The 72,089-nt window shown below is 45.2% G+C and overlaps 1 protein-coding gene across 1 annotated transcript; it reads right to left on the reverse strand.

The window, feature by feature from the left end:
* Window positions 1–2,577: 2,577 nt before the first annotated feature.
* Window positions 2,578–31,758, reverse strand: LOC125448470 (myeloid cell surface antigen CD33-like). The gene is made up of 9 exons (XM_059641232.1): window positions 31,627–31,758; window positions 24,918–25,283; window positions 23,973–24,266; window positions 9,049–9,063; window positions 7,923–8,004; window positions 7,040–7,121; window positions 5,198–5,305; window positions 4,620–4,868; window positions 2,578–2,759 (listed from the first exon to the last, which is right to left on the reverse strand). The coding sequence occupies exons 1-8, from the start codon at window positions 31,685–31,687 to the stop codon at window positions 4,761–4,763; spliced, it is 1,116 nt and encodes a 371-aa protein (XP_059497215.1). The 5' UTR covers window positions 31,688–31,758; the 3' UTR covers window positions 2,578–2,759; window positions 4,620–4,760.
* Window positions 31,759–72,089: the final 40,331 nt, after the last annotated feature.

A 72,089-nucleotide genomic window follows, 5' to 3' on the forward strand; every position in this document is an offset into this window, starting at 1 on the left:
AATAGATTCAGTGTATGTTTGAATAGAGATAGTGAAAATAGCAGGTCTGAGCTGATAAATTATTCTGGATCCAATGCTGCATAGCCCAGGCAGCAGTGAGCAACTGATGAGGAAATTGTGGATGTGCTAATCATGATCTTCAAGATGTTCTTTGTTCAGGAATTGCCTTATTGGATGAGAAAAATGACCAACATCACTACAATGTTTAAAAGAACAATCTGATCATGTTTGAGTCACTCATAGCCATAGTTGGAGTTGCTAATCTTCTCCTCTGGCTTTAATCAAACCTTCCTCAGTCCATGCCTCATTTCATCCAACCTTCTGATTTTTCTTCTATCACTGTTTTTACAGTCTGTTTTGTTATTAACCCTTTTGTGTCATGAACATCCATTCTTAATTTAAGAGTACAGAGGGATCACTTTTAGATAGAGTCATAGGATCATACAGCACAGAAACAGGCCCTTCAGTCCAACTCATCCATGCTGACCAAGTTTTCTAAACTAAACTAGTCCCACTTGCTTGAATTTGGCTCATATCCCTCTAAACCTTTCCTATTCATGGGCTTGTCAAAATGTGTTTTAAATGTTGTAATTACACCCGCCTCTTTCACATCCTCTGGCAGTTCATTCCGCATATGAAACACCTTCTCGGTGAAAAAGCTGCCTCTCAGGTCCTTATAATTTTTTTTCCTCTCACTTTAAAACTATGCCCCCTAGTTTTGAACTCCCCCACGCTAAGGAAAAAAAATCTTGGACGTTGACCTTTTTGGTGCCCCTCATGATTTCGTAAACCCCTATAAGGTCACCCCTCAACCTCTTACGCACCACCTAGCCAGCCTGTCCTTGTAACTCAAACCCTCCAGTCCCAGCGATATTCTGATAATTCTTTTCTGAACCCACTCTAATTTAATAATACTCTTCCTACATCAGGCCAGTCAGAACTGTACACAGTACTTCAAACGTGGCTCACCAACATCATACAGAACCTTTGCATGATGTCCCAATTCCTATACTCAGTGGTCTGAGGCAAGCATGCTAAATGTCTTCTTAACCACCTTGTCTACCTCTGATGAAATTTTCAAAGAACTATGTACCTGCTCTTTCTGTTCAACAACACTACTGAAGGCCCTACCATTAACTGTATAGCCATGCCCTTGTTCATTTTGCTAAAGTGCATTACCATTATTCAGCTCAATGGCCCAATTTATCAAGATCCCTTTGTAATCTTAGATAACCTTCTTCATTGTTGATTATACCATCAATTTTGGTGTCATCCACTAAACTTACTAATCATATGTCCGAAATTCTCATCCAAGTCATTTATAGAAGGTACCTACAACAATAGACCCAGCACCAATTCCTGCGGAACACCCCGGGTCACAGGCCTCCAGTCTAAAAAACAACCCTCATGACCAGTGTCTGTCTCCTACCATGAAGACAATTTTGTATCAAATGGCAATGTCTTCCTGAATCCCATGTAATCTAACCTGACTAATCAGTCTACCATGCGGAACATTGTCAAAGGCTTTACTAAAGTCCATGGAGACAATGTCTACTGCTCTGCCGTCATCTATTCTTTTGGTTACATTCTTCATCCTACGCACAAAGCCATGCTGACTGTTCCCAAAATAATTAACTTTGTAACCAGTAAAGGTGTTTCTGGGGACATTACAAGAATTGGCTATTGGGGACTGAGTGACCGAGAACTTTGGAGAAATCTGAGGTGATATGAGAGAACCAGAATGAATTTGTAAAGGGTAAATCTTATCCAGTGAACTTTGTTGAATGGTTTGTGCAGTATTATTAATGAGATTACTAAGGAAGTTCTGAGATGCAGTGGGATTTAGGTGTTTTGATGTATAAGAAACATGAGACATAGCAAGTAATTCAGCAGTTCAGTGGGATACCTCATATATTACGAGAGGAATGGAAGATAAAATTAAAGATCTTATGTTTCATTTATACAGGACATTCGTGAGACCACGCATCCGATACTCAGTGCAGTTTTGATTTCTTTAGTTTGAAGATGGATGTCAATGTGTTGGAGGAAGTTCAGAGGAGGTTCACAAAATTGGAATGAGTGGGTTGACTTATAAGGAAAGGTTGGACAGTTTGGGCCTGTTTTAACTGGAGTTTAGCAGAGTGAGGGGTGACCTGATTAAAGTGTATATGATCCTGAAACCTTTGCCAAGGTGGGTGGGAAGGGATAATTTCTCTTGCCCAGAACTAGAGGATTTTGTGTTAAAATTAGTCGTTGCTCTTTTGGAACTGAAATGATGAGATTTGGTTTTCTCTCAGAAAGTTGTGTGACTTTGGGACTCTCTGCCTCAGGAGGCAGTGGAGGTGGGACCAGTGAATATTTTTAGTACAGTGGTTGAACGATTCTTATTGGACAGGTGAATCAAAGGTTATTGGGGATGGACGTATGCTCTTAAGCATTGTAATGGCAGTCAATGTGAAGAGATCATGCTGTAATGACACCCTCTCACTGGAGTGTGAATTTTTGATTCACATCTCCTGGCTCCTCAGTGTGTGCTGCAGGGAATCTCCAAATTCCACAAATAACACCATCTCCACGTTTCTAGATTATTGTTCCATTTACTATATTACCAAGGCTGACAATAAAAATGGGAACAGTTATAATCGTTCAACAAATATGGCAAGACTTCTGTACTGCGAAGCATTGGCGCTTGAGACTGACTTCATCTAAATCTGCTCTGATCCTGCTTTCTCTGAAGTATAGGTTTCATCAAGAGGGCTCTGTAAACGTTTATAATGAATGACAGTATGAAAATTGATTCAAATACAGCAGCAGCAGCAACTCGTACTGAGAAAGCATACAAATACAATTATACATCAACAGATGCATTACCTAACAAAATTACCCCAGTTGATACGTCAATGTGATACAGAGCGCATGCTACACCATCAGATGGTCAGTACTCAGGAATGTTGCACTGTCTTAGCATGAGTTTTGAGGGAATGTTGCACTGTTGGAAGGTGGATACTAAAGGTTTGTTGCACTGTCAGAGAATCAGCACTAAGGGAGTGCCACACAGTCGGAGGTTCAATACTGAGGGAGCCCTGCACTGTCCGAGGGTCAGTATTGAGGGAGGGCAGCACTGTTGGAGGGTCACTACTGAGGGAGTGCCACACAGTCAGAGGGCAAGTGCTGAGTGATTGAAGCACTGTCAGAGGGACAGTCCTGACAGAGTGCTGAATTGTTGGAGGTCAGTGCTCAGGGAATGCTGCACTGTCAGAGGATCAGTGGTGAGGGAATGCTGTTCAGGTGGATATAGAAGATCCCATTCTGGTATTTGGAAAAGGAACAGGGGCATACCTCCTTAATGTGTTGCAGCCAATATTTATTCCCAGTTAGCATTAATGACCTTTTGTGGGATCTTGCTGTGTCAATCCTACATTGTAGAGATGGCTGTACTTCAAAACAATTTCATTCACTGAAGCACTTTGGATGTCCTGCAGTGGTCCAAAGTGTTAAAGAAATGTAAGTCTGCCTTTATTGCTGTTGGGCAAAGGAATGTGCTCTTAGGACTGGTGGATAAGATGTTGATAAAAAAAGTTGGGTTTTCAGAGCAGTTTAAAAGAGTAGAGAGAAGTGGGAGGTTTAAGGAGGTGAATGGTTATTTTTGGAAGGGGAGTGTGTGGGTGGGATATATAAAAGAGAGAGGCCCAGTTCCTGAAGAGAGAGACCATCACTGTGGGCTGACATGAGAGCCAGGAGGGGTTGTTGGGTGATCTTCGGTTTAGTGGGAACTGGATCATAGGCAAAAGAGATGGCTGTCACATTCAGGGTGAGCTCACAGAGGGCATGAGATGCAATAGGAGAGAAAATAGGGAGAAATGAGAGTTCTGGAGAAGGCAGTATTCATAAAGCATTGACCCATTTGGATGAGTGGAGGGGAGTGAACCAGCATGGGATTGAATGAGAGATAGTACGAACTGCCGATGCTGGAGAATCTGAGATAACACGGTATGAAGCTGGATGAACACAGCGGGCCAAGCAGCATCAGAGGAGCAGGAAAGTTTTGACGTTTCAGGTTGAGAACCTTCTTCAGAGTTGGGGGAGGGGAAGAGGATTCTGAAATGAATAGGGAGACAGGGGGAGGTGGATAGAAGATAGATAAAGGAGAAGATAGGGTGAGAGGAGATAGACATGTCAAAGAGATGGGGTTACAGCCAGTGAAGATGAATGTACGTGGGGAGTTAGGGAGGGGATAGGTTGGTCCAGGGAGGATGGACAGGTCAAGGAGGAAGGATGAGGTTAGTGGGTAGGAAATGGGGGTGGGACTTGAGGTGGGAGGAATGGTTAGGGAGGCGGGGACTAGCTGGGCTGATTTTGGGATATAGTCGGGGGAGGGGGGATTTTGCAGCTTGTGAAGTCCATATTGATATTCTTGGGCTGCAGGGTTCCCAAGCAAAATATGGGATTGAATGTGTGTGTCCTGGTAGATGTTTGATAAGATTGAAAGATGTACATAATCAAAATGGAGAGAAGAATGTCCCTTACTGTTGGAGACACTGTTGAAGAAGGATGTTTAAAGTTAAATCCAGACAGAAACATCTTGGACACAGCATCACTTCACTCTGATATAACTTCACCTTCAAGAAACTCTCACACATGATATCAAGAAATTTCAAATTGGTTCTCGGGGATCATTCCTGTGGATTTTTGGTTCGAGTTTGAAAGATTCTGTCATTCGGTGTTGTCCTCACACTGAGTGTTTCTCAATCTTGCTTAGTTTAAACATTCCCATACATGGCCTCCTCATCAAAGTTACAGTTTGCATAGATATTGTCTTCTTGGTGTACATGAATATTATGATTCAGTGTTATTTCCTCAAATTTCTTCTGCAATAGAAACAAAAATAAGCACAGAGACATTCAGAGTAATCAGCATTTAGAATTATTAACCCCAATACAAATTATACCCAGAACAAATCCATTAATTATTTGAACAATGTGGGGTTTGATTATAGATGCTGAACAGTATGGGGTTTGATTATCGATACTGAACAGTGTAGTGTTTGATGATTGATCCTGTGTGGTGTGTGTTGTACAATTTCCTGGGTTCAAATTTGGTTGTGTAAATGATTTCAGAGACATGAAAGGACCAGAGACATCAGTATTAGAGCCAGTGGAGGGGGTGAGTGCCTGGATATCCTGTGCATGTAGCTCACCTTCTGGTTTCTCAAAGCCCAATCTATCTCACAGTTTTCATAAGTAGGATCTTCATGTTCATTGGCAGAATGCTTAGTTTTAGTTTCTTGTTTCATGCCCATTCTCTCCTGTATTGGAAGCAGATTGAACAGTGTGAGAATGAACAGGATTTGGATATGGTCTGATTATTGCTGGAGAAAGTTCCACATTATCCAACTGATCTTCTTTTGAAGAAATGTCACCTGACATTAATCCTGAGCAATCTGGCTGTGATTTCAAGGATCTGCTTTCCCTGCCCCTCTTGGCATGAAATGCCCCATGTCAATCCATCAGAAGTAATTGCCTCTCTCTATCTCTATCAAGCCCTTGAACCATCTCCAATCATCAGGATGAGGGCACAGGGAATAGCTGTGGACAAAGAGGTGCCCATATCTCCAACAGGAAATGACAGTGCCGATTCTTTGGACCCTCATTGGCTTGGAATTCTAGCAGAACAGTTAACTGTCAATCTTATTGACATGAAAATGCAATAGGGACAGTTAACTGTCAATCTTATTGACATGGAAATGCAACGGGAAGAGTTAACTGTCAATTTTATTGACAAGGAAATGCAGAAGGAACAGCTAACTATCAATCTTAGTGACATTTAGATGCAGCAGGAAAAATTATCTCTAAAACTTATTGACATGGAATTGCAACAGGAACAGTTAACTGTCAATCGTATTGACATGGAAATGCAGCAGGAACAGTTAACTGTCGATCTTAGTTATGAGAGCTGACAGGCAGATTGTGATTAATCAAGATGTTGCCAGGGAAATACAGCAAGGATTGGCAGTCTCCATGAACCTTTTTTTTCAAAGAAAAAGGTGAAATGTTTGTTGGAATCCATTTTGTCTACTCAAAATGGGGTTTGGATTATCTAATAAATGCCTTTGACATTTCATGAAAAACAATCATTTTTTGAAGCAGAACCACATTTAATGACGGATACACTTTTCTGACGCTTGCAGGTGTGTGTTGGTTATACACTATCAAACACACCAAGTGGGATGTGTTTGAACCAGACTGCCGTTTCTTCAGCTGTACAGCCTGCATAGTGCTGTCAAAACTAATATTTGACATTGCTGTAAAAAAGTAATGTCACACAGCGCCACTCTCTCACAGAGAGAGAGAGATGACTTGCAATGAGTTTAAGGCGAGGGTTGACCACAGCTTAGACCAGGGCAAAGTTGCAAAGGTAGGACAATCATGGTGCCCTCAGCCAGTGATGTTAGCATCACTCTGCATCACTAACCTGCTGGACAGTGTCGTAGGCAAAACTGACGGCTTCAGATCGTTTTAGTGGAGTAAACCACTCGTGGGTTTTCAGCAGAGTTGCAGCGTGAGAAAGCTAGCTTCTCCATACTTTTGTTTTCAGTCACCTTTCCCTTCCCCTTCCAGAGTATCCTGAATTAGACTGGGCACTGCTCAAGGTAGTGGGCGTAGGCCCTTTAATGTGTGTTCACAAGAAACAGAGGATCGGGAAGTCATTATCATGCTGGGTAGTTTTATTTTGTATCCTTTGAGCAACAATTAATTTCTGTACTAAAAAGTAATCCTTTCATTATCTTAATCATTTTGCAAAGTTCCCTTAATGTTTTAGTCTCTGGCGAGCTCAAGCTTAGCTCAGCTTGTGCACCCCATCCAAAGAATTTGATTAAAAGATGTTCTGTACAGCAGACTTGAGCCTTACAACCAGATCTTAATACTAAGTATTTATATTTTAGAGGCATCAATTATTGGAATCTGCCTTTATAAAGTCACAGCATTAACAAAGGAAGATGTTGGTTGAGGAATTAAATTCCAATAATTATGTTACTTACCCTGGACCTGTCCCACTGCTTCCCTGGAGTGTCTCTACTGACTTGCTGACATGCTGTTTGGTCTCTTCCTGTGCTTTTTGCTCTGTGCATTGCATTAGAAACAGTCACCATAGGTCAGACGATGAAGTGGACAACAGTATGAAACCAGAGATAGTAGGAACTGCAGATGCTGGAGAATCTGAGATAACAAGGTGTAGAGCTGGATGAACACAGCAGGTCAAGCAGCATCAGAGGAGCAGGAAGGCTGACGTTTCAGACCTACACCCTTCTTCAGAAATGGGGGAGGGGAAGGGCACTGTTGAATAAGTTAGTTGAATAATTTCTAAAGAAGGGCCCAGGCTTGAAACATCAGCCTTCTTGCTCCTCTGATGCTGCTTGGCCCGCTGTGTTCATCGAGCTCTACACCTTGTTACCAACAGTGTGAAAACACGTTCTTTCTGAAACACAGGACCTTTATCTTTCATTAATGGTAAACCATTAACTTTTTGTGATCAGAGATAATGGGGACTGCAGATGCTGGAGAATCCAAGATAACAAAGTGTGGAGCTGGATGAACACAGCAGGCCAAGCAGCATCTCAAAAGCACAAAAACTGACATTTCGGGCCTAGACCCTTTACTTTGTTATCATTAACTCTTCGTGTCCTGTTTCCTGACAATATTGAGTTTTAGATCACTGCTCCCTCAAGAGGGTGAAGAGGGAACTTCTGCAGGTCCAGATGTTACTCTTAGCTCTTTAAAACAGTGCGAAACTGGACAATGTGCAAGAGAATGAGGGGGGAATGAGATAGAGAACATCAGTTGATGTTGATGTGAAACCAGAGAGGAGAAATGAGTTGGTGAAAATGCAAGTTCAAAAGCAGCAAATGGACCTTTCACACTTACTTTTTCACACACTTGAAGATGAATAATCCACTCAGTCCAACGCTTAAAATGATTCCAGCTCCAAGCAATCCTGCTTTCCATCCTCTGAATTCTCGAACTGGAAAAACATCCAATGAATTTAGATTTAGTGCAGTTTTGGTATTCCAACCTGATGGGCTCTCATAGAATCATGAAATCATACAGTAGAGGTCCTTCAGTCCATCAGTGCTACACTACTACCGTCTCTTGTACCACTTTAGTACATGAGACCTATCCTTTGAATTATGGGATCATCCAAATATTTCCTAAAGGTTGTGAGGCTTTCAACATCAACTACTCTCCCAGGTAGTGCCTTCAGAGCCCTGCCAGACTCATGGTGAAAAAAAAGTTTTTCTCAAATCCCCTCTAAACTGCTTGCCTGTCATGTTAAAAATGTTGCCCCTCTGGGATTGACCCTTCAGCTAAGGGAACAGCTGCTTTCAATTCATCCTATCCATGCACCCCTTAAACATTACCTCGATCAGGTTTCCACTTCAACCTTCCCTGCTCCAAAGAAAACAACCTGAGCTTATTCAGCCTGTCTTCATTGCTGAAATGCTCCATCCCAGGCAACATCTTTGTGAATTGCCTTTGTGCCCCATTCAGAGCAACAGCACTGTATGATTGTATGAATAACTCCAGTACCATTTTAGAATGTTGTGCTCAGAAGTAGATGTCCTCATGCTAACCTGGTGAAGTGATATCTGTCCACATGTGTAAGAGCAATACAAGGAAAGTTTATAGATATAATATTTATGTACTACATACATATACAGAATTTATATCTGTAAGAATTGTTTTCATGGAGGTGGCAAACTGATGGGGTGACACAAAGGACTGCATAACAGCGGAAGCACTGGTCAGAGTCACGCAATCCCACAACCAACGGAAGAGAATAAAGCTCTGCAGTCCGGACACATCCACCATGAAAGTCAGAGGCAAATCAAGCAATAATTGGAGGAGGGGACTCCAGAAATACCCCATCCTCAGTGATGGGGGAGCCCGGTATATCTGTGTAAAAGGAAAGGCAAGAGACCCACCTTGTCCCTCTCCAGAGGTTCCCAGCATCACAGATGCCAGTCTTCAGCAAATTCAATTCACTCCGCACGATGTGAAGAAATGGCTGAAGACACCAGATACATGAAAAGGAATTGGCCCTGAGAACAGTCTGGTAATTGTTAATGGTGTGGTGACAAGAGCAGGTCAAAGGCTCGGAATGCTGCAATGAGGAACTCACCTGCCGACTCCTGAAAATGTGTCTGTCATTCACAGGGAATGTGATGGAACACTGTCCAGTTGGCTGGATGGGTGCAGCTCCAACAACAAGAAGCTCATCCAGGACAAAGCAGCCCATTTGATTAGCACCACATCCACGCCATAGACATTTGTTTTCTCCAACACATACACACAGCAAGGGCAGTGTACGCTATTTACAAAATTCAATATGCAACTCATCAATGTTTCTTCGCCAGCACTTGCCAGATCTATGGAAGGATGATACATAGAAACACAAGTTCTCCTCCAAGTCGCTCAGAAGTGTTTTTGAAGTACGGTTTGAAGGTTAGTATTAGTTAAAAAAAAAATCTCCGGAGTGGTTAATGGGTCTGAAAGCTTTCAATGCCTCAGGCCTGATAATGTATATCCAGGAAATGAAAGACATAGCCATGGAAACAGTGGAGTAGAAATAGGAAATTGGAAAATGTCAAATGTGACCCTGCATTTTAACAAAGCAGGGAGGGAGTAAACAGGAAATTACAGCCTAACATCAGTAACAGGGGAAATACTGGAGACTGATGTGAACATGCAGAACTGGCTCAAAGGTAGAAGTCGAAGGTGGTGTGGTGTGACATTGCTCGTCAGAGCTAGTATAGCAGCTACTTAAAGCCAGTTCGAAATATGTCTACAGAGTCAGTTTGGGCTGAGATTAGGAGCAAGAAAGGAGCAGTCACTTCGTTTGAGTTTTTTTTATTTTTACAGAGCTCCTAATAGTTGCAGAGAAGTGGAGGAGAGGATTTGGGGAAGATACTGGAAAGGTGCAGAAGTCACAGGGTTGGGGTTATGGGTGACTTCAGCTTTCCAAATATTGATTGGAAACTTTTTAGTTGTAGTAGTTTAGATGGAGCAGATTTTGTCCAGTGTGTTCAGGAAGGATTCCTGACACAGTATGTAGATAGACCAACACGAGGACAGTGCTTGGCAATGAACCAACCAAGTGTTAGACCTGTTGGTAAGAGAGCATTTTGGCAATAGCAATCATAACTCTGTAACTTTTACAATAGCCATGGAAAAGAACAGGGCAATTCAGCAGGGTAAGGTTTATAATTGGGGGAAGGGCAATTATAATTCTGTTAGGCAAGAACTGGGTAACATAAAATGGGAACAGATGCTGTTGGGGAAGACCGCTATAGAAGTGTGGGGATTGTTTAAGGAATGCATACTGCGTGTGCTTGATATGCAGGCAGGGAAGATGCGGTCAAATGAGGGAGCCTTGGTTCTCAACAGGGGTCAAATGACTAGTTAAGAGGAAGAAGGATGCTTATTTTAAGGTTTTGGAAACAAGGATCGGAAAAGGCTCTAAAGGGATATAAGTTAGCCAGGAAGGAGCTGAAGGAAGGGCTGAGGAGAGCTATAAGGGGGCATGAGAAAATCTTGGCAAATAGGATCAAGGACAACCCCAAGGCTTTTTACATGTATGTGAGGAATAAGAGAATGACCAGAGAAGGCGTAGGGCTGATCAAGGATTATGAAGAGAATTTGTGCACAGAGCGTAAAGAGATAGGAGAAGTCATTAAGGAATTTTTTCTTCAGTATTCACAACTGAGAGGGACTTAGTTGTAGAGGAGGACTGCATGAAACAGGCTGGTAGGCTAGAGGAGGTGGATGTTAGTAAGGAAGATGTACTAGGAATTTTGAGGAACTGGAAGATAGTTAAATCCAGTTAGGACTGATGGGATTTATCCAAGGATTCTATGGGAAGCGAGGGAAGAGATCGACGGGCCTTTGGCGATGAGCTTTTCGTCCTCACTGTCACTGGGTATAGTGCTGGAAGATCAGAGAGAGGTTCAACAAAGGGAATAGAGATAACACCGGAAATTTCAGGCCAGCTAGTCTTACTTCAGTGGTGGGCAAATTATTGGAAAGGGCTGTGAGAGATAGGATTTATGATCACTTGGATAGGCACAGTTTGATTCGTGATAGTCAGCATGGATTTCTGAGAGGTAGATCATGCCCCACAAACCTTGTTGAATTCTTTGAAGAAGTGATCAAACACATGGATGAAGGTAGAGCAGTGGATGTGGTTTACATGGATTTAAGTAAGGTGTTTGATAAGGTTCCCCATGGTAGGCTCATGCAGAAAGTAAGGAGGCACAGGATACAGGGAAATGTGGCAGATTGGATTCAGAATTGGCTGACCCTCAGAAGGGTAGTGGATGGAAAATATTCAACATGGTGCTCAGTTGCAAGTGGCATATCTCAAGGATCTGTTCTGGGTCTTCCGGTTGTGACTTTTGTAAATGATTTGGATGAAGGAGTGGAAGGGTGAATTAGCAAGTTCGCGGACAATACGAAAGTGGGTCGAGTTGTGGGTAGTGCAGAGGGCTGTTCTAGGTTGCAAAGGGACATTGATAGGATGCAGAGCTGGGCTGAGAATTGGCAGATGGAGTTTAATCCTAAAAAGTCTGAGATGATTCATTTTGGAAGGACAAATTTGAAGGCAGAATAATGGAAAGATTCTCGGTAGTGTGGAAGGGCAGAGAGATCTTGGGGTTCACATCCATAGTTTCCTGAAATCGGCCACCTAGGTGAATAGAGTTGATAAGAAGACAAATGGTGTGTTAGCTTTAATTAATAGTGGGATTGAGTTCAAGAGCCATGAATTTATGCTCCAGCTGTACAAAACCCTGGTTCGGCCACATCTGGAGTATTGTGTCCAGTTCTGGTCACCTCCTTACAGAAAAAATGTGGAAGCATTGGAAAAGGTGCAGAGGAGATTTACTACAATGTTGCCTGGAAAGGAGGGAAGGCCTTACAAGGAAAGGTTGAGAGACCTAGGGCATTTCTGTTTAGAATGACAAAGGATAAGAGATGTACAGAATGGCCAGAGGTATAGATAGAGTGGACAGCCAGATACTTTTTCCTAGGGTAGTGGTAGCTATTACGAGGGGACATAGTTTTAAAGTGAGTGGAGGTAGCTATAGGGAAGATGTCAGAGGTGTGTTCTTTCCTGAGAGAGTATCCGGGGCGTGGAATGCATTGCCAGAGAGGATGATGGAGTCGGCCTCGTTAGGGGCATTTAATTGGCTATTAGATAGGCATATGGATGACAGTATAAGGTAGGGGTGGAGGTTAGATAAACCTTAGGTTTAGGGTAAAAGTTCGGCACAACATCGTGGGCTGAAGGGCCTGTACAGTGCTGTACTGTTCTCTGTTCTATGTTAAGGCAGGACTTATAAACTTTATGGTAAGGTCCTGGGGAGTGCTGCTGAACAAATAGACCTTGAAGTGCAGGTTTATAGTTCCATGAAAGTGGAGTTGTAGGTAGACAGGATAGCGAAGAAGACATTTGGTATGCTTGCCTTTATTGGTCAATGCATTGAGTATAGGAGTTAGCAGGCCATGTTTCGACTGTGTAGGATATTGGTTAGGCCACTTTTAGAATGTTGCACACAATCCTCGTCTCCATGCTATGGGAAGGATGTTGTGACACATGAAAGGATTCAGAAAAGATTTACAAGGATGTCTCTAGGGTTGGAGCGTTTGACCTACAGAGAGAGGCTGAATAGATTGGGGCATTTTCCCTGAAGTTTCTGAGGCTGAGGGGTGACCTTGTAGCGGTTTATAAAATCAGGACATAGCTAGGATAAATAGATAAGGTATTTTCCCTGGGTGGTGATGTCCAAAACTAGAGGGCTTAGGTTTAAGGTGAGAGGGAAAGATTTAAAAGGAATCTAAGGAGCAACTTTTTCATGTCAAGGGTGGTGCATGCAGAGTCTGAGCTGCCAGAGGATATGTTGGAAGCTGGTACGATTACAACATTTAAAAAGCCTCTGGGTGGGTTTAGAGTGATATGGCCCAAATGCTGGCAAATGGGACCAGATTTATTTGGGACTTCTGGTCGGCATGGACAATTTGACTATGACAATGTGCCAACAGGAAATTGAGAAAACAGCTAAAGGATTACATAATGTCAATGTGGATTTTTGAATTGGAAACCTGCTGTAGTATTTTCAGGGAGCAAACTAGGGGAATAATGAGGGAGTGAATGTGAATTTGGAGTTTCAGAAAACGTTTGATCAAGTTCCAAATAAGAGGCTAATGCATAAAAATCAAAGTATGTTGGACTGTTGGTAATATACTTGAGAATGAGAATTGATTGGCAGACAGGGAACAGAAATTAGAAATAAATCAGTCTTTTCAGAAAAAGAGGCAGTGACAAATGGGATATCACAGGGAGCAGCGCTTAGGTCCTAGTTATTCACTTTATATCTGTCAGTGATTTGGATGAGGGAATTAAATGCAATATTTCCACAACATGATCCATGAATAAAAATGAGGTGGGATTGAGAGGTGGTGAGGAGGATGTGAAGAGCCTTCAAGATAATTTAACAAACTGAGAGCGAATAAATGCATGACAGATGCAGTATAATGTGTATGAGGGTGAAGTTGTCAACGCCAGTCAGAAAAATAAAATGGGAAAGGTTATTTGAACAGATCACTTGGGAAAAGTTGATGTAAAAAGAGACATGGGTGTCCTTGTGCACTGGTCACTGAAAGCAAGCATGCAGGTGCAGCATACAATGAGGAAGGTGAATGGTACGTTGGCATTCATTGAATGAGGGTTTGAAAACACAGCAAGTAAGTTGTACCGGGCTTTGGTGAGGCCACACCTGGAATATTGCGCATAGTTTTGGTCCCTGTACTTTAGAAAAGATAAACCTGCAAAGAAGGCTCTCAAGTCTTGATTCATAGGATGGCAGGTTTGTTGCTTGAGTCTGTATTCATTACAGTTTAGAAGAATGAGGGAATCTCATTGAAATGTATCAAATCTGGCAGATTTTTTATGGTTGGATGCAGGGATGGTATTTCCCTTTTCCAAGGGCCCAGAGCAAGTGGCCAGGGACTTAGGTAATAATCTAGGCTATTTTGGATTGAGATGTGAAGACACTTCTTGGATCAGAGGTGAATTGTCTGCCACAGAAGGCTACGAAACCAAGTCACAGAATATATTTTAAGAAAAAAATAGATCTCAAAAGGCGAAGGGTGTCATTGTCTATGACGAGAGATTGGGAGTATGATGCTGAGATAGAGGGTCAACTAAAATCATGTTGAATGGCAGAGCATTTTTGATGGGCTGAATGGCCTACTAGTAATCCTATTCTCTATGTTTCCAGACCATCCCCTCTTGGAACAATGTCACAATTTCTTCACTATCGCTGAGTCAAAATCTTGGATCTGGTTTCTGAAAGCACTGTAGATGGACCTATAACTCCACCAAACCTCAGTCATGTCAAGAAGGTAGCTCACCAGAGCTCTTAAGCACAATTAGGGATGGTCAAGAAATGCCAGTGCTGGTAGGAATACACACATTGCATACATCAATAAAAGCTAATAAAGTCTGAGTACACTTACATTCCACATTGATGGTTATGGAGCCATCCATTGCTCCATGTTCGTTCTCTGCCACACACTGATAATCCCCTGACTCCCTGTACGAAACATGAGGAATCTCCAACCACAGTTCATTGTTGGAACTTGTTCTGTTCATTGTGACATTAAGATGTCTCCATGTCAGGTTAGAAGCGGGGAAGCTCTCGACTGAGCAGATTATGATTGCAGAATTCCCCTCAGTTATATTGATCGATGAACCTTCAATCACATGAACAGAAGTGATCAAGAGATTCCGTGGTGAGTCTACAAGCAAATAAAGAATTCGTCGTGAGAAACCAGTGCACAGCAAGACTCCCTGTTCAGCTCTCTCCACTTATGACACTATGTATTTGCAGTCACATTTCTGCAATCTCAGTTGCTGAGTGATATTTCTGACGGGCACTGGCTGTGTAAATTGACAGGCAACATTTCACTTTCACACCAGTGGAGAAAGTAAAAAGAAAGAAAATATGTAACGTAGAGATAACAAAGTGTAGAGCTGGATGAACACAGCATGCCAAGAAGCATCTTAGGAGGAGAAAAGCTGATGTTTTGGGCCTAGACCTTCATCTTTCTGATGCTGCTTGGCCTGCTGTTTTCATCCAGTTCTACACTCTGTTATGTCAGATTCTCCATCATCTGCAGTTCCTATTATCTCTCCGAAATATGTAACATATCTCAGGATGTCCTCATGACAGCCATTGAATTGTATTTTGTTCATGGAATATTGAAGGAACCTGCTATTATTTGTTGACTTGCATGCACGTGTGTGTGTGTGTGTGTGTGTGTGTGTGTGTGTGTGTGTGTGTGTGTGTGTGTGTGTGTGAGAGAGACCCTGAGGGAACAGTGATATATTTCCAAGTCAGGACAATGACTGACTTGGAGTGGGGGTTCCCATGTATCTGCAGCCCCTGAACTGTGTGGGTTTGGAAGGCGCTGTCTGCAGTGCCTCTTGACGATGGTACTGCACCTACTGAGTGTTTGTCGTGGAGGAAATGAATGCATCATAGTCATATTTTATGGTAACAGAACTCATCTGTGCCAACTAGACATCCCAATCTAGAGATGATCCCATTCTAACCTAGTCCCATTTGGCAACATTTGGCCCATATTCCTGTGAACACTCCCAGTATATATACCCATCCAGATATCTTTTGAATGCTGTAATTGTACCCACGTCCATCATTGCACCACTCTTTGTGTGAAAATGTAATCCCTCGGGTACTTCTCAAATCTTTCCCCTCTCAGCTTAGATCTGTGCCCTGTATTTTTGGACCCCCGAATCCTAGGGAAAAGACTTTGGCCATTCAACTTATCCAAACATAAACTTCCGTAAGATCACCCCTCAGCCTCCAATGTTCCAGAGAAGAAAAGCCTCAGCCTATTCAGCCTCTCACTGTCTCTCAAATTCTTCAGTTCTGGCAACATCCTTATAAATCTTTTCTGCGCCTTCTCAAGTTTAAGAAGGCCTTTCCTGGAGAAAGGTGACCAAAATTATACACAGTACTCTAAAAGTGGGTATTGTAGATATGGTGCCAATCAACCAGCTGCTTTATCCTGGCTGGACAACATTTTGCCATCCAGGCAAGTGGGGAGTATTCCATCACACTCCTGACTTGTGCCTTATAGATGGTGCGTAGGTTTTGGGGAGAAAGGAAGTGAGTTACTCACAGCAGGATTCCTAACCTGTAACCTGCTCTTGGAGCAACTGTATTTATGTGGTTGGTTCAGTTCATTTTCTGTTCAATGGTAACCCCAAGGATGTTGATAATGGATGATTCATCAATGATAGCACCAATCAATGTCAAGGGATAATTGTAGATTCTCCCTTGTTGAAGCTGGTAATGCCTGACAGCTGTGTGGCACAAATGCCAGTTGACAGTTGTCAGACCAATTGACCAAATCTTGTTACATTTGGATAGAGGCTGCTTCGGTATCTGTGCAGATGATCTTATAATGGGCCTAGGACACTTCCCTGAGAAACTCCCACAGAAATACCCTGGAGTAGAGATGGGAGACCTCAAACAACCACAATCATCTTCCCATGCCCCAGGTATGAATCCAACTAATGTGAAGTTTTCTGCTGGTTCCCATTGACTCTGGTTTTGCTCAGGATCCTGCAGCCACATTTAGTCAATTGTTGGCCTGATGTCAAAGTCAATCAGTCTCACCTCACCTCTGAAATTCAGCTTATTTGATCATGTTTGAGCCAAGGCTACATGAGGGGAGGAACATAGTCACCCTGGTGCACAGCAAGACTCCAAGCTATTGTGTTTATTTAAGTTCACCATCAAGGAAGAATGAAAGAGCCATTCACTTTCTCAGGTTGTCCCCAAACAATTTGCCACCAATAAAATGTCTTTGATTGATGGAATATTGAGGGATATTGAGGTTCTACAGAGAGGAGGCTTCTCATTCAGTCCTTCGAGCCTAGCATTTGCGTACCTTCAACACAGATTAAGAGCTGACGCTGACTCTGCACTGTTCAAATGATGAAGCACAGATAATTCACAAGCGGTTCAGAGATAGTAGGAGCTGCCAATGCTGGAGAATCTGAGATAACAAGGTGTAGAGCTGGATGAATGCAGCAGGCCAAACAGCATCAGAGGAGCAGGAAAGCTGACGTTGACGTTTCAGGTCTGGACTCTTCTTTAGAGCTTAGGGTCCTGATGCAAAATGCCAGCCTTCCTGCTCCTCTGATGCTGCTTGGCCTGCTGTGTTCATCCAGCTGCACACCTTGTTATCTTGTGTTCACAAGCGGGTGGATGTTTCTTTGTCTGTGCTCATGTGTATTTCTAAGGGAAATATAGAAACTGTATACACTCACATTCCACAGTGAGGCTTATGGAGCCCTGCACTGCTCCATGTTTATTCTCTGCCACACACTGATAGTCTCCAGTCTCCCTGTACGTAACATGAGGAATGTCCAACCTCAGCTCATTGTTGGAACTTGTTCTGTTCAGTGTGACATTAAGATGTCGCCACATGAGGTTAGAAGATGGGAAACTGTCGACAGAGCAGATTATCACTGCAGAATTCCCCTCGATTATATTGATTGATGAATCATTAATTCCATCAAGGAAAGCAATTGAGAGAGTCTGTGGCGGATCTAAAACAAGTAAAACAAATTCACAGAAGATAATAAAATGTAAGGCTGGATGAACACAGCAGGCCCAGCAGCATCTCAGGAGCACAAAAGCTGACCCTTCATCAGAGAGGGGGATGAGGTGAGGGTTCTGGATTAAACCACGAAGAGGCATTCCACTCCCACACATCCCAGATGTCCAAGTTCTTCAAGGACTGCAACTTTCCCCCCACAGTGGTCGAAAATGTCCTTGACCACGTCTCCCTCATTTCCCACATTTCCCGCAACACATCCCTCACACCCCGCCCCCGCCACAACCGCCCAAAGAGGATCCCCCTCGTTCTCACACACCACACCACCAACCTCCGGATACAACGCATCATCCTCCGACACTTCCGCCATCTACCATCTGACACCACCACCCAAGACATTTTTCCATCCCCACCCCTGTCTGCTTTCCGGACAGACCACTCTCTCCATGAATCCCTTGTTCGCTCCACACTGCCCTCCAACCCCACCACACCCGGCACCTTCCCCTGCAACCGCAGGAAATGCTACACTTGCCCCCACACCTCCTCCCTCACCCCTATCCCAGGCCCCAAGATGACTTTCCACATTAAGCAGAGGTTCACCTGCACATCTGCCAATGTGGTATACTGCATCCACTGTACCTGGTGTGGCTTCCTCTACATTGGGGAAACCAAGCAGAGGCTTGGCGACAACTTTGCAGAACACCTCCGCTCAGTTCGCAATAAACAACTGCACCTCCCAGTCGCAAACCATTTGCACTTCCCCTCCCATTCTTTAGATGACATGTCCATCATGGGCCTCCTGCAGTGCCACAATGATGCCACCCAAAGGTTGCAGGAACAGCAACTCATATTCCGCTTGGGAACCCTGCAGCCCAATGGTATCAATGTGGACTTCACCAGCTTCAAAATCTTCCCTTCCTCCACCGCATCCCAAAACCAGCCCAGTTTGTCCCCTCCCCCCACTGCACCACACAACCAGCCCAGCTCTTCCCCTCCACCCACTGCATCCCAAAACCAGTCCAACCTGTCTCTGCCTCCCAGATAATAAAATGTGAGGCTGGATGAACACAGTAGGCCCAGCAGCATCTCAGGAGCACAAAAGCTGATGTTTCGGGTCTAGACCCTTCATCAGAGAGGGGGATGGGGTGAGCGTTCTGGAATAAATAGGGAGAGAGGGGGAGGCGGACCGAAGATGGAGAGAAAAGAAGATAGGTGGAGAGGAGAGTATAGGTGGGGAGGTAGGGCGGGGATAGGTCAGCCCAGGGAAGACGGACAGGTCAAGGAGGTGGGATGAGGTTAGTAGGTAGGAGATGGAGGTGTGGCTTGGGGTGGGAGGAAGGGATGGGTGAGAGGAAGAACAGGTTAGGGAGGCAGAGACTGGTTGGACTGGTTTTGGGATGCAGTGGGTGGAGGGGAAGAGCTGGGCTGGTTGTCTGGTGCAGTGGGGGGAGGGGACGAACTGGGCGGGTTTTGGGATGCGGTGAGGGAAGGGGAGATTTTGAAGCTGGTGGACTGGTTTTGGGTCTCTGCCTCCCTAACCTGTTCTTCCTCTCACCCATCCCTTCCTCCCACCCCAAGCCGCACCTCCATCTCCTACCTACTAACCTCATCCCACCTCCTTGACCTGTCCGTCTTCCCTGGACTGACCTATCCCTGCCCTACCTCCCCACCCTATACTCTCCTCTCCACCTATCTTCTTTTCTCTCCATCTTCGGTCCGCCTCCCCCTCTCTCCCTATTTATTCCAGAACTCTCACCCCATCCCCCTCTCTAATGAAGGGTCTAGGCCCGAAACGTCAGCTTTTGTGCTCCTGAGATGCTGCTTGGCCTGCTGTATTCATCCAGCCTCACATTTTATTATCTTGGATTCTCCAGCATCTGCAGTTCCCATTATCACTAAAACAAATTCACATACGTTGATTGTGAAGAATTGAAAGGCAGTGAGAATGTGAAATGAGTGATGTCAATTTGTTTCCTTCGTCATCAAGGCACAGACTTTCAGTCCTGAGGGGGTGCCATCCTATCAAAGGGTCAGTACTGACGGAGTGCCATGCTGTTAGAGGGTCAGTACTGAGGGAGTGCCAACCTGTTATAGTGTCAGCAGTGAGGGAGTTCCATCCTGTCGGAGGGTCATTACTGAGGGAGTGTCATCCTGTCGGAGGGTCAGTAAAGAGGGAGTGCCATCCTGTTGGAGGGTCAGTAGTGAGGGAGTGCCATCCTCTTAGAGGGTCAGTACTGAGGGGGTGCCATCCTGTCGGAGGGTCAGTACTGAGAGAGTGCCATCCTGTTAGAGGGTCAGTGCTGAGGGCGTGTCATCCTGTAGGAGGGTCAGTACTGAGGGAGTGCCATCCTGTTAGAGGTTCAGTACTGAGGGAGTGCCATCCTGTTAGAGGGTCAGTTGTGAGGGAGTGCCATCCTGTCGGAGGGTCAGTACTGAGGGAGTGCCATCCTGTTAGAGGGTCAGTAGTGAGGGAGTGCCATCCTGTCAGAGGGTCAGTACTGAGGGAGTGCCATCCTGTCGGAGGGTCAGTACCGAGGGAGTGTCATCCTGTCGGAGGGTCGGGACTGAGACATTGCCATCCTGTCGGAGGGTCAGTAGTGAGTGAGTGCCATCCTGTTAGAGAGTCAGTACTGAGGGAGTGCCATCCTGTCGGAGGGTCAGTACTGAGAGAGTGCCATCCTGTTAGAGGGTCAGTACTGAGGGAGTGTCATCCTGTTAGAGGGTCAGTGCTGAGGGAGTGCCATCCTGTCGGAGGGTCAGTGCTGAGGGAGTGCCACACTGTTGGAGGGTCAGTGCTGAGGGAGTGCCACACTGTTGGAGGGTCAGTGCTAGGGTTTACCACATGAAATACTCCAGCACTGTGAAGTGCCAGTGCTGACGGAGTGCTGCACTGTTGGACGTTCAGTGCTGAGGGGCTGTGATACTGTCAGAGGGCCAGTGCTGAGGGAGTGCCTCGACTGTTGGAGGGTCTACACTGAGGGAATGGCCCATTGTCAGAGGGTCAGTGCTGAGGAGTGCTACACTGTCAGAGGATCAGAACTGAGACATTGCCGAACTGTCAGAGATTCGGCGCTGAGGGAGTGCTTTACTGTCGAAGGGTCAGCACTGAAGTTGCTGGGTTGGAGGGTTAGTACTGAGGGTGTGCCACATTCCTGGAGGGTCAGTACTAAGGGAATGCTGCCACGGCTGGAGGGACTGTACTAGGGGACTACTGCACAGTTGGAGGGCCTATACTTAAGCAGTGCCGCACTGTTAAAGGTTAAGTACTGTGGGAGTGCTGCGCTGTCAGAAGGTCAGTGCTGAAGGAGTGCTGTGCTGTCAGAAGGTCAGTGCTGAAGGTGTGCTGCAATGTCAGAAGGTTAGTGCTGAAGGAGCACTGCAATTTCAGAAGGTCAGTGCTGAAGGAGTGTTGCACTGTCAGAAGGTCAGTGCTGAAGGAGTGCTGCACTGTTAGAAGGTCAGTGCTGAAGGAATGTTGCACTGTCAGAAGGTCAGTGCTGACGGAGTGCTGCGCTGTCAGAAAGTCAGTGCTGAAGAAATGTTGTGCTGTCAGATAGTCAGTGCTGAAGGAGCGCTGCACTGTCAGAAGGTCAGTGCTGAAGGAGCGCTGCAATGTCAGAAGGTCAGTGCTGAAGGAGTGCTGCACTGTCAGAAGGTCAGTGCTGAAGGAGTGCTGTGCTGTCAGATGGTCAGTGCTGAAGGAGTGTTGCACTGTCAGAAGGTCAGTGCTGAAGGAGCGCTGCAATGTCAGAAGGTCAGTGCTGAAGGAGTGCTGCACTGTCAGAAGGTCAGTGCTGAAGGAGTGCTGTGCTGTCAGATGGTCAGTGCTGAAGGAGTGCTGCACTGTCAGAAGGTCAGTGCTGAAGGAGTGTTGCAATGTCAGAAGGTCAGTGCTGAAGGAGTGCTGCAATGTCAGAAGGTCAGTGCTGAAGGAGTGTTGCACTGTCAGAAGGTCAGTGCTGAAGGAGTGTTGTGCTGTCAGATGGTCAGTGCTGAAGGAGCGCTGCAATGTCAGAAAGTCAGTGCTGAAGGAGTGCTGCACTGTCAGAAGGTCAGTGCTGAAGGAGTGCTGCACTGTCAGAAGGTCAGTGCTGAAGGAGTGCTGTAATGTCAGAAGGTCAGTGCTGAAGGAGTGCTGCAATGTCAGAAGGTCAGTGCTGAAGGAGTGCTGTACTGTCAGAAGGTCAGTGCTGAAGGAGTGTTGCAATGTCAGAAGGTCAGTGCTGAAGGAGTGCTGCACTGTCAGAAGGTCAGTGCTGAAGGAGTGCTGCACTGTCAGAAGGTCAGTGCTGAAGGAGTGTTGCAATGTCAGAAGGTCAGTGCTGAAGGAGTGCTGCAATGTCAGAAGGTCAGTGCTGAAGGAGTGTTGCACTGTCAGAAGGTCAGTGCTGAAGGAGTGTTGTGCTGTCAGATGGTCAGTGCTGAAGGAGCGCTGCAATGTCAGAAAGTCAGTGCTGAAGGAGTGCTGCACTGTCAGAAGGTCAGTGCTGAAGGAGTGCTGTAATGTCAGAAGGTCAGTGCTGAAGGAGTGCTGCAATGTCAGAAGGTCAGTGCTGAAGGAGTGTTGCACTGTCAGAAGGTCAGTGCTGAAGGAGCGCTGCGCTGTCAGATGGTCAGTGCTGAAGGAGTGTTGCAATGTCAGAAGGTCAGTGCTGAAGGAGTGCTGCACTGTCAGAAGGTCAGTGCTGAAGGAGTGCTGCACTGTCAGAAGGTCAGTGCTGAAGGAGTGCTGCAATGTCAGAAGGTCAGTGCTGAAGGAGTGCTGCACTGTCAGAAGGTCAGTGCTGAAGGAGTGCTGTGCTGTCAGATGGTCAGTGCTGAAGGAGTGTTGCAATGTCAGAAGGTCAGTGCTGAAGGAGTGTTGCACTGTCAGAAGGTCAGTGCTGAGGGAGTGCTGTAATGTCAGAAGGTCAGTGCTGAAGGAGTGCTGCACTGTCAGAAGGTCAGTGCTGAAGGAGTGCTGCACTGTCAGAAGGTCAGTGCTGAAGGAGTGCTGCACTGTCAGAAGGTCAGTGCTGAAGGAGTGCTGCAATGTCAGAAAGTCAGTGCTGAAGGAGTGCTGTAATGTCAGAAGGTCAGTGCTGAAGGAGTGCTGCACTGTCAGAAGATCAGTGCTGAAGGAGTGTTGCACTGTCAGAAGGTCAGTGCTGAAGGAGTGCTGCACTGTCAGAAGGTCAGTGCTGAAGGAGTGCTGCAATGTCAGAAGGTCAGTGCTGAGGGAGTGCTGCAATGTCAGAAGGTCAGTGCTGAAGGAGTGCTGCACTGTCAGAAGGTCAGTGCTGAAGGAGTGCTGCAATGTCAGAAGGTCAGTGCTGAAGGAGTGCTGCACTGTCAGAAGGTCAGTGCTGAAGGAGTGCTGCACTGTCAGAAGGTCAGTGCTGAAGGAGTGCTGTGCTGTCAGATGGTCAGTGCTGAAGGAGCGCTGCAATGTCAGAAAGTCAGTGCTGAAGGAGTGCTGTAATGTCAGAAGGTCAGTGCTGAAGGAGTGCTGCGCTGTCAGAAGGTCAGTGCTGAAGGAGTGCTGTAATGTCAGAAGGTCAGTGCTGAAGGAGTGCTGCACTGTCAGAAGGTCAGTGCTGAAGGAGTGTTGCGCTGTCAGAAGCTCAGTGCTGAAGGAGTGCTGCGCTGTCAGAAGGTCAGTGCTGAAGGAGTGCTGCACTGCCAGAAGGTCAGTGCTGAAGGAGTGCTGCACTGCCAGAAGGTCAGTGCTGAAGGAATGTTGCGCTGTCAGAAGGTCAGTGCTGAGGGAGTGCTGCGCTGTCAGAAGGTCAGTGCTGAAGGAGTGATGCGCTGTCAGAAGGTCAGTGCTGAAGGAGTGCTGCGCTGTCAGAAGGTCAGTGCTGAAGGAGTGCTGCACTGCCAGAAGGTCAGTGCTGAAGGAATGTTGCGCTGTCAGAAGGTCAGTGCTGAGGGAGTGCTGCGCTGTCAGAAGGTCAGTGCTGAAGGAGTGATGCGCTGTCAGAAGGTCAGTGCTGAAGGAGTGCTGCGCTGTCAGAAGGTCAGTGCTGAAGGAGTGATGCGCTGTCAGAAGGTCAGTGCTGAAGGAGTGCTGCACTGTCAGAGTGCCTGTACTGACTGTACTGCTGTGTGAACAATTCGTGCTGAGGATTGTGCTGCAATGTTAGAGTGTTGGTATAAAGGGAGTGCTGCATTGCTGGAGTATTATTAGTGTCTCCTACTGCAGTAAAGGAGGATTAGTTCTTAGGGACAGCTATATTGCCACAGGGTCAGTACTGTGCAATCATTGGTCTTTCAGAGAGTACTTACATTGCACTGTGAGTATGTGCATCTGCTCTGAAGAAACAGTTGGATAACTCAGTCTGCAAGTGAGAGTTTGCCCCTGGTCTCTGAGTGATGGTGTCAGGGCCAGAACAGAAGTATAGGTCAGAGTGGCACCATGCTGAGTTACAGTGTTTGAGACTGATCCATGTACGGCAGTGGGAGTGTCCCAGGTTAAGGCAGGAGCGGTTCCAGTGCATGTTGTGTTGAAGATGCAGTTTAGCCTCACACGCTTTCCTGCGATAATTTCCACAGGGGCTACCGTGGGTTTATCCGTGAAATCTAAAACAGAGATAATGGATCCTGTTAGACAAATAAAACGTGAATCATTGGTTCAAATAGAAATTACAGTCCTATGAAAGGAAATACTTTTACAAGCTCTCATGATATGAGATCAGGGGTTAAAATAATCAGGGAAAGTCTCTTTAAGCAGGATTAGCATGATTCATGGAAGTGAATAACGAAATAAAATTGATGGACGCAGTCAATATATTTAACCATTGATAATAAAGTCTGTATTTGAGGATGCTTCATTACTAAATTGAAAGCTACTGCTAGTTAATTGATAGTCACACACTGTGTTTTTATGGGTCCCATTGATCTGAAAGTGATGCCGTCAGGTTTCTGAACTCCTGGCAGTGCCACTCATGGTGGTATGGTCAGTGAGGAGTAACCAGACAAAGCACAATCCAAAAACCGTGCTCTCAGTGGCTATTCAGGTGGTATCTATATCAGCGGATGTAGGCAGCATCGGCTGCCACATTAACATGTGTTCTGTACGTGGATCGATCTGTAAGAATTCAACACATACCGACACAGAATTTCATAGGAGTTCATTCACTCTCATTAACCAGTGATTGTCACCGTACTAATCAACTGTATTTTGTTTCATTTCCCAGAGTGCTGAGTGCAAATTATTGAGTCAGCATTTACCAGAAATGTGAAGCTGGGTTCTTGGAAAGTAGCTGTAACTATTCACTTTGTCAAATTCTATTCTAAAGTGATAAGATCCTGCATCTTCCCTCTTGATGGTGTTTATAATCAGAGAACAGTCCCCATTTTTCAGGTCTCCAGACAGCCATGTCCTACTTTGGAACTGTTGGGACTCTTTCTCATGATGGTTGGAGTGAAAAGCTATCAATGATGTTCCAGATCCTCCCTCTTTGTTCCAGATTCCAATTCGTGGTTGGTTTGACACATGTGAAGGGTAACTGTAACGACATGGAATCTGAGCACAGGAACCTTCCTGCGCTGTCACCTCACGTGGACCGTGGAGTTTCCAGTCTTGTGCCAGTCCAGCTGAGGAGAGAAATATCAATATTTAGCACTGGATGACCTGGAGATTCACTCTATATCAACACCGCGCCACCCCCCCCCCCCCGCAACACTGATCCACAGTGGCTGCAGTGTGGATGATCTACAGCATCCTCAAGAAAGTCCCCAGGGATACACAGCACATGGAGGGGAATCCTGGGCACAGGAGTGGACATGTTTATTCTACATTGGCTCACTGTCCTCGGACTCTGTTTAGTGAAGTCAGTCTTCCATCCAAGGTATACCAATCGAGATGCATTCAGTTCTGATTTACAATGAAATTGTTTAATCAATTTTTCTAATCAGCCTGTTCAGATAAATTATTTCACACCCCTGGAGTAGGTGAGACTTCAATCCAGACCTCCCAGTCCAGAGATATGGAGACTGGTACTGCACCACAAGCAGGCACTTCAGAGCCAATTTATAAAATCGGATATTGGTTGAGGAGCCCTCAGAACGTACACCATTTTCACCATCATGTCTCATTCATTAGTTGATTCTCTCTATTCAAACTTGAACCCAGCTGATCAGCTGATTGACATCCTAATAGGTGCAGATTCTCCTTTCTTAATTTTTTTTAATGGGAAGTGTGGGTCACTGGCTGGTCCAACATTTAATGCTCATCCCTCAGTGCCCTTGAGAAAATGCTGGTGAGCTAGCCACCGCAGTGGTGAGCTGTAGAATGAAGCTCTGTCCTTCTGAACATGTAAGAGTAGAAGTAACAAGAAACTGAAGTGGAATGATACTTTTCACCCTTCGATCCTCCTGCAGCATTGTGTACACATGGGGTTAGGGCTAATTTATTGTCTTGGATAGATGATTGTCTAGTCATCATGAAGCAGAGAGTTTGGATAAATAGGCCTGTTTCTTGTTGGCAGGATGTAACAAATGGCAGACCAAATGGATCAGTCCTGAGGCCCCAACTATTTACAATCTACATTAATGATTTGGATGAGGGAATAGAAAGTACTCCTGCCAAATTTTCAAATCATTGTCAAATAGATGGGAAAGAAAGTTGTAATGAGAAATAAGAAATTTATGAACAGTTCTGAACGGGTTAGATGAATGAGACATGATTTGATATGAGGAGATTAACACTGATGAGTGAGGTTTTAGAGGTGTAAAAAGGCAAGTTATTATCTATGTGGAGAGAAACTTGATGCAGAAGAATTTGGGTGTCCTTGTGCACAAATTGCAGAAACTAATATGAAGGTGCAGCAAATGATAAGGAAGACAAATGAAATGTTGGCATTTGTTGTTAAAGGAATAAAGTTGCAAAATAGAGAAAGCTATGGGGTGCCCTTAAAAACTTAATAACATCATGAGAGGTATGAATAGGATGGATAGCCAAAGTCTTTTCCCCAGGGTAGGGGAGTCCGAAACTAAAAGACTTAGGTTTAAAGTGAGTGGGAAAAAGATTCAAAAGGGAGCTATGGAGAAACCTTTTCGTACAAAGTTTGGTGCGTTTATGGAATGAGCTACCAGAGGACGTGGTGGAGGCTGGTACAATTACAATATTTAAGAGGCACCTGGATGGCTATATGAATAGGAATGCTGCTGAGAGATATGGGCCAAATGCTGACAAATGAGACTAGATTAATCGAGAATATCTCATCAGCATAGATGAGTTTGGCAGAAGGGTCTGTTTCTGTGCTGTGCATTTCTATGAGTCTAAGTATGGCTGCAACTGCAAAAGGCATTAGTGAAACAAGTACATAGTAATCATAGGAGGGACAGATCAAAAATTCTGAAACAGAGGCATATTGGTTACATTGCACAGGACATGCACTAGGCAAGATCAACGTTAGCAAAATCAGTGTTACTTGAGGCCAGAGAGTCCATTCATCAGTTTGATAATGGCTGGGAAGAAGCTGGGTTCCTGAACTTGCTGGTGCATGTATTTTGGCTCCTCTATCTTCTGCCTGACAAAAGAGGTCATAGGAGAGCATTACTAGGGTGCAATGGGTCTTTGATGATGGCAGCTTTTCTGCTGCAGTGAGCCATGCAAATGGAGTTCACAGATGGTATGTTGGCTTCCACGATGGTTGAGGCTGTGCATACAGCCTTCTGTGGTTTCTCTGGTCCTGAGCACAGCAGTTGCCATATCAGGCCATCATGCACCCAGACAGTATACTTTCAATGGTGCATCTGTAGAAATTGGCGAGGGAACTAATGGGAATGCCAAATTTCCTGATCTTCCTGAGGAACAAGAGGCATTGTTGTGCCTTCTTGATTAACACATCTGCATGGGAAGTCAGTTATCATCAATCCAAGGAATTTGATGCTCTTCACCCTCTCAACATCAGTTTTGTTGATGTAGATGGGAGTGTGTTCTCCTCCTGTCTTTCTGAAATCAATGATCAGTTCTTTAGTTTTGCCACTGTTGAGAGATAGATTGTTTACATTGCACCGCATTACCAAGCCCTGTATTCCTATTCTGTAGTTTGACTTGTCATTGTTAGATATCTGTCCCACTATGGTGCTATTGCAATGAACTTGTAGATGGTGTTCATTCAGAATTTGGCAACACAGTCTAAGGCGTACATGGGGTGCAGAGGGGGCTGAGGACAGGTCCTTGGAGAGGGGGCTGCAGTGTTGAATGATATTGTGTAGGAGGTGCTGGTACCTATCTTCATTCATTGCAGTCAATGGGTTAGAAAGCTGAGGACCTAGTTGCAGAGGGCGAAACCAAGATAAAGGTCACATCATTTGGAGATCAGACTGGAAGGGATAATGGTGTTGCAGTCATAGTCAATGAGTAAGAGTCTGATGTAGGTTCTTTGATATCCAGATGATTGTAGGGCTAGGGATCTGGCATCCTATGATGATCTGTTACATCAGTAGGCAAATTATAGGGGATCAAGGCAGGTTGAGAGACTGGAGTTGATGTGGACCATGACTAGTCTCTCGAAGCACTTCACGATTATTGAAGTCAGATCTATTGCACAGTTGTCATTAAGACACTCTGCACGTGTTTTCTTGAGTAAGGGATTGATGGTGGATTTCTTGAAGTAGGTATGTCTTTGGCTTGTAGGAAGGAGATGTTGAAGATGTCGGTGACTACCTCCACCAGTTGGTCCACACAGAATCTGAGTGCTCAGCCAGGGACATCGTCCAGGCCTGTCACTTTCCTTGGGTTGACTCACAGGAAAATTGATCTGATGTCTAAAGTGGTGATGGAGGGAACAGGTGTGTCTGGGGCCGTCGGGGCAGGTGTTGCTACATTGACACTATTCGGTTCAAACCAGGCGTAGAAAGCATTGCGCGCTCCAGGGTGGGATGTATCATTGTCCGCTATCTCACACTGTTTCATTTTGTGTCCCGTAATGTTGTTTATGCCTTGCCACAAAGAGCAGGAGTCTGTTTAGTAGGTTTGGCCTCTAACTTGGTCTGGTATTTCCCCTTGCCATCCCTGATGGTGTTTTGGAGGTCATATATGGATTTCGTATATTGGTCCAGGCCACCCAACTTAAATGCTGCATTCCTGGTCTCAGTCGAGAATGGATTTCCTGGTTCATCTAAGGTTTACAGTTAGGGAACACTTGGATTGACTTCTTTGGCATGCAGTTCTCCACACATTTGCTAATTAGTCCATGACTATGATGGCATACTCATCGAAGTTTTCCGCTGAACACTTGAACATGGTCCAATCCACCGATGTACCCATGATAACCCCTACAAGACCCATGTGGAATCACTTATTAATCTCCCTGTGGAGCTCTTGTAACAGGTTGGAAATCATCACCTTAGACCTTTATAAAGCAGACCTCATTTTCAGTAACAGACTTTGCTTCCAAATATCCAATTGGCTATATGGGTGATTAACTGGTGGCGGTTGATACTTAAAACCAAAAAAAAATCACAGTGCTTTGGTGGTAGAAAAGTCATTTGGTTGTCTGTAAGAACACTTCCGGATTTTTTTTAAGATAAAGCAGATCCAGGGATGGATCTGTAGAACTGTCTGTTCCAGATTGGGACTACCCACTATATACTATAATTAGTGCTGCTAATGTTCAAGAATAAATGATGTTCCTTTCCAGTCAGGCTTCCTAACTTATACCAATACCAATCAGCTCAAAGCTCTGGTAATAATATAGAGATTATAATCTTTGAGGTTCTGCTTTATAAATCATATTCTCTATGCCATTCTCATTTCTGCTTCTCACTATGTCTTTGCAACAGATATGAGCCACATCCATTGGATTCTTCCCCTCCCACTGCGACGTCCTTTCCAGCCATGAGCTAATCACCGAAACCCTGTCACTGGGCAGGCAACATTGGCACGTCCACTTTCCGACAGATAACGGTGTCACACCCTCTCGATATAATGAACACTACTGCCACTACATTCCTTGTTGCTCTCTTTACTTGAATAGCATCCTGTACCATAGTGCTATGGTCAATTAGCATCTGTAGGCACGTTTGGATCACAATTATATCCATCGAGAGCTCAAATGCTGCAGTATTGACAAATCATAATTTAAATTCTTTATTAATTTAATTTAATTTAATTTCTTTAACGCCTTCCTGGGACATAGGAAGATTGTCATGGTTGTTGGACGTCAGTCATCTCAGTTTCAGAACATCTTTTCAGGAGTTCCTCAAGATCGTGTCCAAGATTCAACAATCTTCAGTGGCTTCATCAATTATTTTCACCCCCCATGAGGGCAAAGGTGGGGATGTTCACCAATGATTGCACCGTGTTCAGTACCATTTACAATTCCTCAGATACTGAAACAGCCCATGTCCAAATGCAACAAAATCATGACAATATCCAGGCTTGGGCTGACAACTGGCAAGTAACATTCATGCTACACAAATGACAGGCAATGACCATCACCAGTAAGAGACAATCTAACCACCACCCCTTGACATTCAATGGTGTTGCCATCACTTAATTCTCCATTCTCAACATCCTGTGAGGTTACCATTGACCAGAAACTCAACTGGACTCACCAATAAACAGTGGTTACAATAGCAGGTCAGAGGCAAGGAATACTGAGGTGAGTAACTCACCTCTTAACTATATTCACAAGGCACAAGTTAGCGGTGTGACAGGATACTCCCCAATTGCCTGGATGGATGCAGCTCTAACAACACGTAAGAAGCTTGACATTATCCATGGCAAAGCAGCCCACTTGATTGGCCGTACATCCACCAGCATCCACTCCCTCCACTGCCAACAGTAGCAGCAGTGTGTAAAATCTGCAAGATGCACTGCAGAAATTCAATAAACATCCTCAGACAGCACCATCTAAATTAACAGCCACTTCAGTCTAGAAGGACAAGGGGCAGTGATACTTGCGAACACGACCCCCTGCGAGTTCCCCTCCAAGCCACCCACCATCTTGACTTGGAAATAGCTCATCACCACCTTCTTGATGGCAGCTAAGGACATGAAATAAATACTGGCTAGACAGTGACACCCATGTCCCACAAATGAATAAAGAAAATCCTCATTGATTCTTCTGTCTGAGGGATCTCGTTCATTGTCTCAAGGATTATTTCTGACTCAAACACTGTATGATTCATTCTGATACAGCAATGGGTCCGATACTGATGGGTCCCCAATCTCAGCACTGACCCTACTCCTGCAGTCACTGTGATGAACTTGAGCAAAGTGCTTCTAGCCTGAGCTCTGCACATATTGAGATCAAAGACAAATATGGAATTGAATTTTCTACCTGTATCCACCAACTGCTTTGCCTTCCCTCCCCGTAATCAGTTACATTACTGAGGTTTCTCGTTCAGTGAGAATGGACAGGAAGTGTAATGCTCAACAGCCTGCCTATTCTAGTAATTGCTGTGTTGACTTCATAGGAAATTCTGATTAATGTTCGCGTAAGGATAATTTTAAACTATATTTACTGGACTTTAGAAAAATACGGGGGATCTCATAGAAACCTATAAAATTCTAATAGGACAAGGTAGGATGTTCCTGATGACAGGGTCACAATCTAAGGATACTGGGAAGGTCATATAGGACTGAGGAGAATATTTTTAGGAGATGAGGAGAATATTTTTCATCTAGAGAATGGTGAACCTGTTGAATTCTCTGCCACAGTCAGATATAGTTTTTCGGGCTAAAGGGATAAAGTGGTCTGGCGAGGGGCAAGTGGGTGTGGCGAAAGCCAGACAAGGAGACTGAATAACGGAGTTGACGTAAAGGGCCAAATGGCCTAATCCAGCTTCTATATTCTACGTATCTAAAAGATGCATTCTCTACAACTGGTGCACTGCTGAACAGGTTCCCAAGCAGAGCTCGGTAAAAATGATCTTTTACAAAAGTTATTGACCGTAAGTCTGTCCAAGCTGACAATGGCATTACCTTGGAGAAGTGACAGAAGGAAGTAAGATTTCCCGATCATTGTTGCTCCCAGATATTTCATCAACTTTTCCTTCACGAGCTCTGAAAGTAAATGTACCTCACTTCTTGTCCAACAGCTCTCAAGTGATCCGAACTCCTTTTAGACATTGTCCTTACAGAGCACGTTGATTCTCTGAGCGTTCAAGGCTTCAAAAAAAAAGCATGTTCCAAAAATTATGTTTCTGCATTTCTCTCATCCTTTGAACAAGAAAGAAGTCTTATTCTGAGATAGACTTTAGCACCCCTTCTCCATCAGATCTTAATTATAAATTGAAATCTTTGAAAGGCAACTGTCATTATAATCTGTCTTCACAAAGTCCCAATATCAGCAAAGGATGATGTTGGCCATGGGAGTGAATTCAAATCATTGTGTTGCTGACCCAGGACCTGCCCAACTGCTTGCCAGGGCGGTGACTACTGACACAATCTGCATATCATGATTGGCCTCTTCGTGGGCTACGTCCGTTAGTTTCAATAGAAGGAGTTGATGTTTCACTGTGAGTCAATTCAGGAAGTTGGTTTGATGTGAGAAAGCAGCACTATAAGCTGGCTCCATAAGAAAAATATTAATCTTTGGACTGCAGCTCATTTTCTTGTGTAGCAAACCCAAGGGACAGATTGGGCATCATCTCACTCTTGTGTAATATACTGGAAGGGACTGAATGGCCTCCTTTTTTATGTGTAACAGACTTGAGGTGGGGGCTGAAAGGACCTCCTCATGTTCCTGTGTAACAGGCTTGGGGACTGAATAATCTCCTCTGTCTCTGTCTAACAGGATCCAGAGGATCAAAGATACAAAGAGAGAGAGGTTTCTATATATGTATATTTCACTCTGCAGCCTCAGATCCATCTCTTACATCTGCTGAAAAGAAACTGGTAGAAATAGCAGGTTGTTTGTCTGGTATTTGTCTGCTGAATTATGTTTTTGCATGTTTTGTGATTGTAAGTGATGATTCATCTCCAACATGTAAAGACTGTCCTCATGGTGTAAGTGAAATAGACTGCGAGGAACTTCGCATTCCTCTGAGGGATGTTCTGTCTGACCACTTAAGTTGCCCTGGGAAAAATGTTGCTTTCACCTCAGACTGTCTCTTGTTTCATCTACATTGGCTTCATGAAACTTGTCAAAACTGAATGGATCAGGTGATTGCTGTAGCCATTTTATGTCAGTGCTTTAGTCATGTTTTCAAATAATTTGAGGGCAGGGACTCCCAAGGTGCTCATAAGGTGATGAAATTTAATGATAATAGTCTGTATCTGATAACACTGTGGCAAGTGTAAACATTAGCATGGAGCAGATGGACTGAATGGCCTGTTTATGCCCGCAGACAGCACATTAATGTATAGATCCATTTAAGAGTAAGCATTTACTGATTTTATACTTGCTGATGGGCCTGTCTCTGAACTTATTTCACTTTTTGTTGGAGAGCCTTGCATTGACCAGCACTGGTCAGGGGAAAACAGTAGCTCACAGCTTGGGGACAAACTGGCACATTAGATTCTCAAAATCAATTCCCAAATAACTGCTGTCCACAACAGGACAGGAATTTTTTGAAATCATCCCTGAACTAGCACCCAAAACATATGAACACCTGTTGCTGTTTGTGGGAATTTACCGTGCAGCACTTAGCTGCTACAACTCTCACCTTACAACATTTGAAAAATCACTTTATTGTCTGCAAAGTTTACAGGGATATTCTGAGGAGCACATATTGCTCACAAATATTTCAAATGTTCCTGACTAGAACCTTATACAGCCTTAGCAGTACATCTCTGCTTTTGTATTCTAACTGTCTTGAAAAGAATACTAACAATTCATTTGCCTTCCTAACTGCCAACAAACCTACATATTAACCTTTAAAGAATCCTGAACTCGAACTCCTAAGTCCCTTTGTGCTCCAGATTTCTGAAGAATTTTCCTGTTTTGAAAATAATCTATTCTTCCTACCAAAGTGTCTAACCTTGTATACCATCTGTCACTTCTTTGTCTACTCTCCTAGCCTGTCCAAGTCCTTTGGCAGCCTTCTGGTTCCACAGCAGCACCTATCCCTTCGCCTATCTTTGTGTCATCTGCAAATTGAGCAACAATGCCCTCAGTTCCTTAATCCAGATTACTAATGTACAACAGGAATAGCTTTGGTTCCAACTATGACACCTGCAAAACTCCACTTGTCACAGGCTACTATGCTGGAAAAAATGCCTTTATCCCAACTCGTCTTCTTCTGTCAGTCAATCAATCCTCTATCTATGCTATTATCTTGCCTCTAAAGCCAAGGGCTCTTATCTTATTTTGCAGCCTCCTGTCAAAGGTCTATTGGAAATCCAAATAGATCATATTCACTGGCTGTCCTTTGTCCAACTTGTTCATTGCCTCCTCAAAAAAATTCTGATGGATTTGTCAAGCATGACCTCCCCTTGATGAAGCCATGCTAACTTAACCCCATTTTATCATATGCATCCAAGAACTTCACAATTTCATGCTTAATAATGGATCTAAAATCTTACCAACAACCGGGATCAGGCTAACCAGCCTATAGTCTTCTGTCTCTGCCTACCTCCCTTCTTAAACAGGGGTATTACATCAGCTTTTCTTCTAAGTCTAAGTAAGACTTCAAACAGGATTAAATGGGGGTGGATAAGCTGATAACATTGATGGACACAGTCGATGCATTTAATGGTTCACATTAAGGGGGGTATTAGAAATTGCTTTAGGACCAAACTGAAACTTATCACCAGGTTATTATTAACCAGGCATTGCATTATATTGAGCTGTAATGGATTGAGGTGGATAATCTGATCGGAACTTAGGACGTAGGATAATGTTCCAGGGACATGCGTTTGAATCCCACCATGGCAGATGTTAAAATTTGAACTCACTGAAAGTTGGGAATAAAAAAGTTGGCCATATGTCCTCAAAGCTACCACTGTTGATTGGTGTAAAAATTCAGCTGATTGACTAATGTCCCTGAGGGAAGGAAATTTGTCATCCTTACCCAGTTTGGCCTATATGTGACTTCACAACCACAGCAATATGGTTGATAGCTAATTGCCCTCTGGGCCATTAGGGATGGACAATAAATGCCCAGCCAGTGACATTCCCATTCAATAAAAGAATAACAAAAGTTATGGATGCAATCAAAATGTTCAATCACTGATATTAAAGTATTAAATATTCTTCCAGGACAGAGCTGGAAGCCATCACGAGGTTATTGAGAATTACACACTACCTGATAAGAAGCTGTGTTGTGTGTTAATGTCACATTGTCATGGTTTGTGTTATTTCCTATTGAGTAGTAGATGTGAATTGTTAGTAATTACAGCACTGCAACTTGCCAGGAATGTGAAGCCAGGTTACAGGAAAGTAACGCTAACTATTCAGTAGCTATAGTTACTTCAGGTGTTAAATTCTACTCTGAAATAAAAAGATCTTGCATCTTCCCATCTGATATTGTTTATAATGAGTCTCCATCTTTCAGGTTTCCAGAAATCCGGGCCCAGTGGCAAACTCATACTGTGATTTTTGAAGTGAAAGACTATCGACAATGTTCCCCATTTACCACTGTTTATCAGATTCTGACTCGCAGTTAGAAGGATAACTATAAATATATGGAATCTGTGCACAGGACCTTTCCTGTACTGTGCAGTGCCAATTTTCCACTCTTGTGGCAGGTGGCGAGAGAACTGTCAGTATTTACCAGCCAATGCATTTAATTCCTCTTGGCCACCAAGGCCATGCAAATGCCACTAGTACTGTCAGGAGACAAAAGAGTGAATATAATGTGAACATGGGATAGAAGATCAAGTCTATTAAGAGTCCGTTCATAATGGCACTAATGAAAAATCAGGCTAGCAGTTGATAATGCTCCTTACTTGGCATCAAAAGATGAGTGATTATGGGCTTCATTGTAATCTCTTTGAAATCTCATTAATTCATAAAATCCCTTTGGATTGAGAACCACACCCTTGCTCCTCTGCAATTTTTCTAATTTTAGCAGAAGAGGTGAAGAAAGAAAAATAAGAACATCAAATTGTAGACCCTTGTAGTTCTCAAGGAGGCTGTTCAGTCTATTGTCTCTGTGCTGGCTCTTTGAGAGGCTTCGCCAGTTAGTCCTATCCCTACATCCCTTTCCTATAGCCCTAAGAATGCTTCCCATTCAAATACACCGCCAATTTGAAGTTGAGAAAGTAGTGAATATAGCCGACAGGATCCTGAACTTTATATACGCAGCATAGAGTACAAGAACAAGGAAGTCATTGTGAACTTTATACACACTGGTTCAGTCTCATCTGGAGTGTTGAGGCCAGTTCAGGGCACTGCATTTTAGCAAAGATATGAAGGCTTCGGAGAGGCTGTGGAAAAGATACAAGAGAATTCTTCAGGGACTTGACTGAATGTGGAGAGATTGGAGAAGCTGTAATTGTTCTCAATGGAGAAGGAAACATGAAGAGCAGGTTTAATTGAAGAGTTCAAAATCACTGGAGGTTTCCACTGATTCAAGAGGGAGACACAGATTCCAGGGGCAAGAGGGCCAGTCATCAGAGTGCCCAGATTGAAGAGATTTGGGAAAAGAACTTCAGGGGTGTGGGGCAAGAGAAGAATTTGGAATTTGAAATGATGAGTCATTATGATTTGGGACATGCTGCCTCAAAGACAATGGAAGCAGATTCTACTTGAACTTATAAAACAGGGAGTCAGAGAAATACAAACAGTGTAGAAATGTGAGACTAATTGGACAGTACAACTAAGGATGGTGGGCAGAATGGCCTCCACTACCTTTTCATTCAGTGCCTTTGAGTTTAAGCTTTACATCAAATGATCAGCAAACGGACAAACTCTGTAAATTTGACATCTTTATCTACTTTGTGGCAATGCTTTCTCTTCATCTTTCAGATATTTCACTTTATCAGTGTTGCTAAAATGGTGAGATTGGGCAGGAAGTGAAAAGGGTGACTCACTTTCTATTCTGAACACTGCTGAGTTGCTGTCACACTGAGGTTGCACTGAATCTAACTCAGCTTCTCCCATTTGAACCAAATGTTCATGCTCAAGTTTCAGGGAAAGGAATGACAGAGTTCCAGCGCTGACACTTGAAGGCACAGCCATCCATGGGGGAGCAGCAGGAATTGGGAGATCAGCAAGAGGCTGGAAATGGAGGAGCACAGAGATTGAAAAGGTTACAGAGATCAGGGTGGGTGGAGAGGAGTACTGAGCCTGAATAATATTGCAGAGATAGTGAGGTGTGTAGAGGCTGGAGGAGATTGCAGAGATTGGGGGAATTGTAGGGGCTAAAGGAGGTTACAGACATAGGGAGAGGTGTAGGGGCTGGAGAATGTGGTGCCGAGAGGGGGAGTGGTTTTAGGGGCTGGAGAAGGGTACACAGATAGGAAAGGGTGTAGGGCCTGGAGAATGTTTCAGAGTTTGGGAGGAGTGTAGGAACTAGAGGAGATAACAGAGATAGAGAGTCTGCAAGAGCTGGAGGAGGTTACAGAGATAGGAAGGGGTGTAGGGGCTGGAGGAGGTTACAGAGATAGGGAGGGGTTGTAGGGGCAGGAGCGGGTGTTGGGGCTGGAGGAGGTTACAGAGATAGGAAGGGGTGTAGGGGCTGGAGGAGGTTACAGAGATAGGGAGGGGGTGTAGGGGCTGGAGGGGGTTACAGAGATAGGGAGGGGTGTAGGGGCTGGAGGGGGTGTTGGGGCTGGAGGAGGTTACAGAGATAGGAAGGGGTGTAGGGGCTGGAGGAGGTTACAGAGATAGGGAGGGGGTGTAGGGGCTGGAGGGGGTTACAGAGATAGGGAGGGGTGTAGGGGCTGGAGGAGGTTACAGAGATAGGGAGGAGGTGTGTAGGGGCTGGAGAGGGGTACAGAGATAGGGAGGGGTGTAGGGGATGGAGGAGGTTACAGAGATAGGAAGAGGTGTTGGGGCTGGAGGAGGTTACAGAAATAGGGAGGGGGTGTAGGGGATGGAGCAGGTTACAGAGATAAGGAGGGGGTGTAGGGGCTGGAGGGGGTTACAGAGATAGGGAGGGGGTGTAGGGGCTGAAGGGGGTTACAGAGATAGGGAGGGGGTGTAGGGGCTGGAGGAGGTTACAGAGATAGGGAGGGGGTGTAGGGGCTGGAGGGGGTTACAGAGATAGGGAGGGGTGTAGGGGCTGGAGGAGGTTACAGAGATAGGGAGGGGGTGTAGGGGCTGGAGGGGGTTACAGAGATAGGGAGGGGTGTAGGGGCTGGAGGAGGTTACAGAGATAGGGAGGAGGTGTGTAGGGGCTGGAGGGGGTTACAGAGATAGGGAGGGGTGTAGGGGATGGAGGGGGTTACACAGATAGGGAGGGTGTGTAGGGACTGGAGGAGGTTACAGAGATAGGAAGGGGTGTGGGGATGGAGCAGGTTACAGAGATAAGGAGGGGGTGTAGGGGCTGGAGGGGGTTACAGAGATAGGGAGGGGTGTAGGGGATGGAGGGGGTTACAGAGATAAGAAGGGGTGTAGGGGATGGAGGAGATTACAGAGATAGGAAGAGGTGTTGGGGCTGGAGGAGGTTACAGAGATAGGGAGGGGGTGTAGGGGCTGGAGGGGGTTACAGAGATAGGGAGGGGTGTAGGGGCTGGAGGAGGTTACAGAGATAGGGAGGGGGTGTAGGGGCTGGAGGGGGTTACACGGATAGGGAGGGTGTGTGGGGACTGGAGGAGGTTACAGAGATAGGAAGGGGTGTGGGGATGGAGCAGGTTACAGAGATAAGGAGGGGGTGTAGGGGCTGGAGGGGGTTACAGAGATAGGGAGGGGAAGTACGGGCTGGAGGAGGTTACAGAGATAGGGAGGGGGTGTAGGGGCTGGAGAAAGTTATAGAGATAGGGAGGTGTGCCGGGGCTGGAGTGGGTGTCAGAATTGAGGAGTGGTATAGGTGTTTGTGGAGGTTAGAGAGAATGGGAATGGCACAGGAGCTGGAGGAGATTATAGTATTGGGGTTAGGGTTAGAAGATCAGAGAGATTATAATTCAGAGAGTTGAATTAACTCCCTTCGATTGAGTGAACAAAGGTAAGAGGGCTAATGGCTGTGTTGGACTTAGCGTGAATTGGTATACTGTCTCTCTGCTGAATTGGTTATGAGTTAGAGCTCAGTAAAAATGATCTTTCACAAAGAGTATTAACCATAAATGTATCCAAGCTGACGATGACATTACCTCGGAGAAGTGACAGGAGGATGTAAGATTTCCTAATCATTGGTTGCTCTCAGATTTTATCAGCTTCTCCCCTCCAGCTCTCAAAGAGAAAGAAATTTAATGACCTCTCATCTTGTCCAATGGCACTCGACCTATCAGAGCTACTTGTACACAATGCCCTCACAGAGTACTTTGATTCTCTCTGACATGAGAGGTGCTCTGGAGAGAGTTACAAGCATTAAAAGAACGAAATCTCTGAGGGATAATAAAATGTGAGGCTGGATGAACACAGCAGGCCAAGCAGCATCTCAGGAGCACAAAAGCTGACGTTTCGGGCCAAGACCCTTCATCAGAGAGGGGGATGGGGAGAGGGAACTGGAATAAATAGGGAGAGAGGGGGAGGCGGACCGAAGATGGAGAGTAAAGAAGATAGGTGGAGAGAGTGTAGGTGGGGAGGTAGGGAGGGGATAGGTCAGTCCAGGGAAGACGGACAGGTCAAGGAGGTGGGATGAAGTTAGTAGGTAGCTGGGGGTGCGGCTTGGGGTGGGAGGAAGGGATGGGTGAGAGGAAGAACCGGTTAGGGAGGCAGAGACAGGTTGGACTGGTTTTGGGATGCAGTGGGTGGGGGGGAAGAGCTGGGCTGGTTGTGTGGTGCAGTGGGGGGAGGGGACGAACTGGGCTGGTTTAGGGATGCAGTAGGGGAAGGGGAGATTTTGAAACTGGTGAAGTCCACATTGATACCATATGGCTGCAGGGTTCCCAGGCGGAATATGAGTTGCTGTTCCTGCAACCTTCGGGTGGCATCATTGTGGCAGTGCAGGAGGCCCATGATGGACATGTCATCTAGAGAATGGGAGGGGGAGTGGAAATGGTTTGCGACTGGGAGGTGCAGTTGTTTGTTGCGAACTGAGCGGAGGTGTTCTGCAAAGCGGTCCCCAAGCCTCCGCTTGGTTTCCCCAATGTAGAGGAAGCCGCACCGGGTACAGTGGATGCAGTATACCACATTGGCAGATGTGCAGGTGAACCTCTGCTTAATGTGGAATGTCATCTTGGGGCCTGGGATGGGGGTGAGGGAGGAGGTGTGGGGACAAGTGTAGCATTTCCTACGGTTGCAGGGGAAGGTGCCGGGTGTGGTGGGGTTGGAGGGCAGTGTGGAGCGAACAAGGGAGTCATGGAGAGAGTGGTCTCTCCGGAAAGCAGACAGGGGAGGGGATGGAAAAATGTCTTGGGTGGTGGTGTCGGATTGTAAATGGCGGAAGTGTCGGAGGACAATCCGACACCACCACCCAAGACATTTTTCCATCCCCTCCCCTGCCTGCTTTCCGGAGAGACCACTCTCTCCGTGACTCCCTTGTTCGCTCCACACTGCACTCCAACCCCACCACACCCGGCACCTTCCCCTGCAACCGTAGGAAATGCTACACTTGTCCCCACACCTCCTCCCTCACCCCTATCGCAGGCCCCAAGATGACATTCCACATTAAGCAGAGGTTCACCTGCACATCTGCCAATGTGGTATACTGCATCCACTGTACCCGGTGCGGCTTCCTCTACATTGGGGAAACCAAGCGGAGGCTTGGAGACCGCTTTGCAGAACACCTCCGCTCAGTTCGCAACAAACAACTGCACCTCCCAGTCGCAAACCATTTCCACTCCCCCTCCCATTCTTTAGATGACATGTCCATCATGGGCCTCCTGCACTGCCACAATGATGCCACCCGAAGGTTGCAGGAACAGCAACTCATATTCCGCCTGGGAACCCTGCAGCCATATGGTATCAATGTGGACTTCACCAGTTTCAAAATCTCCCCTTCCCCCACTGCATCCCTAAACCAGCCCAGTTCGTCCCCTCCCCCCACTGCACCACACAACCAGCCCAGCTCTTCCCCCCCACCCACTGCATCCCAAAACCAGTCCAACCTGTCTCTGCCTCCCTAACCGGTTCTTCCTCTCACCCATCCCTTCCTCCCACCCCAAGCCGCACCCCCAGCCACCTACTAACCTCATCCCACCTCCTTGACCTGTCCGTCTTCCCTGGACTGACCTATCCCCTCCCTACCTCCCCACCTACACTCTCTCCACCTATCTTCTTTACTCTCCATCTTCGGTCCGCCTCCCCCTCTCTCCCTATTTATTTCAGTTCCCTCTCCCCATCCCCCTCTCTGATGAAGGGTCTAGGCCCGAAACATCAGCTTTTGTGCTCCTGAGATGCTGCTTGGCCTGCTGTGTTCATCCAGCCTCACATTTTATTATCTTGGAATTCTCCAGCATCTGCAGTTCCCATTACCCCAAATCTCTGAGGGAATTGTATTTTTACAGCACATTTCACCACCTCAGGGCAACCAGAAGCTCAGATGAAAAACAAATTTCTGTGAATGCAGGAAATTATAAATCAAATCAAAAACTGCTGGAGGAATCCAAGAGGTCTATGCGATATCATTTGTTTGGAACTGAAAGAAAGTGGAAAATTGTGTTTATCACGCTGCTGACAGAGGGTAAGAACTGATAAATAAAACAGATGATGCAGGTGGAAAAGTCAGAGGATGTGCAAATAATGGTAAAGGAAAGATTGAGATGTAAAATGGGTACAAATGATTGGTGTGTAGGGGAGAAAATGGGTCTGCTCTGCTTGGATGGAAGCCAAAGAGACACTTGTCAATGGTGGGGGAGGGTGGTTTGATCAATATGTACAACAGAAGGTAAGCTGGCAATTTCCTGAACTGTATATTGAACCCCAGGCTCAAGTCTGCTTCTGTGTTTCAGCGAAGCTCAATGAAAGCTGGAGGAACAATTCGTTTAGCACTGAGCTCTTTGCACTGACCACTGAGTTCAGCAAATTTAGACCTCCACTTTGATTATACAGCTCCTAGCTCTTGCTTGGGACTTGTTGGCTTTCCTCCATGGACGGCAGATCCATTTTGTCCTAGTAATACTGATCATTAACAGCTATCTTACATCTCAAGCCCTCTTTCACCATCATTAGCAGTCCATCAGTGTTTTCCTCTAGGCCCCAATCTCATCTGTCCCACTTCCTCACTCTTTCCCTCTGTCAAAAACATAAAAACCATCATGTATCAACTCCCTTTATTTTAGAAGACTAATCAGATTGGACCCAAAACATTACCTCAATTTGTCTCTGTCCATAGATGCTGCCAGATCTGCTGGGTTTTTCCTAGTATTTCCTGTTTTCAGTCCCAAAGTTCATGCTTCTGCACTGGCCTTGTCCCGAGTGAGATACTCTGCCTTTGGTCCACATCTTAATAAGAAGTAGAAACAGTCCAGAGATATCAGTGATTGGAATCTGACTTTGAACAGTCACAACGTCAACAAAGGATGATGTTGGTAATGGAACTGAGTTCCAAATATTACATTACTTACCTACTCTCTGTCCGACTGCTCGTCTGGAGAGCAACTGCCGAAGCTCTCTTCTTGGGATGAATGGTTTTTTTCCTGTGCTGTTCGCTCTGTGTATTGCATTAAAAGTGCTAACGTATCATGGTGAGTGACATCAGGAAGTGGGTACAGAGTGTCAAAGTGGATGAGTATCTGGCTTTAAAGTAAAGAAGCTGTGACTCCTGTGCATGACCCTGACAATATTGCTGTGCAGAACTGAGCAGCTACTGACATGGTTCGAAGTGACTGAATAGTCGCCTCCTATTCCAGTATAACATTGTCAAGGGATTGGGGGGTTTCTTCCCATTCCAGTATAATGGCATTGATGACCTGAATGGTCTCCTGTCATTCCAATGTAACAGAGTGGACAGGATGAATGGTTTCCTCTTGTTTCTATATAACAGGTGTCAGGGGCTGAGAGGTCTTCGTCCTGTTCCTGTATGTCAAGCTCGAGGAAAGAGCTGAATGGGCTACTTCCTGTTCCTGTGTACCAAGTCACTGACTCTCTCATCTACACAGAAATATCATCAAAGTTCTTTCCACAAGTTTGCAGTTTGTTTGTAGTGGCAGACGTGGTGCTGTTTTTTCACAATTTCCACATTTCCTGACTTGAATCGCCTTAACACTTTCTCATTTAATACACAAGGGCAGCAGCACAGATGGCCATTCCACCCGGGCAGAGCATGTGGGCAGTTACACCCCATGCAAGTATTAGGACAGCTCAAGGTAAGCAACATCGTAACAAAACGTCACTTCCATGACCAACATCGTATTTCACAGAATCACTGAATCCCTACAGTGTGGACTCAGGCCATTTGGCCCATCATGCCCACACCAACATTCCAAATAGCATCCCGCCCAAACTCACCACCCAACCCTATCCCTGTAAGCCAGCATTTTCCATGGTTAATCTGCCGAACCTGTGCATTGCTGGACTTTAAGACAATTTAGCACGGCCAATCCAAATAACACAATTTTGTTGATGGTATGACCTCTAGACTTTACAGTCAGATTCCAATGATTGGCATCTTTGAAAGATTCCTCCCACAACTCTCTGCGTGCTCCTCATGTTCTCCTCCGACCCTGCTACAAGCTCTTTGGATTTTCCTATGACACTCCTACAGCTTAGTCAGCACGGTTTTGTGAAGGGAAGGTCGTGCCTCACAAACCTTATTGAGTTCTTTGAGAAGGTGACTAAACAGGTAGATGAGAGTAAACCGGTTGATGTGATGTATATGGATTTCAGCAAGGCGTTCGATAAGGTTTCCCACAGTAGGCTATTGTACAAAATGCGGAGGAGTGGGATTGTGGGAAATATAGCAGTTTGGATCGGAAATTGGCATGCTGAAAGAAGACAGAGGGTGGTAGTTGATGGGAAATGTTCATCCTGGAGACCAGTTACTAGTGATGTACCGCAAGGGTCGGTGTTGGGTTCACTGCTGTTTGTCATTTTTATAAATGACCTGGATGAGGGCGTAGAAGGATGGGTGAGTAAATTTGCAGACGACACTAAGGTTGGTGGAGTTGTGGATAGTGACGGAGGATGCTGTAGGATGCAGAGAGACATAGATAAGCTGCAGAGCTGGGCTGAGAGGTGGCAAATGGAGTTTAATGCAGACAAGTGTGAGGTGATGCACTTTGGTAGGAGTAACCAGAAGGCAAAGTACTGGGCTAATGGTAAGATTCTCAGTAGTGTAGATGAGCAGAGAGATCTCAGTGTCCGTGTGCACAGATCCTTGAAAGTTGCCACCCAGGTTGACAGGGCTGTTAAGAAGGCATACGGTGTTTTAGCTTTTATTAATAGAGGGATCAAGTTCCGGAACCAAGAGGTTATGCTGCAGCTGTACAAAGCTCTGGTGCGGCCGCAGTTGGAGTATTGTGTACAGTTCTGGTCACCGCATTATAAGAAGGATGTGGAAGCTTTGGAAAGGGTGCAGAGGAGATTTACTAGGATGTTTCCTGGTATGGAGGGAAGGTCTTACGAGGAAAGGCTGAGGGACTTGAGGCTGTTTTCGTTAGAGAGAAGAAGGTTGAGAGGTGACTTAATTGAAACATATAAAATGATCAGAGGGTTAGATAGGGTGGATAGGGAAAGCCTTTTTCCTGGGATGGTGACGGCGAGCACGAGGGGGCATAGCTTTAAATTGAGGGGTGAAAGATATAGGACAGATGTCAGAGGTAGTTTCTTTACTCAGAGAGTAGTAAGGGAATGGAATGCTTTGCCTGCAACGGTAGTAGATTCGCCAACTTTAGGTACATTTAAGTCATCATTGGATAAGCATATGGACGTACATGGAATAGTGTAGGTTAGATGGGCTTCAGATCGGTATGACATGTCGGCACAACAACGAGGGTCAAAGGGCCTGTACTGTGCTGTCATGTTCTATGTTCTAACTTCTTCATGTTCTCTGATGACACTCCGACAACATTCTGACATCTTTGCAGTTTCGGAGTCCATGAGCATTCTTCAATTTCCATTGACCCAGTGCCCTCCACTACTTGGGCCCACAGCTGTGCAATCCACCCTGAATCTCCGGGATGAACAATATGTTAGAAATGGAGGAGCTCAGAGAGGCATGGGCCTGCTATGGGAAAGATGGAAGACTGTAGATAGTTAAGTATTTTTGACAATACTGACATGGTGGGCCAAAAGGCCTTTTCTGTATGATTCATGATTTTTTTAAAAGAAATTGTCATGACTACAAGGTAACAAAGCTGAGAGTGCACAGTCAAACTTTGAACTTGTGAAATAAAAACTAAAAGAACTACAGATGCTGTTAATCAGAAACAAAACCAGAAATTGCTGGAAAATCTCAGCACATCTGGCAGCATTTGTGGAGAGAAGTAGAGTTAACATTTTAGGCCAAGTGACCCTTCCTCAGTCTGGCGAAATGTCAGCAGGGTGGGGCGGGGGGAATGGTGTAAACGATCGGTGGGCTAGAATCCAAAGAGAGTGAAGAACAGCTGGATGGAAAAAGGAGTGAATAACAGTTTGGCTAAAAGTATCAATAGCAATTATTCACTGGAAATGTCACTGGGCACTTCCTATCCAGTCTCACCGTCAAAATTATCACCATAACGAGGGCAAAACAACTGAATGACCAGTTTGTTCTGAATGTGAGATCATAGAATCCCTACAGTGTGGAAACAGGCCCTTTGGCCCAACCAGTCCACACTGACCCTCAGAGCATCTCACCCAGACCATCCCCCTATAACCCACCTAAATCTACACATTCCTGAACTCTACAGGATATTTAGCATGGCCAATCCACCGAGCCTGCACTTCTTTGGATTGTCGGAGGAAACCTGGGCACCCAAAGGAAATCCACGCAGACACGGGGAGAATGTGTGAACTTGACACGGACAGTCGCCCGAGGGTGGAATCGAACTCGGGTCCCTGGCGCTGTGATGCAGAAGTGCTAACCATACAAAATGGCACTGTTCATCTTTGATCTGGAGAGGAGTTAAAATCCACAGGGCTCCAGAAAGTTACAGCACAGAAAGAGAGCAGCCAGGCTTGTTGTGTCATTCTGTTTGAGTGATCCAGTTGATACCACTCTCTGGCCTCTCTCCAACTTTTCCCTGTCAAGCTCCACAAACTGTTTTGCTTTGCTTTTTCGAGGGGCTCCAGAATATAGTGCTTGAGGGAGGCAGCACAGATCTGATGGAGCGATGGCCTCTTTATGTCCTCCTTTGGTCAATGGTTCTGTCTTGAACAGACTGAAAATTGCAGGAGGGTGAACGGTTTTTCTCTTCAGTCATTTGTTACGGTGCAGGTGATAATATTATTGGACAGGTCAGAAGCCAGAGGGAGTCCTGGTTTGGTAGGCCATCTGATTTCTTTTCCTGATTTTGTTTCCCATGGTGGTAATCCACTAAGAAACTGTCAATGTACTTTTAACAAGCAACATAAAAATGTGCCTCACAGAAGTGAGAAAAAAACACTGTGTTACAATACATAAGACCTATTTGAAATTGTCCTTATAAATATCAGTCGGAAAAGCTCAATCCTATTAGCATACATTTACCAACTCTTCAATCTCAGCAAAGACCCACTGTGCCTCCCCATTAAAGTTCCTTGTTCACCTGGCACAACTATATTCAATTTCATTTCTGCATTAGCCTGACTTTCTTTTTTCTATTGACCATGTGTTTTCCTGAGATCCTGAAAAGACGCTTCTCTCTTGACTACGGTTTCCCTCAATCTGCTGTGTAACTTTGGGGACCTCCATGTGAGTGCTGTAGATGCTCTACACTGCATCCACTGTGTACCAGTGACAGAGGGAGTGGATATCGAGTCTCGTGAATATACAGCCTATCTCGTGCTAATGCTGATATTTCTCTCCCCAGCTAGACTGGCACTAAAGTGGAAAGTCCAACTGAGATGGCAGCACAGGAAGGTTGTCACATTTGACAAAACACTCACGAGTCTGAATCTTGTTTAATAACAAGAAACAGTTCTCAAGTTGGTAGCCAATCATTCCACAAATCGCAGCCATGGTTCCACCATCGGACCCAGCTGTCTGGAAACCTGAGAAATGGAGGCTGATCCTTGATTATACACAACATCAGGCAGGAAGATACGGGACCTTATCATTTCGGAGCAGAATTCAACAACATGAATAATACAGTGACCATCCTGTAACCGATCTTCACTTTTCTAGTATGTGGTATACCATCATTGCCGAGCAGTTCACAGCCAACACTTGGTGGAAAGCTATGCAGCCTTATGTTTGGTTTGTGAATCTTACGGGAATGTTAATTTGTGGTGGTATATTTTGTGACTTAGTTACCACTCTACTCCACAAGTTAAATCACTGGAGTAAAAGTTTTCCTTTAATCACCATATTACAACACTTGTGAATTTCACCAGCTTTCTGCGGTACATGTAAAAATAACTCATTTGTTGTAATCAGACTGTACTGTTTAAGTAAAGTGGAAAAAACTGGCTCCCAACTGAGATAACTGCACAGAGACCAGTGTCCTGCCACCAATGCACTCTTTATTGACATGTGCTCAGCTCACTGCAATTGACTGGCCAGGTTGGAGTCCGTTCCTGGTATCAGGGACTCCCCTGATTGTATCTGTCAGCCAGGGATCCCTGATTGGCCCAGGTTAACAGCACCAATCAATGATCATATTGTAAATGAGATTCACCCGGTTCCAATCACTGCACCAAGACATTCCAGAATTAAATGATACCCTCTTAACTCTGAACAAAAACATTCACATGACAAATAGCTGCCAGCTTGACAGAGATTCATTCAGGCAGATTCTTCGCTTGCGAAGATCAGTTGGGAAGAGATTCATCAGCGATTTCGTTGGCACAACGGTTGGTGGCTGTAGAGTCCTATCCTGGACCTGCAGATCCTGGGGCAGTGCAGGCAGGGGAATGCTCCGGACAGCGGGGCTTGAGATGAGGGCTCCTTCCTGCATTTCCATCTATCCTCTGCAGCTGCTCTCCTCGAACATTCAAACTGCTCTGTCGCCATCGTATTTTTCTTCCGCCATACGTCTCTGTCAGAGGCCAGCTTTTGCCATTCCATTGAGGTGATACCGGCCTGAGACAGCTGTCACTTCCGTTGGCCCTTGTAGCACTTGCGCGGGGCACCCTGGTTTCTTTTGCCGTCGCAGAGTTCCCCGAAGAACACTGTCTTGGGTATTCTGGTGTTGTCCATCCATGATACATGACCCGACCATCGAAGTTGCTTCAGGAGAAGGGTTGCTTCGATGCTGGGGAGCCGGGCCTTTTCCAGCACTTCGTTGTTAGAGACGCGGTCTTGCCAGGTGATGCCCAATATAGAGCGCAGGCAACGTTGGTGGAATCGTTCCAGCAGCCGCATCTGTTTCCAATACAGAACCCAGGCCTCGGAGCTGTAAAGCAGTGTGGTGATGACCGCGGCCTTGTAAACCTGGATTTTCGTCGACATGCTTATCAAGTGGTTTCCCCATACACACTTCTGCAGTCACCCGAAGGCGCTACTTGCTTTCGCAAGGCGATTGTCGACGTCTCCTGTGACTGTAGCATCATTGGAGATTATGCTTCCCAGGTATGCGAAACGTTCAACTGTGTTGAGGGGGTGGCCGTTGATCGAGATTCGAGGTGGGTTGCATGGTGGCTTCTGGTACAGGATCTCCGTCTTCTTCAGACTGATCATTAGCCTGAAAGCCTTTGCAGCTTTGGAGAAGCACGTCACTGCAGTCTGTAGCGCATCTTCTGTGTGTGTGAGTAGGGTGCAGTCGTCCGCATACAGCAGCTCCATGATGGGCTCCCGTGTTGTCTTCGCGCGAGCGAGGAAGCGACGCAGATTGAAGATATTGCTGTCTGGGTGGAAGCGAGTTCGTGATGCCCTCCTTCACTTCCTGCAGCATCATGTTGAAGAAGACAGCGAAGAGCTTTGGTGCCAAGACGCAGCCCTGCTTCACGCTGTTGCTGATGGGGAATGGGTGTGATAGGTCACCGTTGTATTTCACCTTGCCGCTCTGACCTTCATGAAGTTGCTGTAGGATGGTTAAGAGCTTAGGCATCCGAGCTTTCCCAGGATTTTCCATAGACCATCGTGGCTGACAGTATTGAAGGCTTTGGTGAGGTCAATGACTGCCACGTACAGTCCAATGCCCTGCTCACGGCGTTTCTCCTGAAGTTGGCATAGTGCGAAGATCATGTCGGATGTGCCTCTGTTCGCTCTAAAACCACATTGACTTTCTGTCAGGTTGTCCTCCGCAATGGTGGGAATCAGTCTGTCCAAGAGGATTCTGGAGAGAATCTTCCCGGCCATAGACAGCAAAGTGATACCTCTGTAGGTTCGAACAGTCCGATTTCTCACCCTTGTTCTTATACAGGGAGACTATCACAGAGTCACGTAGGTCAGCTGGCACCTCACCCTGTTCCCAACAGAGTGTAAATAGGTTGGTGAGTTTGTTCAGGAGCAAAGCTCCTCTTAATTTGTATACTTTTGTAGGGATTCTGTTGATACTGGGGGCTTTGCGGAGTTTCAGCTTAGAGATGGCGGATTGAACCTCATCCAGCGTTGGTGGATGGTCGAGTTTGGATCTGATGTCCTGCTGTGGGATTCTCTCGATGGACGCTGTTTGTACTTGGCGATTGTCCGTGAAGAGGTTCTCGTAGTGTTCTGTCCATCGCTCCATGATGGCTTCTTTGTCAGTAAGCAAACTGGCACCGTCAGCAGAGCGCAAAGGGGCCTGAAGTTGGCGGGTCGGTCCATACATCGTGCGCAGAGACTCATAAAAAGCTCTGGTGTTGCCAGTGTCTGCATACTGCTGTGTTTGTTCTGCCAGTTTTGACCACCAGTTGTTTTGCATCGTTCTGAGGTTGGCCTGCAGGGTACTGCATGCAGCTCTGTATTCTGCTTTAGCTGTTTTGTTGTCAGATCTGGAGAGCAAGGTCTGATGGGCAGAGCGTTTCTTCTAGAGGAGAGTCTGTATCTCAGTGTCATTTTTGTCAAACCAGTCTCTGTTTCTCCTAGAAGATGCAGCCACCTGAACAGCTGTATCTCACATTGCAGACTTCAGGTGATCCCATGTCTTTCCTGTGTTTCTATCTGTGACCGATGAGTCCTTGGATTTCAGTCTGTCCTCTAGCTTGGACTGGAATTCGTCATGAAGATTACAGAGCTTGCTTACGTGGATTTTCTTGAAACATGGTCCCCTCTTCTTTGTCACTGGCTTGACTACTAGTTATACTTTCGTCCGTACCAGTCTATTCTGTGTAGCAGTCTGCACTCAGCACAGCCCTGGTCTGTAGGACGTCCGATCTATCCCTTTGGTGCACTAGGACGTAGCCCAGGAGTTGCCAATGTTTGGATCGGGGATGCTTCCAAGTCATCTTGAATCTTGCTTTCTGTTGGAACAGTGTGTTTGTTACCACCAGTCTCAGTTCTGTGCAGAGCTCCAGAAGCAGCCTCCCATTGTCGTTACAGCTTCCAATGCTATGTCGACCCAGGACTCCTGGCCATGCCTCTGAGTCATTGCCCACCCTCGTGTTGAAGTCGCCTGGGACGATGAGTTTGTCTTTCGCGCTGACTTTCAGGAGGAGAGACTTGAGCTGGTCGTAGAAGGCTTCTCTGCCTGTGGGCTCAGTTTGCAGTGTGGGGGCATAGATGCTCACAAGAGTGGCAAACTGGTTGGCTTGTAGTGGGAGTCGCAGGGTCATGACGCGATCCGAGTGGCCGATTGGTAGGCTTTGGAGCTAGTCGGCGATTGTCTTCTTGATCATGAAACCTACTCCTGAGAGTCTGTCGTCGGTGCTGCTTCTGACAGACCAGAACAGAGTGTAGCCTGCACCATGTTCTACCAACGAACCTTGGTCAGCGAAACGGACTTCACTTAGACCAGTGATATTGATGTTCAGCTGGGACAGTTCGCGTGTGACGAGGGCCGATTGTTTTTGTGGGTGTTCGTTTGCTGGTGAGTCTTGCATTGTGCGTATGTTCCAGCAGGCTAGCTTGAGGTTTGTTGAGTGTTTAGATTTAATTGTTTGTTCTTACCACTTGAGGGAGATGCCCGTTGACTGCGGCGAACCAACCGGGTGATGGTAAGGCAAGCTTTCTTTGAACCGCCTTTTCTAGGTCCGCCGCCATTCGGAGCAAGCAGTGCTGTCCCTGAAGAGGGCTGCTTGGTCACTCAGAAGGCTGCTGAATGCCGTTGTTGCCTTGAGTCAACAGGCAGACGACCCGTTGGCCTGAGCCGCCTACATGCAGAGTTGAGACTGCGACTTCCAGTGTCATCTAACACCTGCTGGTACGCCCCTCCTCCATCGCTGTACGACTTTTCTTCCCGCCTGTGCTGCGTAGTTTTATACTAACAGTTGGTGCATGCGAACCAATGCCACGCTTTAGGCCAGGGGACGTTACACAGTGGCACGGCAAGTTGAGATGACTGCGGCCTCCGCAAGGCTGCAGGTTGAAATTCAGAGTTTTCCTTCTCCTAGAGGGACTGCCTGCCAAGGCTGATGAGTTCTCTCAACCCGGTTTTGGAGTCAGAGTTGTCCTTCCCCTAGGCTGGACTGCTCCGCTTTGGTTGTTGCTGGTTTCAATGGCGTATTTCAGCAAACAACAAAAAACGCCACTGCAGCATCTTCCAGCTGCTGGGGATCCATCTTTGAGTGTCCACCAGAGGCCTCTCCTTCGGCCGGCTGCTCTCGTTGCTATGGCTGTGAGGAGAGTGTTGCCAAGCAGCAGCGAGTGGACGGTGCACAGGGGTGTGTCGGTGTCAGTGTGTGTGTGTCATTCTGGGTCTGTGTGTCACAGTGCATGTACGGGTCTGTGTCAGTGTGTGGGGGTGTGCATCTGGGGGTGTGTGTCAGTGAGTGTGTGGGTCCGTGTCTGGGGGTGTGTGTGGGATGTGTCTGGGGGTGTATGTCAATGAGTGCGTGGGTCTGTTTCTGGCGCTGTATGTCAGTGAGTGCATGGGTCTGTGTCTGGGGGTGTGTGTGGGCCGACAGAGATGACATTACTTTTAATGCCAAAGAAGGGAAACACCATTGGGGTCAGTATCCACAATCAAAGGATCCTGTCGATGGGATTGAATAATGGAATATCTACAGATCAGGCTTCAGGAAGATGGGAAATCACTTACATTCAGGTATTTGAGTAGGAGTAAGAGCCCACCTTTCAAGGTTGATGAGATTGTCAGAAATAGTGATACCTGGGATTTCTCATGTTCCCAGAAGTACTTCACTGAGGGAGAGATATGTGCACCTTGTCTTGGTGTAAGGTATCTTTTTATTGTTTCAAGAAAAAGAGACTTGCCTTCTGTACATGTTTGAGATCACTTCTCCTAATGAAACATATAGATATCCTGGATAAATAGGAACCAACTCCAGAAGCCTGTTGCTAAACATCTCCAGTACATACATGATAATAAAGTGTGAGGCTGGATGAACACAGCAGGCCCAGCAGCATCTCAGGAGCACAAAAGCTGACGTTTCAGGCCTAGACCCTTCATCAGAGAGGGGGGATGGGGTGAGGGTTCTGGAAGAAATAGGGAGAGGGGGGAGGCGGACCGAAGATGGAGAGAAAAGAAGATAGGTGGAGAGAGTATGTGTGTGAATGCATGGAGTGACAGAGTAATAGAGATGTAAGTCACAGAAACAAACTCTTCAGTCTGACTCATCCATGCTGACCAGGCATTCTACATTAGTCTCATCCCATTTTCCAGCATTCGGCCCATATCCCTCTAAACCCTTCTTATTCACACTCCCGCTCAAATGCCCTTTAAACGTTGTAATTGTACCAGTCTCCATCACTTCTTCTGGCAGCTCGTTCTATACACGCACTACCCGCTGTGTGAAAAAGTTTCTCCTTGGGTTTCTTTTAAATCTTTTCCCTCTCATTTGACCCTGGGGATAAGATCTTCACTATTCACCCTATTCATGCCCCTCATGATTTGATAAACTTCCATAAGGCACCCCCTCAGCCTCCAATGCTCCAGGGGAAATAGCCCCAGCCCATTCAGCCTCTCCCTGTAGCTCAAGCCCTCCAATCCTGGCAACAGCCTCATAAATCTTGTCTGAACCATTTCAAGCTTCAAAACATCCACCTCAGAATTGAACACAGTCCACCAAAAGTGGCTAAACCAGTGTCCTGTACAGCTGCAACATGACCATCCAAATCTTATACTCAACACATTGACGAATACAAGCATATGTACCAAATGTCTCCTTCACTGTCTTATCTACCTGCAACTCCACCTTCAAAGTACTATGAAGCTGCACTCCAAGGTCTCTTTGTTTGGCAACATTCCCCAGAAGCTTATCATTAAGTGTATAAGTCCTGCCCTGGTTTGCCTTTCCATTTATCTGAATTAAACTCCATCTGCCAATCCTCAGCCCATTGGCCCATCTGATAAGGTCTCATTGTACTCAGAGGCAACCCTCTTCACTCTCCACTACACCTCCAATATTGATGTCTTCTGCAAACTTACTAACCCTAACTCTTATATTCACATCCAAATCATTTATATAAATGAAAAAAAAATTGGTCCTTGCAGCAATCGAGTAGTCACAGACATCCAGTCTGAAAAGCAACCCTCCACCATCACCCTCTGTCTCCTACCTTTGGGTCGATGTTGTATCCAAATAGCTAGTCCTCCGTGTCTTCCATGTGATCTAACTTGTCGAACGTCTTTCTGAAGTCTATATGGATAACGTTCACTGCTCTGCCTTCATCAATCTTCTTTGTCACTTCTTCAAAAAATCTCAGTCGAGTTAGTGAGACATTATTAACAATACACAACGCCATGTTGACTATCTCCAATTAGTCTTTGCCTTTCCAAATACATGTAAACCTTGTCCCTCAGAATCCCCTCCAACAACTTACCCACCGCCAACATCAGGCTTGCCATTCTTTGGCTTTGTCTTACCACCTTTCTGAAATAGAGGCACCCTCTGTTTACTTGTACGTCATTCATGGCTAACAATGACTCAAATATAAAAATGACCAGATTGTCTATATATACTATACAATTGAATAATTGAGAAATGACTTTGTTGGTTACTCTTTGAAATGTAGCTGGTACATTTTTCAAACCAAATGACATAACATTAAAACTGGAAAGGTCCATTCAGTGTCATGAGAGCTGAAATGTCCTTCAATCTCTCAGATAAAGGTACCTGCCAGTACCTGCCACTATCCCCCCGGGTAAGCCGAGCTTCAAAATAAAAGTTGCTTGTCCCACCTTCTCAATGCAGCCTTCCAGCCATGGAAAAGAGTACAAATCAAAAATTGTAATTGCATTGACATTGTGATAGTCAACATATTTAGTTTTGGCACCATCACGATTGGTGAGCACCATTCACTGCAACTAACTTTGATTATATTATCTTTGACCATGCGTTAGGTCTATTTTTGAGCCTGTGCCACTGTCAAGTCTGCAAGAATGCTGCCTATCTAGAATAGCATTTCCTGTATCGACATCATGCGTTATTAGATTAGTCTTTCCTGGCTTATTCCTATATATCTCTCCATGTGATTACAATAACTCTTTCATGTAATAGCAATTTTTCTCTGAAATGTAACTCAACAATTTATTCAAAATTTTGAGAAATACCTCATTATCCAATTTAATTTGAGTACAATCAAATAGAAATTTACATGTGTTTGTTGGAACAAGTATCTTTTGCTTTCCTTCCTCCGTTAAAATGCTATTTGCACATATTCACATTCCACACCTGGTGGCATTTTTATTAAATAATTCGCATCACTAAATTTCCTTTCGTTTTGATAAGAACCACTAAAACCTTCTTTTTTAGAGGTCCGCATACCACTGATACTAATATTGGCGCTATATTTTCTCTTGCAATATGACTTTTTTAAAATTTCTGATCTACTTTTTGTTTAATTTCATGCTGGGCTCTTTTCAAATGCTGTCTAGCCATCTCATCCACTTTCCCTAACCTTTTGCTAAAATTTGACATATAGCCCAAATATGTTGTTTCTAAACTCTCATTTGCCAAATTTTAATTAATGCCACTGGTCCTCTCATTTAATATGAATAAACTAATTCAAACGGACTGAATTTTGTTGACTCAACTGGTCATCCTTAATTGGAAAACATGAAATGGAATTCCTTTATCCTAAACCTCTGGATCATCATGATTTTAAGTTCTCAACATGGTCTTTAAAGTTTGATGCCCCTGTTCTAATGCCCCTTGTGATTCCGAATGTCATCCACAACTTTATTGAATAATTTTGATGTACAATTTGACCTCTGATCAGTTTGTACTTCTGTTGGTAGTCCATAGCTAGTAAAAAAATGTAACTTCTAAATACCTTCAAGCCATGATGTTGCATCATGGAATAGCTGCTGGAAATCTAATAGACATGTCTATTATCATCAGCAAATACTGCTTCCCACTTTTTGTCTGTACCACTGCCTCACTTCTCTGTCTACATCTGTCTCTCCCTCTCCCTTCTCTCTCTCTGTATCACTCTCTCCCCATCTCCATTCCTACTCTCTCACATTCCCTGTCTCCTACTGAAATGTGGAAATTTGCAGAATCAGCGGAATGGTTACCGAGCTCAAAAAGGCTGTTCGGCCTATCTCATTGGTGCTTCTGATTAAGTGGTTTGCTGGGTTCCATTCTCAGGCCTTCTTTCCCTAACCCAGCACCTTCCTTCAAGTCAGGAATGGTCTAATTCCCTTTTGAATACTTCAATGGAACATGCAGCCAGCAGACGGACAGGCAGAGCCTTCCAGACCTTAATCACTCACTGTGTGAAAAGGCTTCTTGACCCCTATCACTTTTACTTTGTTTGAAAACTTCTATTGTCAAATTCCTTTGTGTACCTTTTATAAAAAAAGAAGCTTCATGTTTGTTAGATGATCTATAATAATATAACTGTATGTCTGTGCCATTTACAGATCCTTAGGTCCTTGATTAGTCAGGAGGTCAAGGGAGAAGACAGGAGAATGGGGCTGGAAAGCATATCAGCCAGGAACGACTTGATGGACTGAATGGCCTAATTCTACACTGTATCTTGTCTTCAAAGATTGACAGGGCTTTGAGAAGATTTGTAGCTCAGGTTGAGGTTCTGGATGTGAGTTTGCTCGCTGAGCTGGAAGGTTAGTTGTCAGGCGTTTTGCTAACATCATCAGTGAGCCTCCGACGAAGCGCTGGTGTTATGTCCCGCTTTCTATTTATCTGGTTATGTTTCCTTGGGTTGGTGATGTCATTTCCTGCGTCGGTGATGTCATTTCCCGTGCTTTTTCTCAGGGAATGCTAGATTGGCTCCAAATCAATGTGTTTGTTGATGGAGTTCCGGTTGGAATGCCATGCTTCTAGGAATTCTCGTGCGTGTCTCTGTTTGGCTTGTCCTAGGATGGATGTGTTGTCCCAATCAAAGTGGTGTCCTTCCTCATCTGTATGTAAGGATACGAGTGATAGTGGGTCATGTTGTTTTGTGGCTAGTTGATGTTCATGTATCCTGGTGGCTAGCTTTCTGCCAGTTTGTCCAATGTAGTGCTTGTCACCTAGAATGTTACCTAGAATGGTGACGAAACGTCTGAAAACTAACCTTCCAGCTCAGCGAGCAAACTCACATCCATTGACAGGGCTGTGCAATACCCACCTCCCACTGAAGAATAAATTAAGGGAAAAACCTTGGCAAAAGTAAGCAGTAAAATTGAGTGTGTAATCAATGTTGTTACCTTTCAAGTCAATTTGCAACTTCTTGATTGTTTATGCTCTTTAAAAATAGTTTCTTTTTATTAAATTTACTGTTAAGGAAACTTTCAGCTGCTTCAGTTTAAAAGAGTAATGCAGGCTTTACCACTGTTTGAAAGTCCAGATGGTATTATTCCATGCCCAACCCAGTGCTAACCATGTCATTGGAGTGTTTGACACGGAAAGTGGAGAGAGAGCTTTAGTCACTATCTAACCCTGTGCTGTCCCTTACATGGGAATGTGTGATGAGGAAGGTTTAGAGAGAGCTTTAGCTTATATCTAATGCTGCCTGTTCCTGTCCTGGGAGTGTTTGATAGGGACGATGTAGAGGAAGCTATACTCTGAATCCAATCCCATTCTGTCCCTGTTCTGGGAGGGATGGGTTTTGATTTGATGGGGACAGTGTAGAGGGAGTTTTCTAGCACTCTGTGCTGTCTGTATACTGAGTTAGAATTGTTGTTTTCTGAGGAAGTTGTTGGTTTAAACTTTGCACACTGACAGGACATTTGGTGTTTGATTGACATTTCTGCCCAAGTTCGAAAAAAAGGAGAATTGTTTTTTGTTGAAGCAATGAGGATTCATGTGCTCTTAAAGGAAGGGTGTGGTTTCAGTTTGGAGTCAGTTTTAGGGCTGGTGAATTTCTATCTACATCGTGTCACAAATAGAGAAGAGAGCCCAAAAATAGTGTGAAATTCCCTTGAACACCTGAACCAATCTATTCCCTTTCTGTTATTTTAAATGTTGCAGTGAAATGGGTCATTTTCCTCATCTGATGTTGCAATTCCTAAAGAACATTTCAAAGGTCATTATTAAAGCATCCATAATTTCCTCATCAAGTCTTCACTGCAACCTGGGATTCACAGCATTGGATCCAGAACATTTTACTAGCTTCAGTCCTGTTATTTTCTCCACCTTTGTGGAACCTTACACTGAATCTGCTCAGCTCCCAGTCCTGAATTATTTCAAGTTTCCCTCGAATGACCCAGCCTTCTGCAGTAAAGAACTCCACAGATTCTCTAACCTCAGAGAAGAAATTCCTCCTCATCTCTGCCTTAAACGTGAGACATCTGATTCTGAGTTTGTGCTGTCTGGTCCTAGATTCTCCCACAAGGGGAAGCAACCTGCCAGCACCTGACCTGTCAAATCCCCTAAGAATCTGGTTTGTTTGAATAAGATCACCTCTCGCAAATCATGAGGTGTCTGGACAGAGTAGACAGGAAAAAGCTGTTTCTACTCATGAATGGAACAAGAATGAAAGGGGCACAGATTTAAAGGGATTTGCGGATGAAGCTAGGGTGATGTGAGAACAGATTTGTCCACACAGCAAGTAGTTAGGGTGTAGAATGCACTGCCTGGAAATGTGGAGGGGAAATGTTCAGGGTCAGCATTGGAGAGGGACATTAGATGATTATTTGGGTGGAAATAGTATGCAGGAATATGGGGAAAAGGCAGGAGATTAGCAAGGAGTAATGATGCATTTGAAGAACTGATGCTGGCATGATGGGCTGAATGGTCTCCTTCTGTGCTGTAACTCTTCATGATTCTATGATACAGGGTACTGAAAACAGATTGTCCTGCAAAGAACTTTTTGACCTTCTGAAGTGAACTCCTGAATGTTACAAACTGAGTCATTGAACCTTCTGTTCTTAAGTCAAAACTAAATTAATGCTCTTAAAGTGTGTACTCTTCCTGTCTTAAACTCAAGAGTATAAACAATTTATCCATTAACACTGTATATTTCTCCCAGGGTCTTCAGTGCTACCACATGCTATGTTGAAATTCATGTGCTTTGGTCACTGTTTCAATTAATTTTCCGACTTGTTTAATTTAAAAGACGCTTCACAGAACTGACCAATATCCATCGGCGAAATTCCAAATCACAAAAAATAGCATCAAAATAATAGGAATCTTTAATCAAACTATGCCCAAGCTAAACCCTAGTATTCTAAGCCATAGTTTTCCTGCCAATACATACGAATTGTTGTTCAGTATTATTGACCCTGAATATTGTGAAAACAGCGACATGCTTTAGAAGCTTTTTATCTTGCGTTCAGTGAAACGGTCTCAATAAAAGCACATTTCAAAGGGAACAACAATTTATGCAGCAGGAGAAAATCTTGCTGAATGCATGTGGATGCTTGTCAACAGCTGCTATGGCAAGGCAACAAGGAACAGGGATCCCTCCAAGCTTTTCTTTCAAAGAAAGACAAATTGATTCTGATTGTTTACTTGCCAACCAATCAGCATCTTTGTCTTATGCACATTGCTTCCTTTGTTGTTTGTGGTTCTTCAGCCTGCCTGATGAGTGCAAGATGAAAAGTTTCAACAAAATGTCTCTCTTCCTAGCAGTACGAAATGTAGGACTTCACACCAGTCTGTGTTGAATGAATTTGCCAAATTTTTGCCAGTCTGCAAATTCATCAATGTGATCTATCATCTGTCTCAGTGCTGACTGCTACTTTTTAACGTGGTGAAGGTTATCTATTAATGGAATACAGACACAACCAGATCCCAGCTCCAATCCAATCAGAACAGGCATAAATTTCACCCGATGGAGATGATTAATAGACTCAAACAAAGTTTCATGTTTAATTTTAAAGAAAAAAAAGCTGTTTCCTTTTCTCTGAGGCTATGATTGACCACAAGCAGAAATGTGCCAATTTGAGGAGCATCTGAGCAAACCCAACACAGTTTCACTGTGTTCATCAATTGTTCATTGGGGGATTTCCACGTTTGTGAAAGGGAAGACAATTTAGTAAGTCAAGATCACAAGCGATAGGTGTTCTGAGGAATAGTAATGTTGGATAAGAAATGTTAACGTTGTTTCTTTCTCCAAGATAGGACTGGACATGCTGAGTTTCTCCAGTACTGTCTGCTTATGTTTCATAAGGAATACGAGCAGGAGTATGCCATTCATCTCCTCCAGCTGATCCATTAGCTAATACGTTGATCTGATTCTGAACTGAACTCCACTTTCCAGCCTGCTCCCTTACTTCCTTGTCAATCAAAACTTTCCCTCTCTCAGCACTGAATATATCAAATGACCCATCTGCCACCAATCTCAGTTGAGGAGATTTCCAAACATTCAAAATTCTTCCTCATTTCAGTCTTAAATGGCAAATCCACTCCCTCCAGCCCCAACTCTCAGCAGCAGCAGTGTGTACTGTCTGCAAGATGCGCTGCAGAATTTCACCAAAGATCTTCAGACAGCACCTTCCACAGCCACAACTGCTTCCGTCTTGAAGGACAAGGGCAGCAGGTACATGGGAAGACCACCATCTTCAAGTTCCCTTCCAGGCCACTCACCACCCTGATGTGGAAATATATTGCCATTTCTTCAGTGTCATTAGTTCAAAATCCTGGAAATCCCTCCGTAAGGGCATTGTGGGTCAGACATCTAACGACACCAGGTTATAGTCCAACACAACTTATAGACAGTCAGTCAATGTGATCTTTTATAAAGTCCTATTTTAGAAATAAAACCAAACCAAAACACAAACAGATTCTAAACAAGGCTGCATTGTCTGGCCTAAAATATCTTCTTTACACTGATACACTTTAGTTCTCAGGACAGGGATTTGAAAGGAATTCGAGGATTTACATATACATATTAATCAATTAAAACCTTCTAGTTGATTGAAGATTTAACAACATCTTAGGCTTGTTTAGTACATCCTCATCAGTGGTGTGATCCTTTGACGTTAACTTACAAATTCTGTGTCTGATGCTACCTTTCTCACAAACACCTGAAGAAAGAGTAAGACTCCTAAAGCTAACAAAGTGTGAAGCTGGATGAACACAGCAGGCCAAGCAGCATCTCAGGAGCACAAAAGCTGACGTTTCGGGCCTAGACCCTTCATCAGAGGTGGGGGGGTGGATGGGCAGAGGGAACTGGAATAAATAGGGAGAGAGGGGGAGGCGAACCGAAGATGGAGAGAAAAGAAGATAGGTAGAGAGGAGAGTATAGGTGAGGAGGTAGGGAGGGGATAGGTCAGTCCAGGGAAGACGGACAGGTCAGGGAGGCGGGGTGAGGTGGTAGGTAGGAAATGGAGGTGCGGCTTGAATTGGGAGGAAGGGATGGGTGAGAGGAAGAACAGGTTAGGGAAGCGGAGACAGGCTGGGCTGGTTTTGGGATGCAATGGGGGGAGGGGTCGAGCTGGGCTGGTTTTGTGATGCAGTGAGGGGAGGGGAAGAACTGGACTGGTTTTGGGATGCACTGGGGGAAGAGGAGATTTTGAAGGTTGTGAAGTCCACATTGATACCATTGGGCTGCAGGGTTCCCAAGCGGAATATGAGTTGCTGTTCCTGCAATCTTCGGGTGGCATCATTGTGGCACTGCAGGAGGCCCATGATAGACATGTCGTCTGAGAACCCTCTCCCCATCCCCCTCTCTGATGAAGGGTCTAGGCCTGAAACGTCAGCTTTTGTTCTCCTGAGATGCTGCTTGGCCTGCTGTGTTCATCCAGCTCCACACTTTGTTATCTTGGATTCTACAGCATCTGCAGTTCCCATTATCAAAGACTCCTAAAGCTTGTGTTTTCAAATGAAGTTGTTGGATTACAAACTCGTGCATTGTGGTTTCTGATCTTGTCCACTCCAGTCCAACACCGGCACCTCTGCATCGTGGGACAACCAACAGGAAGTGAACTGCAGCAGTTCATGAAGGCAGCCCACCCCCACCTTCTCAAGGGGCAACTGGGGATGAGAAATAAATGCTGGGCCCTGCCAGTGATGCCCATGTCTCGTGAATGAATGAAAAAAATTGCTGCATTGGAAGCTCTAGTTCTCAATTCATGTATCCAAACTGAATGCCCCCCTCATCCTCAAGTCTCTCAGAAGTTGTCCTTCTCAGATATGCCACCATCATCTCACTCACCACCCATCAACTGAAAGGAAATCAGACGTTGGGTGCTAAAAACCATGAGAACGGAGAGACCCTGTCATCTTGAAAAGGGATGAATGTTTAGGAGGTCCAGGAGATGGTGCCTTCTCAGCTACACAAATGAGTGTAACTCCCACTAGTTGATCCAAAATGAACAGTATTTCATGTCTCCCTACTTCCATTCCCACTCTGCTGTTTCACACTCACCCTCTGTTTCTCCCCCTCTCAGTGCTTGAATGAATCTACTGAGGACTGCTTGGAAGTCATTGCTTTCAATTTGATCATATTGGCTGCTAGGAATATCTTTGAATCCTCACTGTTTTAGGAATTATTTCTGGTCCAAACCCTATATTATCATCTTGTTGATTCCAATATACTATTGGAAACTACTGGTCCCCGAGTTCAAAACTGACCCTACTGCAAAAGACACAATGAAACACGCGACCAAAGTGACTCTAGCCTGAGTTCTGCATGTGATTAAGTTGCCTCTGTGATAAGCGATCTCACAGTTTTTGTGGTTGAAATGAAACTTGGCCACACACAGAAAGCTGATACCAGAAACCAATTGTTTCCTGTCCATCTGGTGCAACTATGACTTCAGCAGAAAATTGACTCTTGCTGGTAAGGAACGTCAATCATGAGATTGCACAATTTTACAGCTTTGATGGAGACCGTTCCATCCATTTTGCCTGGATCAACTCTTTGAGAGATCTCTCAATTTAGTTTCCATAACCTCCATTTCCTCCCACAGCTTTGAAAATGCTTCCCTTTTCAAAATTCCTCCAATTCCTATTTATTAAACTACTTTTGGAGCTGTAAAGGCAAAGGAGCCTTGGTATGGGTGTGCTTGAGAGTGCTGCACTAGTGCAGTGGTAGCGTTGTAATTTTGTCGGGTCAGTACTGAGGGAGTGTCACACTGTCTGTGGGTCCCAGTACTTCCGCCGGCACGCCCACTGTCCCAACACACACACAAACCTCTCTCTCTCTCTCTCCCTGTCTCTGCCCCATGCCGTGTTAGAATCAGCAAGTCCGCTCCAATCCCAGAGTCAGAGCAATGCTAGATAGCTTCTTGATGCAGTTCGGTCACTGGATGCGAAGAAATTGCTGGAACCCTCCCTGTTCCTGCAACTATTCCACATTTCTTAATGGCGATTTGATGGGGGCGGGTGGTTGCTCAGCCTTGGGCGATCACTGCGTACCAGCGACAGCAGTGCACCTTTCTCATCTCTAAAAATCTTGCCTCGCATGTCATCTTCAGATCTTCTCCCACTCATTCTAAACCTATGCCCCAACATTTCCAGAGGGGGAGAAAGACACCGACTCCCCACTCTATCCATGCCTTTCATAATTGTACAACTTCTGTCAGGTCACCCCCTCAGCCTCCGACGCTTTAGTGAAAATAATCTCGGTTTGTCCAACCTTTTCTGATTGCTATTGCTATAGTTAATGTACAATGTATGGCTTTGGGGTCAGAGCTCTGGTCTACACCAGGGGTCGAGAGTTCAAACCTCACTAGATCTTAATTATGATTGCCTCATTCTCTAACCATCCATTTTAAAAATTCACATTTTAATATTAAACACTGGCCCAGAAGCAATAGACATTCTCAATGTTACTTTCTATCAATGTCATCTCTCCCGTTCTCAATACATCCCTTCCCTTTTCTCTCTTTCTCTCCTTCATGCTATCTCTCCACAATGTTTATTTATTTTCTCTCTCACTCCCTGTCTCCTCCCTCTCTTTGATTCTCTATCTCTCTGTCCTGCTCTCTGAATCTCTCTGACATTGTGTCGCTCTTCTCTCTCTCTTCCCAATCTATCTCATGTTCCTTCTCTCTGTCTCCCTCTTTCCATCTCTCTGTCTCTCTTTCACTCTCTGATTCTCTGTCTGTCTCAACCTCTCTCCCACTCCTTTCCTACTTTGTCACATTCCCTTTATTCTACTCAGAGACATTGATGATGAAGTATGGTAAATTGCAGAATTAGCAGAATGGGTACTGAGCATAAAGAGGCCATTCAGTCTATCTCGTCAGCGCTTCTAATTGAGGAATTCACTTGGTTCCATTGTCCAGCCTCTTTGCCCTAATACTGCACCTTCCTTCAAGTCAGGAACAGTCCAAATCCCTTTTGAATACTTCAATGGAACATGCACCACTGACTGGCAGAGCCTTTCAGATCGTAACCACTCAAGGCCTGAAAAGGCTTCTTGCCTCGTGTCACTTTTGCCTTGTTTACGAATGTCTGTTGTCCTTTCTGTACATTTTATAAAGAGAGGTGTAAGTTTGTTAGACTCTTTATAATGATATAACTGCATATTTGTGCCATTTTAGGAATAGGTTGATGGGTTCTTGATTAGCCATGGGATCATTATGAGGAGAAGACAGGAGAATGGGAATGGAAAACTATCAGCCAGGATCGAATCATGGTGTAGTCCCGATGGGCTGAAATGCCTGTGAATTCTCTTGTGTCTTGTCTTAAAAGATTGACAGATTATGCAATACCCAACTCCCATTGAACAATAAATTGAGGCAAAAAGCCTTGGCAAAAGAAATTAGTAAAATTGAGTGTAAAAACCAATGTTGTTACACCCTGTCAGGTCACCTTGCAACTGCTTGGTTTATGTTTTGTCAAAAGAATACAACGCCAAATAATTCAAACTCCAAATAGTTCCTGACCTGGGAGTATTTGATAGTGACAGTGTGGCAGAAGTTTTATTTTGGGTTATAACAATAGGGAGTGCCTCACTCTGTATCTAACCCTGTGCTGTCCCTGCCCTGAGAGTGCTTAATGGTGACAGTATCAGATTAGAGTTAGTGCTTTCTGAGGAGGATGTTGGTTTAAACTCTTCACACTGACAGGGCAGTTGTTGTTTGACTTCGGTCGATGTTTCTGCCCATGTTCGAAAAAAAGAGAGTTGTTTTTGTTGAAGCAAGGAAGACTTTTGTGCTCTAAAAAGACAGCTGCGGTTTGAGTTTGACATCAATTTTAGATTAGATTTTGATTCCGTCCAGTGTGGAAACAGGCCCTTTGGCCCAACAAGTCCACACTGCCCCTTGGAACATCCCACCCAGACCCATCCCCCTGTAACCCACACACTCTTGATCATTACGGGCAATTTAGCATGGCCGATCCACCTAGCCTGCACATCTCTTGACTGTGGGAGGAAACCCACGCAGACACAGGGAGAATGTACAAACTCCACACAGACAGTTACCCGAAGCTGGAATCGAACCTGGGTCCCTGGAGCTGTGAGGCTGCAGTGCTAACCACTGAGCTACCGTGCCGGCCCCGTACTGGGCTGGTCAATTTCAATCAGTTATGTTACAATTAGAGGGGCGAGCCCAGTGATAGTGTGAAATTCCCTGAAATGCCTGAACCAATCTAGACTCTCCTGAGAGTGTTTCCATTTCTGAAACCTCTCTCTCCAGATGACAAAAGACATTAAAGTCAACACCTCATTTCTCACCTTGTGTATGTCACTTCATCTCTCTCACTTTCTGACTCTGTCTATGCTTCTCTCTCTTTTCTCCATCTCATTCTGTCTCTATTTCTCTCTCGCTATCTCTTTTTTATTGTCTGACTCTGCCTCAACTTCTGTCTTTCTCTTCTCTGTCCAGCACTGTTTGCCTCTGTCCATCTCTCCCCTTTTTTTTCTCTCTCTGTCTCACTTCCCCCACCCACCGCTCCTTTCCTATTCCCTCACACACCCTCTCTCCCACTCAGACATTGTGGTGGAAATGTGGAAAGATGCAGATTCAGCAGAATGGCTACCGAATAGTTATGAAGAGGCCATTTGGCCTATCTCCATAGTACATCCAATTAAGCGATTTAATTAGCTCCATTGACCAGCCTTCTTGCCCTAATCCTGCACATTCTTTCAAGTCAGGAACAGTCCAAATCCCTTTTGAATCCTTCAATGGAACATGCACCACTGACAGGCAGAGTCTTTCAGATCTTAACCACTCAAGACCTGAAAAGGCTTCTTGACCCATGTTACTTTTGCTGTGTTGCCAGATTCCTTTGTGTACGTTTTATAAAAAGAGATGTAAGTTTGTTAGACTCTCTACAGTGATATTTTTGCCATTTTAGGTATAGGTTGATAGGCTCTTGATTAGTCATGGGATCACAGGTTATGTGCAGAAGACGAAGAATGGGGCTGGAAAATGATCGAATAGCGGAGTAGACGCAGTGGGCTGAATGACCTAAGTCTACTCCTGTATCTTGTCTTCAAAGATTGATAGAGTTATGCAATACCCATCTCCCACTGAACAATAAATTGAGGCAAAAAGCCTTCGGAGAAGTAAGCAGTAAAATTGAGTGTAAAAATCAATGTCGTTACAACCTATCAGGTTAACTTGCAACTGCTTTGTTGTTTATGATTTGTTTAAAGAATAAAACACCAAATAATTCATTTGTATTATCTTTACTGTTAAAGAAAATTCCAGCTGCTTCAGTTTAAGAGTAGCATAGGCTTTACTTCTGTGTGAAAATCTGGAGGCAGCTTTGATCCATGTCCTGCCAGGTGCTGCCCTGTTCTTCGAGTGTTTGATGGTAACAATGTAGAAGGAGCTTTACTCTGAACCTAACTCCATGCTGTCCCTGTCCTTGGAGTGTTTGTTGGGGAATGTGTAGACAGAGCTTTACTCCGTATCTATTTCCTGTCTGTTCCTGGCCTGGGAGTATTTGATAGTGACAGGGTAGTTGAAGTTTTATTTTCAGTTCAAAAGGGAAGAGGCCGTTTTATTTTTGGTTGAAACAGTCGAGAATGCCTTACTCTGTATCTAATCCTATGCTGTCCCTATCCTGGAAGTGTTTGATGGGGTCAGTGTAGAGACAACTTTTACTCTGAACCTAACCCCATGCTGTCCGTGTTCTGAGAGTGTCTGTTGGGGACAGTATCAATTTAGAGTCAGTGCTTTCTAAGGAAAATGTTGGTTTAAACTGTGCGCACTGATAGGGTGTTTGATGTTTGACCTCAGTCAATGTTTCTCATGTTCTAAGAAAGTAGTGTTGTTTTTGCTGAAGCATGGAGGGTTTGTGTGCACTTAAATGATGGCTGTCGTTTGAGCTTGAGGTCAATTTTAGGGCTGGTGTATTCCTTTCTATGTTGTGCCGTAGATAGAGAATATAGCCCAGTGATAGTGTGAAACCCCCTGAAGTGCCTGAACCAATCCATTCTCACCTCACTAAGAGGCCAGGATCGAATAGTAGACCTGATGGGCTGAATGGACTAAGTCTACTCCTATATCTTGTCTTAAACGATTGCCAGAGCTTTGCAATATCCATCTCCCACTAAACAATAAATTAAGGCAAATGCCTTGGAAAAATTAAGCAGTAAAATTGAGTGTATAATCAATGATTTTACAACTGCCTTATTTGTTTATAGAATGTGGAACAGTACAGCACAGCACAGGGCCTATGGATTGTGCCAACCTATTATCCGACTCTAAGATCAAAGTAACCTGCATACCCTACATCTTACTATGACCCATGTGCCTGTCCAAGAGTCACTTAAATGAGTTTTGAGAAGATTTGTAGCTCAGGTTGAGGTTCTGGATGTGAATTTGCTCGCTGAGCTGGAAGGTTCGTTTTCAGACGTTTCATCACCATTCTAGGTAACATCATCAGTGAGCCTCCGACGAAGCGCTGGTGTTATGTCCCACTTTCTATTTATCTGGTTAGGTTTCCTTGGGTTGGTGATGTCATTTCCTGCATTGGTGATGTCATTTCCTGTTCTTTTTCTCAGAGGATGGTAGATGGGACATTTAGGTAGTACCTGTTTCCTTAGGCATTCATGTAGGAAGTACAGCTGTTTGTGGGTGGCACTCTGTCGGATGGCACTGGTTTCCCATCTTCGGGCCAGTTTTAGCGTATTGCACCCATAGGTGCGAGCGAGTTTTGAGAAGATTTGTAGATCAGGTTGAGTTTCTGGATGTGAGTTTGCTCATTGAGCTGGAAGGTTAGTTTTCAGATGATTCATCACCATTCTAGGTAACATCATCAGCTACCATCCTCTGAGAAAAAGAACAGGAAATCACCAACACAGGAAATGACATCACCAACCCAAGGAAACCTAAACAGACAAATAGAAAGTGGGACGTAACACCAGCACTTCACCGAGGCTCACTGATGATGTTACCTAGAATGGTGACGAAACGTCTGAAAACTAACCTTCCAGCTCAGCAAGCAAACTTACATCCAGTTGCTTAAATGTCCCTCATTATCTGACTTTATGACCAAGGCTGGCAGTGCATTCCACGCACCCACCGCTCTCTGTGTAAATAACCTACCTCTCACATCTCCCCTATACCTTCCTCCAATCACCTAAAAATTATGCCCCCTCATAATAGTCATTTCTGCCATTGGAAAGAGTCTCTGGCTGTCTACTCTATCTCTGCCTCTCATCATCTTGTATACCTCTATCAAGTCATCTCTCATCCTTCTTGACCCCAATGAGAAAAGCCCGAGATCCCTCAACCTTTCCTTATAAAACCTTCCCCACAGTCCAGGCAGCATCCTGGTAAATCTCCTCTGCACCCTCTCCAAAGCTTTCACATCCTTGCTATAATGAGGTGACAAGAACTGAACACAATATTCCAAGTGCGGTCTATCCAGAATTTTACAAAGCTACAGCATAACCTCACAGCCCTTAAACTCAATCCCCCTGCCAATGAAAGCCAACACACCATATGCCTTCTTAGCAATCCTATCAACTTGGTTGGCATCTTTGAGGGATTATGGACATGACCCCAAGATCCCTCTGTTCTTCCAAAGTGCTGAGAATCCTGCCATTAACCCTGTATTTTGCATTCAAATTCAACCTTCCCAAATGAATCTCTTCACACTTTTCTGGGCTGAATTCCATCTACCACTTCTTTGCCCAGCTCTGCATCCTGTCAGTTTCCTGTTGTAACCTACAACAGCCCTCCACACTATTCACAGCTCTACCAACCTTCAAGTCATTGGCAAACTGACTGACCCACCCTTCCACTTCCTCATCCAAGTCATTTATGAAGATCACAAAGAGCAGAGGTCCCAGAACAGATCCCTGTGGAACACCACTGCTCACCAAGTTCCAGGCTGAATACTTTCCATCTACTACCACTCCCTGTCGACTATTGGACAGCCAATTCTGAATCCAAACAACCATATTTCCCTGAATCCCATGTCTCCTTCCTTTCTGAATGAGCCTACGTGGGGAACCTTATCAAATGCCTTGCTAAAATCCACAGTGCTCTACCTTCATCAATGTGTTTTGTCACATCCTCAAATAATTCAATAAAGCTCGTGAGGCATGATCTACCCTTCACAAAGTCATGCTGACTATTTCTAATCAAACCGATCAGTTTGATTAGAAATTGATCTACAAACCGAAAACAAACTGATCAGATAATCATAAATACTATCTCTCAGAATCCTCTCCATTAAGCTGCCCACCACAGAAGTAAGACTGACTGATCTGTAATTCCCAGGATTATCCTTATTCCCTTTTTTGAACAAGGAAATAACATTTGCCACCGCCCAATACTCCAATGAACAGTGACGACACAAAGGCCATTGCCAAAGGTGCAGCAATCTCTTCCCTCGCTGTAAATGTGTGCCTGAGCTACAAATCTTCTCTTACCTCGCTTCCCACAGCAACCTTGGGAATATCCTGTCTGGCCCAGGGGACCTAACTATCTCTATTTATGTTTTTTTTTTAAAGAAGACAATGCCAAATAATTCCTTTGTATTATCTTTCCAGTTAAGGAAAAAGCTCCTTCAGTGCAAGAGTAGTGTAAGCTTTTCTTTCGTTTGAAAGTTGAGAGGGAGCTTTAATCCATAACCCTGTGCTATCCTGTTCTCAGAATGTTTGACAGTGATAACGTTGAGGCAGCTTTATTCTGTGTCTGACCCCATGCTGTCCCTGATATGGAAGTACTTGACAGTGACTGTCTAACAGGTGTTTTACTTTCAGTTTAAGGGAGTAGTGGTAGTTTGAAACAGTAGAGAGTGTTTTACTCTGTATTTAACCCCATCATGTCCCTGCACTGGGATTGCTTGATGGGGACAGTGTAGGGGCAGCTTCATTCCATATCTAACCCTATGCTGACCCTGTCCTGGGAGTGCTTGATAGATAGTGTCGAATCAGAATTGTTGCTTTCTGAGGAAGCTGTTGGTTTAAACTTTGCACACTGACAGCACATCTGGTGTTCAATCTTGATCAATGTTTTTGCCCATGTTCTTTCTGAAGTGTGGGGAACTTGTGTGCGCTTAAATCATGGGTGCGGTTTGACTTTGAGGTCAACTTTAGGGCTGGCCAATTTCTATATATGTTGTGACACAAAGAAAGGAGCGAACCCAGTAATAGTGTGAAATTCCCTGAAACGCCTGCACTGATCTCTATTTCAGCAATTTCTCTCTTCAGCACCTCATTTCTCAACTTGTGTGTGTTTTGTAATTCACTCTGTTTTACCTGCTATGTCATGGTGTTTGAATGTTTTGTTCTCACATCACAGAAACCTGGGTGGCCAACAGTGTGTGCGAGTGAGTGTGTGTGTGTCCCATGTACTTGTGTGTCTTTGTGCATTTGTATCTGCATGTGTTCGTGTATGTGTTTGCGTAGTTGTGTGTTTGTATGTGTGTGTTTGAGTATGTGTGTGTTTGTGTGTGTGTGTGTGTGTGTGTGTGTGTGTGTGTCTGTGTCTGTGTGAGTGTCTGTCTGTGTGTATTTGTGTGTTGGTGTCTGTGTGTGACTGTAACTGAGTGTGTGTGTGTGTCTGTATGAGTGTCTGTCTGTGTGTATTTGTGTGTTGGTGTCTGTGTGTGACTGTAACTGAGTGTGTGTGTGTGTGTGTGTGTGTGTGTGTGTGTGTGTGTGTGTGTGTGTGTGTGTGTGTGTGTGTGTGTGTGAGCAGAAGAAAATCAGCAGATAATCTCCATGCCCCACAACCCTTTGAGATTTCTACACTTCCCCAGTCCCGACCTCTTGAGCATTTCCTGATATCCATTGCTCCACCTTCAACTACCTGGAACCTGAACCTCTGAAATTCCCTTCATTTTCCACCTCCTTCAGACAAAAGGTGGTCCTGAGCCACATAAGGAGATAGAACATAGAACATAGAACATAGAACAGTACAGCACAGAACAGGCCCTTCAGCCCACGATGTTGTGCCAATCATTGATCCTCATGTATGCACCCTCAAATTTCTGTGACCATATGCATGTCCAGCAGTCTCTTAAATGACCCCAATGACCTTGCTTCCACAACTGCTGCTGGCAACGCATTCCATGCTCTCACAACTCTCTGTGTAAAGAACCCGCCTCTGACAACCCCTCTATACTTTCCTCCAACCAGCTTAAAACTATGACCCGAGATAATGGGAACTGCAGATGCTGGAGAATTCCTAGATAACAAACTGTGAGGCTGGATGAACACAGCAGGCCAAGCAGCATCTCAGGAGCACAAAAGCTGACGTTTCGGGCCTAGACCCTTCATCAGAGAGGGGGATGGGGAGAGGGAACTGGAATAAATAGGGAGAGAGGGGGAGGCGGACCGAAGATGGAGAGTAAAGAAGATAGGTGGAGAGAGTGTAGGTGGGGAGGTAGGGAGAGGATAGGTCAGTCCAGGGAAGACGGACAGGTCAAGGAGGTGGGATGAGGTTAGTAGGTAGCTGGGGGTGAGGCTTGGGGTGGGAGGAAGGGATGGGTGAGAGGAAGAACCGGTTAGGGAGGCAGGGACAGGTTGGACTGATTTTGGGATGCAGTGGGTGGGGGGGAAGAGCTGGGCTGGTTGTGTGGTGCAGTGGGGGGAGGGGACGAACTGGGCTGGTTGAGGGATGCAGTGGGGGAAGGGGAGATTTTGAAACTGGTGAAGTCCACATTGATACCATATGGCTGCAGGGTTCCCAGGCGGAATATGAGTTGCTGTTCCTGCAACCTTCGGGTGGCATCATTGTGGCAGTGCAGGAGGCCCATGATGGACATGTCATCTAGAGAATGGGAGGGGGAGTGGAAATGGTTTGCGACTGGGAGGTGCAGTTGTTTGTTGCGAACTGAGTGGAGGTGTTCTGCAAAGCGGTCCCCAAGCCTCCGCTTGGTTTCCCCAATGTAGAGGAAGCCGCACCGGGTACAGTGGATGCAGTATACCACATTGGCAGATGTGCAGGTGAACCTCTGCTTAATGTGGAATGTCATCTTGGGGCCTGGGATGGGGGTGAGGGAGGAGGTGTGGGGACAAGTGTAGCATTTCCTGCGGTTGCAGGGGAAGGTGCCAGGTGTGGTGGGGTTGGAGGGCAGTGTGGAGCGAACAAGGGAGTCACGGAGAGAGTGGTCTCTCCGGAAAGCAGACAGCGGAGGGGATGGGAAAATGTCTTGGGTGGTGGGGTCGGATTGTAAATGGCGGAAGTGTCGGAGGATGATACGTTGTATCCGGAGGTTGGTGGGGTGGTGTGTGAGAACGAGGGGGATCCTCTTGGGGCGGTTGTGGCGGGAGCGGGGTGTGAGGGATGTGTCGCGGGAAATGCGGGAGACGCGGTCAAGGGCGTTCTCGATCACTGTGGGGGGAAAGTTGCGGTCCTTAAAGAACTTGGACATCTGGGATGTGCGGGAGTGGAATGTCTTATCGTGGGAGCAGATGCGGCAGAGGCGGAGGAATTGGGAATAGGGGATGGAATTTTTGCAGGAGGGTGGGTGGGTGGCACCACACAACCAGCCCAGCTCTTCCCCCCCACCCACTGCATCCCAAAACCAGTCCAACCTGTCCCTGCCTCCCTAACCGGTTCTTCCTCTCACCCATCCCTTCCTCCCACCCCAAGCCGCACCCCCAGCT

The sequence above is a fragment of the Stegostoma tigrinum genome, chromosome 41, assembly GCF_030684315.1.
Source record: "Stegostoma tigrinum isolate sSteTig4 chromosome 41, sSteTig4.hap1, whole genome shotgun sequence".
NCBI classification, from domain to species: Eukaryota; Metazoa; Chordata; class Chondrichthyes; order Orectolobiformes; family Stegostomatidae; genus Stegostoma; species Stegostoma tigrinum.

Coding starts and splice junctions, on each gene's coding strand:
- LOC125448470 (XM_059641232.1), bottom strand. CDS start 31,687: ATGAAATATCTGGGAGCAACAATGATCGGGAAATCTTACTTCCTTCTG. Junction 7,122..7,922: donor ATCTTCAAGTGTGTGAAAAA/GTAAGTGTGAAA, acceptor TGCAATGCACAG/AGCAAAAAGCACAGGAAGAG. Junction 4,869..5,197: donor GGGCTTTGAGAAACCAGAAG/GTGAGCTACATG, acceptor TTTCTATTGCAG/AAGAAATTTGAGGAAATAAC.